Source organism: Tupaia chinensis, unplaced genomic scaffold (genome assembly GCF_000334495.1).
Source record: "Tupaia chinensis unplaced genomic scaffold, TupChi_1.0 Scaffold146140_1, whole genome shotgun sequence".
NCBI classification, from domain to species: domain Eukaryota; kingdom Metazoa; phylum Chordata; class Mammalia; order Scandentia; family Tupaiidae; genus Tupaia; species Tupaia belangeri.
This window is the reverse complement of record NW_006205995.1, coordinates 1,465,360-1,523,512: the sequence shown is the minus strand read 5'-3', so window position 1 is coordinate 1,523,512 and position 58,153 is coordinate 1,465,360. Positions and strand designations below refer to the sequence as shown.

The 58,153-nt window shown below is 43.4% G+C and overlaps 1 protein-coding gene across 1 annotated transcript; it reads left to right on the top strand.

The window, feature by feature from the left end:
- The first annotated feature begins 13,082 nt into the window (after positions 1 to 13,082).
- SCG3 (secretogranin III) lies at positions 13,083 to 54,767 on the top strand. The gene is made up of 12 exons (XM_006168750.3): positions 13,083 to 13,492; positions 14,169 to 14,221; positions 14,703 to 14,748; positions 14,842 to 15,057; positions 21,558 to 21,700; positions 23,217 to 23,366; positions 26,888 to 27,065; positions 30,161 to 30,277; positions 33,268 to 33,351; positions 36,146 to 36,283; positions 45,083 to 45,163; positions 54,413 to 54,767. Exons 1-12 carry the CDS (start codon positions 13,402 to 13,404, stop codon positions 54,529 to 54,531), a joined length of 1,416 nt encoding a protein of 471 aa, XP_006168812.1. The 5' UTR covers positions 13,083 to 13,401; the 3' UTR covers positions 54,532 to 54,767.
- The last annotated feature ends 3,386 nt before the right edge of the window (positions 54,768 to 58,153 follow it).

Sequence of the window (58,153 nt, the reverse complement as noted above, 5' to 3'; positions counted from 1 at the left end):
ATGTCGGTGTCCGCCCCAGGGCTTGGGTCTGGCTGAATCATGATCAGAGGGCTGCTGCTGAGGAAGAGAAAGAGGACGAGAAAGAGAAAGCCCTCCATCTTGCCAGGACCTGGGAACTGGAAAGAATGAGACAAAGGGGTAGAGTGGAAACGGACACAGGCAGCCTGAGCCTAGGTAGCCCAAGCAACTTGTGGCGCCCAGACAAACTGGACGTCTTTATTTATAGTACAAGAAGACATTACACATGTGTGTTTCATGATACTTCATGGATTGGTTGCTAGGTTACAGACAATAAGAAGCCATTAACAAATCTATAAGAGATTAGTCACACCCAAGGCAAGGTGTATCCCTTGGCGGTAATCCCATCTAGAGTAAATCTCATCTTCCTTTCTAATGCAGAGAACTAGCTGTTAGGTGTGGGGAAGGAGCTAAAGAACTTCTCCATAAGGAGTGAGCCACCACACCCAGAGTAGGCTAAAGAACCTTTCAGATGCAGAGCAGGGATTGGATTTTACTATTTGGGGTCAAGATGTTTCTTGAAGTCCATCAGATGTGTCTGTTGGAACGCCCCTAGTAATTTCCACCCTTGCTCTGTCTGCAGCCAAGGTCAGGGAAAGACAAGTTACAAGGTTCTGCCAAACCCCAAAAGAGCATGTGGTGTTTGCTCAGCACATGTCCCCACAATGTGGGATCCAGCTTTCTGTGCCTAGTGTTTAACCACTGTGCTGCAGAGCTAGTCTGAATGTTTTTGCTTCCTTTTTCTTTCTTCCTTTCTAGTGTATTTATGTCTTCCATGAGAGAGAGTGAGAGAAAGAGATAGAGACAGCCCCCACTAACAGGATCTTCACATCATAATCCACCCTCAGCCACAGCCCATCTAGATCATGGGCACATGCACTTGGCATAGCCAGGGAGACCTTGGGACACAAACTCTAGATGTTTCAGATAGGGTCAGTATCGCAGCACACTGTGACTACTATGGGCCTGCCAATGGAGGTGTAAAGACACTTTTTCCAGCTTGGTGGCACCCAGTAACATTTTGCTCAAGTAAAAGGGATGCATAAGGAACATTGCGGGTTTGGTTTTCCTGTCGGCCTTTACACGTTGGGTAAACTAGCCATCTGCTGTTCCCAGAAATACATTTTCTTAAAGATTTACTTCACTATGTCCCAGCTGCAGTAGCACACACTGGTTGAGGCTGGCACTCAGTAGGTTAAAGTCACATGGGAATCCCAGGCTCAATCTTCCAGCCCACTCTAAAAAAACCCAGTGTGGTGGCAAGTGTGTGAGGTCCCACCTGCCAGGGAGGCTGAGACAGGAGGATGTGGCATAGCAAGACTCCATCTTAATTTTTAAAATTTCTTTAAATTTTACAAAATTATGTGGCTATGCAACAATAGCTAGGGATTTTTGCCAGATCTTAGAAAGAATTTGTAGCTTAAAAAAAAAAAAAAGAAAGAAAGAATTTGTAGCTTGTAAATCCATCTTTGACTGTAGCTAGTAAGAGCTTGCCCAGAGCAGGGTAAGAGAGCCATTCAATTATGACTTGCTGCTGACCCTGCTGGGGAAACTGCCTGTGTGCTTCCCCTTCCCCAGATCGCCTGAATGATGAGAAATCCCACAAATGAGATAGTGATCTTTGAGCGTACAAGGCAAGTGAGATGATTGGATTTGGGACACCCTCTCTGCTGTGAACTAAAGTGTAAGTGGCCAAAGAAGTAGGGGCTGAGAGGAAGGGGAGAGAGGAATCAGGTTAGTTTATTTGCTTGACTCCCTCCCTGTTGAGCTAGCTCCCATTGGCTACATCCTCTGCAGGAGGATACAGGTTCTGCCAGCCCGCCCTTTGCTCAGCTCTCACAGCGGGCTCCAGCCTTGGGTGGCAATGGCCCCTAGCTGTGACCAGCCACAAGGGCTGTACCTTCCCCTAATGCCCTGCCTAAACTCCACCCTTACCTTTGATCAGACATATATATATATATATATTTTTTTTTTTGAGAGGTTTTTGCTATAGGGTTTGTGCGCTCACCAGAAAGACAGAGAGACAGAAAACGAGAAATCACCCCCTGGGGGGGATGGCCATGCCGCAATCCCTTCTCTTCCATTCTCCTCTCGAGATCTTGGGCACACATGTACACGCGCCCGGCGTGAGTTTAAGCCACTGGGTCCGGGACTAGAACTATGGTCGACTACGTGGGAGTCCAGCGACATAGCCATTATGCCAATTGCTGGTCCCCAGACGTATATATTTTTAAAATCACTCTAGTGGCTTTAATGTATGAGCTGGGGAGATAGACATATAGGGAAGAGGTTGGGAAGCAGAGAGAGACTGACAGTAACATAGTTAAGACCAGGATTAACTTGAAAAACTCAACTATAATGACACTGAGAAATAGGGGACTCTGAGCTACATTCATTCATTCAATTTTTCCAATAACTATTTACATGCCAGGAACTATTATAGGCACTCAAAGTAGATTAATACACTACATATAATATGTTTAAAAGAGACAAGTGGCAGTGATTAAGGCGACTGGCTCCCACATGGCCAACTGAGTTGTTCAAGTCCTGGACCCGGAGGCTTGGAAAACACCCTAGAGGAGTATGTGCATGCATGCCAAAATCTCAAGAGGAGAATGGAGGAGAAGGGATTGCAGAATGGCCACCACCACCACCACCCCCCGTGGGGGGTGTGTGTGATTTCTCTCTCTCTAGTGAATCCACACACTCTACAGCAAAATTTAAAATAAAATAAGATAAAAGAGACAAGTCACAAAGAATAATGAAAAAGTGGAGCAGGGCTAGCAGGTGGTGTGGGCTAAAGCACTGGACTCCCAAATAGCCAACTGAAGTTTGAGTCCCGTACCTGGTTACATGCTCCCTCCCACTCTCTCTGTCTCTCTCTAATGAGCGCATGTGCCCTGAAGCAAATTGAAGGATAATAGTGATGATAAATAAAATAAATATTTTCAGAGAGAGATTTTTGCTTGATTATAATGACACTGAGAAATAGGGGACTCTGAGCTCACTGGATACAGAGAGACAGAAAGTGAGAAATCACCCTCTGAATGGATGGCTATGACACAATCCCTTCTCCTCTAGTCTCCTCTCAGGATTTTGGGCATGCAGGAACACGTGTCTGGTGTGATTTTAAACCGTCAGGTCTGGGACTCAAACCGTGGTCGACTACATTAGAATCCAGTGACATAACCATTACACCATCTGTTGGTTCCCAAATAAATAATTCTAAACAAAAAAAGAAAGAAAGAAAGAAAAAGAGAGAGAGAGAGAGAGAGAGAGAGAGAAAGAGAGAAAGAAAGAAAGAAAGAAAGAAAGAAAGAAAGAAAGAAAGAAAGAAAGAGAAAGAAAGAAAGGGAGGAAGGAAGGAAGGAAGGAAGAAAGGAAGGAAGGAAGGAAGGAAGGAAGGAAGGAAGGAAGGAAGAAAGGAAGGAAAAAAAGAGCAAAGTCATAGGGTTGGGAGTGCAGGGGTGGAAGAAGACGGTGCAATTTTAAATAACCCTCCCTGAGGAGGTAACGATTAGCGATTAGCGTGGAGGAGATGAGCAAAGGAGCCATGTGGACACTATTACAGGCAGAGAGGAGGCCCCTGATGAGGTTACAACGTGAGAATGTGACTGGCCGTGTCAGGACCAGGAGAGGTCGGCATGGCTGAAGCTCAGGGCTAGAAGGGTGGAAGGGAGGGGCCACAGAAGCAGCAGAGGAAAAAGAACCACTGGTTTCTCCTCCCACTCCCCTACTCCAGCCCTCATGCCCCCATTAATCAGCCCTCCACTTCATGTAGATTCCTCCTAACTACTGTCCCATGCCTTATGGGAGGGGAGAGCAGTAATCACTCTTGGTTTCTCAGAATACATTAGTTCTATCTAGTTATACCTATGCAGTGTCTGGCCAGAAATGCTGGTCTAAGTGCCCAGTGCTTATAAACTGCACACGGTCTTGCATAGGAGGAGAAAAGGAAGTCACCTTGGGTCGCCATGGCAGCAGCATGCCCGTGGGAATGGCTGGAGGATGGGCCTTGGAGCAGCCGAGCAAAGTTATCGATTTTCTGTTCTACTGAGGAAGATGTTTAATTGTATTTTCAGAATACCTTTGGGAGAAAGAACAGGAAAGAAAAATAGTGTCTCTTACTACTCTCTTCGCTGGTGAGCAGTAATGTTAAAATAAACCCTTCTTTAAAAGGTTTTCATTATGAAAAGTTTCAAACATATATAAAACCAGGGAGGACAGCATATTGAACCCTAGTGTATGCATTATCCAAATATGATTATCAACTATGGCCAATCTTATTTTTTTTCTATATTTCTATTTATTTAGCTATGCAGATGGTCTCCAGCCTACGATACTTATGGTTTTCCAACTTCATGATGGTATGAAACTGTCACAATTTCAATATGTTTCAAATTTTGACTTTTGATCTTTTCTCAAGCTAGTGATATGATACACGAGATATTTAACATTTTACTATAAAATAGGCTTTGTGCTAGATGATTTTGCACAACTGTAGGCTAATATGAGTGTTCTGAAAAAGCAGGCTAGGCTATGCTATGATGTTTAGTAGGTGTGTTAAATATTACATTATTTATTTTATTTTTTTGTTTACATTTTTAAATTTCTTTTTTTTATACATTCAATCACATTATTTAGCTTACAAAGTGAATATTTCAATATGTGAACATTTCTCCCTAGTGCAGTTGATAAAACTATAAAATATCTTCAAGGGATAATACTTACTTTTTATATATTAACTATACAGGTATTTCCGGTGCTCATCATTTTTAGTTGGGAAAGACTTAGGAAGCCCTGTCTGCCCTGGGCAACCTAACAAGAGCTAAGGTAAGGAGTAAGAACTGACTGTTACAGTCCTTGGAGACTGCCTGCATCCAGATGGAGTCGCCCTACTCTCCCAGTGTAGTTCATAGTCAACAAGGAGCTGCTAAAACAGGCAGAAGTTGCTATAGGGCACGTGTGCTCACTGGAGAGAGAGAGAGAGAGACAGAAAGTGAGAAATCACCCTCCAGAGTGGATGGCCATGCTGCAATTCTTTCTCCTTCATTCCCTAGGGATTTGGAGCATACATGCACACACACCCAGCATGAGTTTCAAGCCACTGGGTCCAGGACTTGAACCTTGGTCGACTATGTGGGAATCCAACACCTCAACCACTATGCCAACTGTTGGCACCAGAAGCTGCTTTTGACTGGTTGGGCTGACCTCTACGGAGATCATCACTTGAAGTCTTCATATCCAGGCCACAGATAGTGTCCTATAGTGTACACGCCTTCCTGGAACCTGAAATGTAGAAACATAAACCCTCTTAGAATTCACAGATGAGAACGTACAGTGGGAACTGAGCTGTCCTGTGGAAACCTCTTACCTTGTTCACAAGGAAGAGGAGTAGAGAAGTAAGGTTGACCATGAGCTTCGCATTCACTTAGACCAGTGCCTATTACCGCATACTCCTGGGTGGCCCGTTCAGTTTTGTTTCGTTTTGTTTTTTTAAAATAATTATTTATTTTTTTAAATTTTCTATAGGACATGTGCACTCACCAGAGAGAGATAGAGAGAAAGAGAGGGAGAAAGCAAGCCACCAGGTCTGGGACTCAAACCACCATTGGCCATGTGGGTGTTCAGCACCTTAACCATCACACCACCTGCTGGACCCTCAGTTTCTTTTTTATTGACCTGGAACAACCAGGTAAACCAGAAAAAGAACCGCATCAAATGCTACTATGGGTGCCTACACACCACATCAGAAATTCCTTTAGACTGGTCTCCTTCCTAGTCCTCTGGTTCATTATTTCTCTGAGTTTCCCTGACCCGGAGCTCTGAGTTCTGGTTCTTGATTTTGGACTCCTTGGCTGGGTGACTCAGTTTGCCCTACTTATCACAATTCCAGTCCTGCCCTTCTTTAGGATGCGGTTTTTGGTCCTTGCATATACCTCCACTCAAGGTAACTGGGTCACAAACAACTCACACTCCAAGCCCACCACATGTAGTCAGAGAGAGAGCCCAATTCCTGTCACAAAGGAACCGATCTGGAATTCAGCTCACTCAGGGCCTGACTGACCTCACTCTAGTGGAGAAGGCAAGAAGTTCCTTGACTCTGTGCATATTGAACACACTCAGCATAGCTAGGACGCTGTGAAGACCTACAAGGGAGCGCATCCCCTCCGTGTTTTAGCAGAGCCTCCAAACACTGACCCTACAGACAGGAACCCCAGTTGGCACCTTTGATCTTCTGCCATTACGCCAACAGCTGGTCCCCCATTTCATTTGTTATTGTTTTTTAATTTGGGTAGAGAGAGAGAAAGGGAAAGGGAGTAAGCAAGCCTCCAGGTCTGGAACTCAAACTGCAGTTGGCCATGTGGGAGTCCAGTGCCCTTAACCACCAACGCCACCTGCCAGCCCCAGAATTAATGCAGTTTGACCACTTGCAGTCCAGTTGTGGGTGAGAAAATAAAGGGACTGTCATGTCTTATGTGAGAGCAACACTGAGTAGAATCACAAGGTGATACCGTTTCAGTAAACAAACATTTTTTGATCTCTTTAGTGTATGTGAGATACTAAGATAAATAGATAAGTTATGACCAGCCCTTCCCCTCAAGAAGGTTATAATAAAAAGGGGCATAGAAGTAATGTCAAGACACCGAAAAATGGCTTAAAACACCATTCAAGCAGTAGCCGAGGGTCGGAGGAGATAAAAACCCTCCCGCTAGATTCTAATTTCCCTTCCACTGACCTTATCACAATGTAGCCTCACGTCCCAGAGAACGTTGTTTATGACAATTGTCTGAAACATCATGAAATATGAAGCATGGTGGCATGGTGGCATACCGAAGTATTCACACAGACTCTATGGCTGTCGTGTCTTTCTCTGCTTATAAAGCCAGTGCAAACTCGTGTTGAGATTCAGCTGCTTAATGAACAAAGGGAAACCAGGCAGTCACTCTAAACATGATGAGAAATAGGCTTTCAGGCAAAGTCCTGTATATGAGTGTGTGCAGACATGCACACTCGCACAAGCACACACTTTTAATAACAGGACTCACGCTGCTGATAGGCAACTTGGTATTTTCACTCCATAATGCTTCATTCCTTTTAAGTAGTGTATTCTGTCTGTGATAGAGTGAAGCATCTGTTGTTTTTGTCTTACACCTCCACGGTGACTCCCTCTGAGAAACCACTCTACCCTGGGGGTCTGAAGGGAACCCTCAATCACAGTGTCTCACATCTTCCTCCCACAGCCCCGGGGCCGTTTGGGACAGTCGTGGTCAGTGAACACGGAAGGTCTGCCGTCCAGCTACCGTCTCATCTTGCCCACTCTCCAATTCAGTGCTGGCACTTTCTTCTCCGTAGGTGGCCCATTGCCTCTCATCGTTTGGGCCCATTTTCTTTATTCCTATATCATTTCTTCCCATTTCATGCCTTCACATTTCTTGATGTCTTGCTATTTGATCATGTCCTTTTCCTTGGCCGGTGAATCCCCAGCCTCCACAGTCACTGCTGTGAGCTGTGTCAGCAGCCATCGCTACCTGTCATCCCGCGTCAGTCTCTTCCACCACAACAGATCCATTCCTATTACTCTGAAGACCTGAGCGCCTTTTTCCAGCTCGAGCTCTCTATTCGTAGGCCTTTCACGAGACATCGCCTCTGTAAGACTACACTTTTATAAAGAAAGTGGTGAGTGGGGAATCACAGTGTCCTGATTCCCCACGGTGGGATAACCGTCACAGTCTCAGTATTTGGAGATCAAAGGTAAACAGGCAGCCCTCCACCACTCTTGCCGTGGATGGCCAGATACTGCGAGAAGGCTGCAAAATTAAAGCTGAGCAACTCAAGCTCCCTCCTTTCCCTTCTGAAGTTTACAGGTTAGTGGGAATAGACAGATGAGTAAGCATAGAATGACAGCGAGAGAGACAGCTTTATAAATGTGTGTATAAAATATTGTCTTGGGGAAAAAATGCACCAAAGGACGTATACCAAATATTAGCATTGGCTATTGTTGTCAGATGATCGTTTTTCCCTTTTCACTTATTTGCGTTTCCAGAATTTTCCCCTCAATATATATTGATTATTGTTAAAATGAGGAAGATCGAAGCATCTACAAAAAGCAGCACAATGGGAAACGTACTGCATTGGAAGGGTGTGCAGTATTCTCGGTCATCTCATCTGGACAAGTCAAAGAAAACCTTGGAACCTGCCTTTCCAGTTTTATTGTTTGTTTTCTTAAGAGGTTTTGCCATAGAGCGAGTGTGCTCGCTTGAGACAGAAAGAGACAGAGGCAGGGAGAGCAAAGTGAGAAATCACCCCCCAAGGGGAATGGCCACACCACAATCCCTTCTCCATTTTTCTCCTGGGATCTTGGGCACTCACGCACACGTGCCTGGCTTAAGTTTCAAGCCCCGGGATCTGAGACTCAAACCCTGGTTGGCCATGTGTGAGTCCAACAATGTAGCCACCATGCCGTCTGCTGGCCAGACCTTCCTTTCCAGTCTTACATTCTTGTGTCTCTCACATAACAACCAGATGGAATGGATGGCTTTGTTGCATCCAAGCAAACCAACTGCATAACTATTTATAAGGCAAGTGGGGACATTTGGACTATGGATATTTATTGACACCAAGGTAGTATTATCATGAGATATGTTAAAGGTATTACAGTAATACTGGGAAAAAGTAATTCTTATCTTTTGGATATACCCACATACTTAGGGATGAAATAGCATGAATCTGGAGTTTGTATGGGTAAATCATTTATTGGGTGTGAAGTGGTTGTGGATATAAAATAAAAAGGACGGTCATGAGTTAATGATTATTGAAGTTGGATAATGGATTCATGAGTGCTCATTGTAATATTTGTGTTTGAAATTTCCTCTGATAAAAAAGGGAACAATAATTAAAATATTATTTTTTAAATAATTATTTTCTTTAACTTTATTTATTTATTATTTATTTTAACTTGACCAGAGAGGGACAGAGTGAGATAGAGAGGGAATGTGAAAAAGCAAGCCGCCAGGTCTGAGACTGGAATCGCAGTTGGCCATGTGGGAGTACAACACCTTTAACCACCATGCCACTTGCCTGCCCCATAATTAAAATATTGTTTTTCTATAATAAATGAAAATAACATTCAAATGTCTCTATCTTCAAGTCTCAGCCCAAAAAGCATCTGCTCCATGTGAGAACTGACCTATGCACATGTTCACAGACACATAAGCAGTGATGACAAACTCACCAGATATTGTACCTTGTCTGTTTCATGATTATTTGATTGGTCTCGATGCAGCTTGGTGTGTAATTTCAACACATACTTTTATATTATTCAATGTATATAATGTGATTAACATAAGAACAAAATATTTTAATATTTTTTGTTAATCAAAGGATCATTTTCCTTTGAAACCTTTTTTTTTTTTTAATTTGAGAGATTTTTGCTCTAGGGCATGTGCATTCGCCAGAGATACACAGAGAGACTGAGAGACAAAAAGTGAGAAATTAACCCACAAGGGGGATGGCCATGTGGCAATCACTTCTCCAGTCTCTTCTCGGGACTTTGGGCATGCATGCATGCACACCTGGTATGACTTTAAGCCACCAGGTCCAGGACTCAAACCACAGTCGACTGTGGGAGTCCAGCGATGTAATCATTACTCCATCTGCTGGCCCCATCTTTGAAAACTTTTCTGACCATTTATTCCATTATTTAGACTCCACCTAAACTTTGGCCTTAAATAGGGATTCATAACACACTCTTATGCTTATTTGTTCACTTACATTTAAATAATAACTGTGTTGCACTTGAAACCTACATTGTTTTCTAATTTTTATTTTTATAATTTTTAAAAGAATTATTTTATTTAACTTTCTTTCTTTCTTTCTTTCTTTCTTTCTTTTAATTTGACCAAAGAGGGACAGAGTGAGAGAGAGAGATGGAAAGTGGGAAAGCAAGCTACCAGGTCTGAGACTGGAATCGCAAGAGTCCAACGCCCTTAACCACCACGCCACCTGCCAACCCCCTAAATTGTTGCCTTTAGTGTTATCTTTGTTATTATAATCACAGCCCTTTCTGTTAGGCTGTAAGACCAGCTCTGGCCACAGTCTTAGTTGCTTTTAAATACCCAGAAATTATCTCAATACCTAGTACATTACAAGTGCTCAATACGTTTTTGATGAATGAAGGAATAAATAAATGTAATTTAAGATTACTGCATTCACAGATTAATACTAAGTGGGATCATCCAGAAGATTGAAGAATGTGGGACCAGCAGTTGGCATAATGGCTATGTCACTGGACTCCCATGTAGTCGACCGCGGTTCGAGTCCTGGACCTGGTGGCTTAAACTCACGCCAGGTGCGTGTGCATGTGCGCGTGTGCCCAAGATCCCGAGAGGAGAATGGATAAGAAGGGATTGCGGAATGGCCATCCCCCCTGGGGGGGGATTTCTTGCTTTCTGTCTCTCTGTCTCTGTTTGTCTTTGTGGGGAGCGCATGCGCTCTATAGCAAAAACCTCTCCCAAAACAAAATGAAAAAAAGATTGAAGAATGTAAACTAATTTATATTTACAGTTGTTATAAGAAAAATAAACCAGCCAATTTAACAGAGTAGAGTTTTAACTGAGCAAATAGTAATATGATTTAAATCTGGCAGTTGTCCTCAGATTTCCAGACAACTCCCGCTAGCCTCAAGGTATTTAAGTTTCAGAAAAGGAAAAATTACTTACAAAAATGAACATGAAGGAAGGAGGTAGAGAAACAGTTGGATTGGTTAGGGCTGGAGGGTAGGCTGCACAAACAACCCCAAAGGTGGGCTTTCTGTGATTGAAGTGTGGCTGGTGTGATTGCCTCTAACTTAGCAACCAGCTCAGGAAAATAGCCTGGCATGTACTTTTATGCCAAGCATGGGAGGACAGTGGCCATTTTAGGCCAAAATAGTTTAGCACATTTAACTTGGTGCTCCACAGCTCATTTGATCAGATATATAACATGTTCCTAAATTTAGTGTCTGTTTAACATAATCCCTTTGAATCCGAATGTCAGAGGGGTAAAATGACCCATCTCGGAGAAGGGGCAAGCAAGGCAAGGAACTCAGTAGCCACCCGGCAATAGTCATTCCATCCAGGGTCTCTCCCATCTCAAACCTGTACAGAGGGGCTGGGGGAAGGCCAAGAATGGAGAAAAGGAGGAAATGAGGCTGGAAGATTAGTTCAGTGACAAAGTGAATCTCAGGATCAATGAATAGCTATTTCTCAATACTGGGTAATGTTTCTTTTCTTTTTTTGAGATTTTTGCTAAAGGATGCGTGCACTCGCCAGAAAGACAGAGAGAGACAGAGAGATAGAAAGTGAGAAATCACCCCCCAGGCAGATGGCCATACTGCAATCCCTTCTTCATTCTTCTCTTGGGATCTTGGGCACACACGCACAAGCGCCTGGCGTGAGTTTAAGCAACCAGGTCCAGGACTGGAATAGCAGTTGACTACGTGGGAGTCCAGCAACATAGCCATTACGCTAACTGCTGGTCCCAATACTGGGTAATGTTTTTTAAAAGCTGAAAACATCTTGTGACTCATTTTTTTAGGTCATATCAGAATATTCTGGGTTTCAAAATGACTTGTTCAAAGCAGGTACTCGTTTGACCTCCACAGTAACAGAGTGAGGGAAATAGAACCTGCCGATTCTGTTTTAAGAGGAAACTAATGAAATTTGCCCCTCGCACCATTGGGATTTCTCAGTGTGATTTAATTTTTTCAAACACAGTATACTGGGATAATAATGCTATGTTATCACTGCTAAGAGAGCTATTTTTTGAAGTAGCTGTTAGATTTAGAAGTACTCTTTAGATTCTGAAAGGAATTATTTGGGTGACTTCCAAACTCAGAAACCTCCAGAATGAAGGAGATTTGTATGTCAGCTTAGTTGTTTGTTTGTTTTTTGGTACTTGAATAACCAACTTGCTCCTTGAAAGGAGCGTTGCGGAAATCAAAGGCCTGATTGTGCTGAATTCTTCTCTTTGGTTATTATTCAGAGTGGTTCCCAGCATGCTGCAGTCCCAAGGAAAGGGTCCAAGTTCTGTTTAAAAATCAGAGCTTACTCAGCACCCTGCTCACATTAGTATTGCTTGTCTTCATCATTTAAGAATCTTTTAATAGCTCCTGTGTGCAAGAAACTTGTACTTCCGGAATATCCTCAGAATATAGGAAACACCTCCTTGACTTAGGTATGATGAAACATGCTTTTCATGACTATCTTATTTCTTGAAAGACGCTTGGAACAACCAAGTCCTAATTGAAAGGCATAATTGAAACTGGAAAAGAATTTTACAGAAATGCAGCCCTTTCTTCTTTCTTTCTCTTTCTTCCTGCCTTTGTGTGTGTGTGTGTGTGTGTGTGTGTGTGTGTGTGTGTGTGGTGTGAAAGGGGAGTTCTCCACTCGCTGAAGAAAGGAGGGTGTTAAAATGCAGGTGATCATTGTGGCTCATCTGCCCAGGACAGATGAGGACTCATTCTTAGGGGACTGGCAATGCTTTTGTTTTGGTGTCAGCATCTGGGATGGTGGCAGTATGTTGCAGCAATCTATTTAGAAGAGTGTTCCTTGAACCTCCAGATTTAAAAGACTCGGTGGAGCAGAAACACGAGAGCACCAAGGGTCGTTTGTATGTCAACACAAATCCCAAACGACAGGGCTTTTTAAAGAATAGTAGGATTATATCTACCTTTTGGGTACATTAGGTAGAGTGGAAAGAAGGGATTCTGGAGTATATATTCCCAGAAAAAGAATCCCAAGACAGACGTCTTTGCACAAGGTTATCTAACTCTCCTTGACAAGTGCACGGGCAGAGGTGGCATTTGGTCCTTGAGGTCACGTTTACTGGGAGGTTACGACGATGATGTCCAGTTGACAGCAATCCAGCTGACCCTGAGCGCAGGAGCGCCCCTAGGACTGCGGCACAGAAAATACGCTAGGGTCTGTCGCCCCTCCTCCGTCCTGTTCCCGGGGGATTGGAGTAGCTTTGGAGCCGCTGACGCCATCCCTTCCCGCCTCCGGCTGCCATGGAGCATGCGCTTCCCTCCTCACTTCCTCTCCGGGAGGGAGAGATTGTAAAGCTACGCCCTAATCGACCCGCGGCCGGTCCGCGTCACAGGAACTTCAGCACCCACGGGGCGGACAGCGCTCTCCTCCACCTGGAGACCCGACTCCGGAGCGCGGAGCCCTTCCGATCCTCAACTCCGGAGCGGCGCAGTGCCCCTCGCCGGCCCCCGCCGCTCTCCCTCCCCGCACCCCCAGTCCGGGCTCTTCCTGTTTTTACTCCTTCTTTTCATTCATAACAAAAGCTGCAGCTCCGGGAGCCCGGCGCCAGGCTGTTTCTGAAGCCGAGCGTGGAAGAATGGGGTTCCTTTGGACCGGCACTTGGATCCTGGTGTTGGTGCTCCACGGCAGCCCTCTCCAAGCTTTCCCCAAACCCGGAGGCAGCCAAGGTAAGTGGACGCTTTTCTTCTCACCTCCCTTTTATTTCGCCACGAAAAGGTAAAGCTTGGCGTAATCCGTGAGCTCATCCGTAATCACCCTGCCTCATTTTCTGATCAAATCATATCCGAGCGTATTGACAGAGAAATCGGTCGAATTTAGAGGCCCAAGAGAGATTTTCCCCCCTCACTTTTTAACTGATAGATCGTTTAACTGATGGATCGTTTCCAAAGATGTTACTTTGTAAAAGGGAGAGAATCTTTTCCACCTAAAGTGGTTTGGTTTTTTCTTTTTTGTTTTTCCTAATTACTTTACAACCTTTCTCAGATACTCTATTCTTAACACGTGCAATATATGAGTTTTTAATGTGCTAATAATACCAATCTCAATTATACTCTTGTTGGCTGAGGATAACTAGTAAGCCAAGTGTTAAAACTATGTGTTAGATTTCTGTTCAGAGAATAAATATGGCTCTTATTAATTCACTAAACACACCAAGATAATGAGCAAAGCAACACTGATAATCATTGTTATCGTGGATCTTGATAACCTTTGTTCATATATGTTTTGTTTTGGAATCAGCCAAAACTATTGCTTGTAATATCATTTTTTATATTTATTTAACAAGAGACATATTTTGTCTTCCTAATGCACGATTAAATTTGTATTTGTGTGTGTTTATTCTAGACAAGTCTCTACATAATAGAGAATTAAGTGCGGAAAGACCTCTGAATGAACAGGTAGGTAAAAGTAAAATTACAAGTGCTATTTTATTTTGCTTTAATTATTATTATTTGATGTAATTATGCTGCAATCTTTTTGAATTTACAAACTTCAGGAGCTTAATGGAAAGGTGACAGAGAATAGAAGGGGAAGTCCAGTTTCAGTAATATCTATGCCCTAACAGAGATGCACATCTAACTGTGAAATACATAGAGCTACTGCATAAGCCAGAAACCTCCACATCACATCCATTCTGCTGTAAGACTGCTTAATTACCACAGATTTATCTTTTACCGGTATTATAGAAGGAAGCAATGAATATTTATAGAGCATCTGCACTTTTATCTCATTTAATCCTTGTAACAATGCTTTGAGAGAGGCATTTTTATCTACTTTTACAAAAGAGAAAATAAATCCCATAGAGATTAAATCATTCGGCTCTCATACTTGTTAAACAGGGAAGCAATGATTTACAAGGTCTACTTCTTTGTTCCACAGATTGCTGAAGCAGAGGCAGACAAAATTAAAAAAACATACCCTCCAGGTAAAGAGAAATCTTATCAATGTTCATTTAAATAATGTGGGTTATGAGAATCTTAACTAAAATGGATATGTTGGCTTGGGGCTTTTCTTTCAGAAAGCAAACCAGGTGAAAGCAATGATTCTTTTGTTGATAACTTGAACCTGCTAAAGGCAATAACAGAAAAGGAAAAGAATGAGAAGGAAAAACAGTCCATAAGAAGCTCCCCATTTGATAATAAATTGAATGTGGAAGATGTTGATTCAACCAAGAATCGAAGACTGGTTGATGATTATGATTCAACTAAGAGTGGATTGGATCATAAATTTCAAGGTAAATGACCACAAAAGGATTTTTTGTGACTCATTTTTTTCTAATTTGAAGTTTTTTATTGTGCATGAAGAGGTCTTATGTTTGAAAAAATTGCTCTTGTGCATTCCTAATCTTTTATTAATCAAGTCCAAAATTGAGACTAAGCCCAAACTTACCAATAATGTACAAAATACCAACTCTACAGAGACCCAGATTTATTTTTTATTTAAGGTCCTTTTATGGTGCTTTGGAAAATTTCTAAATTTTCTATCTATCTGTTATGTTATTGAATTCATTTTAACATTGTAATTTAGTTAGCAATTAGTACAAACGAAATATCATGATTTCCAAGTATTTAGATCAGTAAAACACTCCCCAAAGGTCAAATAGCCACCATTTCTTCTCAGTATTCTCCTCCTAGCCACAATCTCTGTCATCCTAACCATTCTGTGGCTTCAATTATGTCTATATCCTAATATCCCAAAGCACTAGCCCAGACCTCTCTGAGCTATAGACCTATTTATTTATCTACCTACTTACCCCTTCCCATGATTGTATAAGAAACACCTCAGGGAGCCAGCAGGTGGCATGGTGGTTAAGGAGCTGGAATCCCTGAAGGCTGACCACAGTTCAAGTCCTGGACTTGGCAGCTTGCTTTCCCACTTTCCCTCTCTCTCTGGTGAGTGCACATGCCCTATGGAAAATTAACAATGAATTTAATGAATTCTTTTTTAAAAAGTAATTATTTAATGTTATCCAATATTATTGTTTTAATTTGGTAAGAGAGAGACACAGAGAGAGAGAGAGAGAAAGTGGGAAAGCAAGCTGCTGGGTCCAGGACTCAAACCACAGTCAGCCATGTGGAAGTTCAGTGCCTCAACCACCCCACCAGCCGCTGGCCCCAAAATTAAATTAAATAATTCTTTAAGAAAAAAAAAAAGGGTGGGGGAACAGGCAGATGGCATGGTGGTTAAAGGCACTGGACTCCCACATAGCTGACTGCAATTTGAGTCCGGACCTGGTTGCTTGCTTTCTCATTTTCTCTCTCTTTCTCTCTCTCTCACTCTGTTCCTGTCTGGTCAAATTTAAATAAATAAATAAATAAATAAATAAAATTTTAAAAAGTTACATATAAAATTCTTTAAGAGAGAGAGAGGCACCTCAGATTTACCACATCCAAGATTAAATTTATGACCTCTCTTCACCTCATACCCTAACCTCTCAGTGTTCTTCCTTTAGGAAAGATATTACTGTCCATCTGATTTTTCTTCCTTCCTTCCTTCCTTTCTTTCTTTCTTTCTTTCTTTCTTTCTTTCTTTCTTTCTTTCTTTCTAAAGAGATTTTTACAGTAGGGCACATGCGCTTGCCAGCAAGAGGCAGATAGAAAGTGAGAGATTACCCTCCCACCCCAGGGGAAGGCCCCGCTGCAATCCCTTCTCCTCCATTTTCCCCTCGGGATTTTGGGCAGGCACACACACATGCCTGGCATGAGTTTGAAGCCACCAGGTGCAGGGCTTGCACCTCAGTTGGCCATGTGGGAGTCCAGCAACACAACCATTACATCATCTGCTAGTCCCACCATCTGATACCTTTGGGACCAAAGTCTAAGATCAATTTCTTTTTCTTTTCCCTCAACTCCCAAATTTTAATTTACCCAAAGTTATTTACTTTTCGGTCTCTCAGTCTCTCCATTTCTTCTCTATCCCTAACCATCACCATTCTTGTCTAATCACTATCTCACTTGAACTGTAGCAAAATCTACAATTTTCACACTTACCACCACGACTATCTCTAACTCCTTCCTCTTGTGGCAGCCAAACTGGTCTTTTCAACACACAAATACTAGCATGCCACTCTTTTTCATAAAACCCTTTAGTAGAATAAAACCCTTTTCTTAGAATTGAAACCAGATCTTTAACATGACTTCCATAATCCTACATGGATTGGTTCCTGTCTATAGCTCTAGGTTCATACAGCACACAGGATCTGATAGAAACTGTCTTCTTCCTTCACGGCACAAAACTGCAGTTCGTAATTTTACATAAACAAGTGTGACTACCTCTGATTAATGTCTTTCTCCAGAACTAAACTGAAAATTTCACAAGCACAGAGACATTGTAGCCACAGTACATGATAGTCATGAATTCACTGAATGAACGAATGGTCAACTGAAAGACCATGTGAGGGAATAAAAGGACGGCAATACGCAGGCACTGAAGGTGTGCTTTCTTATCTGAGGAGTAGTTTTTAGGAGGGAGTTCAGGCTTTCTTCTGTGTCCTTATTGTGTTCCACGGAAACTAGAAAGTCAGGTTGATTATCTCTGCTGGAAAACAACTGACAAGGGCTTTCATAGGACATCATGGCCTGAGGAGAACTCTGAAACGTGTTGTGCATCTCTGGGGTGGGGTGGGGTGGGGGCCGTGGTTTATTTTTCAACACATAATCGTATTTCATGACAGGGAAATTTCTTTTTTAAATCTTGAATGCTACTTTTTAACCTAAGGTGTTTGAATTAGAAATAAATAGATGCTGACTATGACACCATACATTTAATTTAATAAAATAAAAATATAGTCTAATGTTTGTTTGACTGGACCGGTCCAGCTGATGGTACTCGAAGGCAGAGACACAGACTTCTCTGTGAACTGACCACTGGCTGGAGCAACACATTTTTAAATTATTCAACATTTTATCACCCTCCCAAGTGGCTGTGATACTTCGGAGTGCTAATCCTGATGGCTTTAGGTTTACTCAAGGAGTCTCTTTAATGCCTCTGAAGAGTACAGAAAAATTGAGCCAAAGTTGAGCTTCTGGTGTCCAAGGCTTTAGAACCCACCAGGTTGTACAGAACATCAGAGATGTGGAGACTTCATCATGGAGAGAAGAACAAGGAAGACTTAGACTTAACCAGACCTTTAGGATACCTCCAAATAGTCTCATGCTGTAGGGCCTATCAGTTCTCCTTTTCGGTGTTTTCTCTTTTTTTAAAGATAAATTTTTGCTATAGGGCATGTGCACTAGTGGAGAGGCAAAGAGAGACAGACAGAAAGTGAGAAATCACTCCCTGGGTGTGTGTGTGTGTGTGTGGGGGGGTGACCACGCTGCAATCCTTTCTCCTCCATTTTCCTCTCAGGATTTTGGGCATGCATGCTGGTGTGCCCATTGTGAGTTTTAAGCCACCGGGTCCAGGACTTGAACCACTGTCAATTCTATGTCAGTCCAGCATTGTAACCATTATAACATCTGATGGTCCCCCTTTTTGGTGTTTTCTATAGTATGTATTACTTAGGTTGTTCTTTGTTTTTTTGTTTGTTTGTTTGTTTGTTTTCCAAGTTTCTTTTATTAAGTAGTGCTTTGGGGCAAATACTTACTGAGTACTGACCATGTATTTGAGTATGAACTAGACAAAGAGCCGTGTACAGTCAGGGACGATTCCTAACCTGTTCGTCACTATTTCCAGTCTCTGGCACATAGTAAGACTTCAATAAAAATGTATTCAACAGGGGCCAGCAAGGGGCACAGTGGTTAAGGTGCCAGACTCCCACATGGCTGATGTTGGTTCGAGTCCCAAACCTGGAGGCTTGCTTTCTTACTTTCCCTCTTTCTCTAGTCAAATTAAATAATAATAATGAATATAATTTTAAAAAATGTTTTGACCAAATGAATGCACAGTGCCATGTTAGAGCTGGAGAGATATCTTGGGACACAGCCTTTTGAAATTCACTCAGAATATTGTGGCTCTTCAACAGAAGTTATAAATGTGGAAAGTACCTTTGGCTTCGGTTCATACAGACAGGGTGGAAGACCCCCTTCATGAACAGTAGGGAAGTCAGAGAAAAGAGGCTCTCTCTCCTGCAGGTTACTAACATTCTCCCGTTGTGAGGTAAATGAGCTGAAAAACAGTCCACTCAGTTATTTTCCAGCACTAGCAGGCAACCAATACTCTTCCTTTTTCAGATCCTGAGGGATGAGAAGGGAAATAAATTCTTCCACCTCTGCATAGACCAGGGTAGTTTCTTCTCTGCATACTCCCAAGAGCCTGTCTTGCAACCCACAAATGGAAAAATCAAACCTAGATGATAGCGAGTCTCTGCTCCTGGAAAATAGATGATGAGCCCAGTATTCAGCCAGCTGGGGGCTGGGGGCTGATTTTGTGAGGAGTTTTCCTTAGGTATTTTTCTGACTTTAGTCTCTGGTACTCAGAGCTAAAGGGGCTCACAGCTCATGGGTTGGCCAACAGCTCAGCAATTATGCATTGACAGAGAATTTCCGTTCTCTTTGTATAATCACCCCACTCATTTTCCCAAGCTTCTTTCCAAACAAGAAGACATTCTAATGGCAAATGCATGCATCTCCCTCTGCAGAATCTGGGGGAAAGGCCAGAGTAGAAACCCCTTATCTGAATCCTCAAAAACCAAGGAAGAAAAGGGCAGAATCAGCATAGACATATTTGGGTTTTCTCTTGCTTATTTGTTTGTTTTGTTTTGCTTTGTTTTAAGAGACAATGATGAGCATGATTTGAGCAGAATCTGGCCAGGCATTCAATTTCCATTTTCTCTAGAAAATAATTGCAGTTCCTTTTTTTTTCCCCCAAAATATGAACAAATCCACTGTATATAATAACATTAGTATATTAGCTTTCCTAAAGTACTTTACCATTAAAAGGTTTTGCCTCTTATTTCATCTGATCCTCATAACAATCCTATGAAATAGATACCCTTATTATCTTTAAAACAGGGAGTTAAGTGCCTGTACACTTGAACCGTTCAGTGTGGCTAGATTGGGGAAGGCTGATTGATTCCTGGAGGTTCTCAGTAGATTGGTGCAGTGCTTCCTTGTCACTAACTTTTTCCCTCAGGACGGGTTCTTGCTTCAGTCTGAAGTAACGTTGCCAGATATATTCCCAGGGAAGCCAAGAATACACATTTGCATGCCTCTCCGCAATGATTTACATATTTCTTCGTGCAGACCTGCTTCTACATTTTAAAAATGTGAATTCCTGGCATATAAATAAAACAAGTTCCCTATTCTATGAAGAATAGAGCTTGTCACATTACATTGCCTTACATAAAGATACTCTGACACATTCAGTTACAAGTAAATATTTATTCCAGGTAACTCATAACATCTTCAGTACACTCTCTCCTGAATTCTAGGTGTGAGGCAAGTTCTCCCACTCCTAACCCAGGAGTTTGACTGTGACGAGGGTATATGGGAGGATGTTACCAATCTACTCCCTATGTGAAAATGGAATATAAAATTATATATTAAATCATCAGGAAAGTCATGGCACATTTTTCTTTTTAAGAGAGATTTTTGTACAGGGCATGTGCACTCACCAAAGAGACAGAAAGACAGAAAGTGAGAGATCACCCCCTAGGAGGGATGACTACACCACAATCCTTTTTTCTCTATTCTCTTCTTGAGATTTTGGGCATACATGCACACGTGCCTGGCGTGAGTTTTAAGCAGCTGGATCCAGGACTCGAACCATGGTCAGCTATGTGGGAGTCCAGCAATGTAACCATTATACCATCTGCTGGTCACCATGATGCATTTTTTTGCATAGAAAAATGAAAAATATGCATGACTTTCCTGATAACCTAATACAAGAGTGCTTTGAATAATATGCCATGCTATATAAATATAGTACATTATTCAAAGAAATAGTATAATATTGTTTGTAGTATTTGTGATGATAATAACTAGCAAAGTCTTTTGTAGTGTCTTTAGCTCTTTCTCTGAAAGTCACTAAAATACTTTCAGAATTTCCATTATCATCCTAGGTTTTTTTTTTGTTGTTGTTGTTTGTTTGTTTGTTTGTTTTGCCATAAGGCACATGTGCTCACTGTAAAGAGACAGAGAGAGGCAAAATGAGCACTCACCCCCAGGGGAATGGCCATGCCACAATTTCTTCCCTCCCCTCCATTCTCTTGATATTTTGGACACCGTGTACATGTGCCCAGTGTGATTTTCAAGGTGCTGGGTACAAGACTTGAACTGCTGTTTGCCATGTGGGAGTCCAATGCCTTAACCACAATGCCACGTGCTGGCCCTGATCATCCAAGGTTCTTTTTTTTCTTTTTTTTCTTTTTTTGGAGAGGTTTTTGCTACAGGGCATGTGCTCTCATCAGAAAGACAGAGAGAGACAGAGAGACAAAAAGCGAAAAATCACCCCCCAGGGGGGGATGGCCATGCCGCAATCCCTTCTCCTCCATTCTCCTCTCAGGATCTTGGGCATGAATGCATATGCGCCTGGCATGAGTTTAAGCTGCTGGGTCCGGGACTTGAACCGTGGTCGACTACATGGGAGTCCAGTGACATAGTCATTACGCTAACTGTTGGTCCCTGATCATCCTAGGTTCTTAATTTGAAGTCTAGTTTTATCTCAAACCAAAAGTCTATCATGAATATATCCCAAACATCTGAATGTATCTATGCAAAGTAGAGATTGTCAGTACTGTATGATTATGAATAGGTCTGTGATCACCATGATGTGAAATTGTGGTTGCTCTGTTAGATGACCCAGATGGCCTGCATCAACTCGATGGGACACCTTTAACTGCTGAAGACATTGTCCATAAAATCGCCACCAGGATTTATGAGGAAAATGACAGAGGAGTGTTCGACAAGATTGTTTCTAAACTGCTGAATCTTGGTCTCGTAAGTCACATGCATGAGAGTAAGCTGACTTCTCAGTATAGCTTGGAGCATGTCCAAGAAGCTATGCCACTCGATTCAAGCAGCCAGGGTTTATTTTTATTAATTTTTTAAGCGATTTTAACTATAAGGCACATGCTCTTGCCAGAGAGACAGAAAGTGAAAAGTCACCCGCAAGGGGAATGGCCACACCACAATTTCTTCTCCTCCGTTCTCTTCTTGGGGTTTTGGGCATACATGCAAACGCACCTGGCATGAGTTACAAGCCACCAGGTCCAGGTCTCGAACCTCAGTAAACCACATGGGAGTCCAGCATCTTAACCACCATGCCACCTGCTTGCTGGCCCTACCAAGGGTTTATAATACAGGAACCACAGGGGGGTTTTTTTGGCAAAGAATTCTTTTATATATTTATTTTTAAAATTTGACCAGAGAGGGACAGAGCAAAAGTGAGGTTAAGTGAATAAACAAGCTGTCAGGTCTGGGACTCAAACTGCAGTTAGCCACGTGGGAGTCCAGCGCCCTTAACCACCACACCACCTGCCAGCCCCATATACCTTACATTTTGAGAGCAAGTAAAGCACCGTTCTTTCCCATTAGGAGTTTATAGTCTATCAGAAGAACTGGACAAGTACATACATATCTGAAATGAGAGGTACTTAAGAACTGTAACAGCAGTTCAGCATGCCAGAGAATGGCTATGTCTATCCGCAGTAAGAAAAGCCTTCAGAGGAAGAAGTGTTTGAAGGATGGGTAGGATAGAATCAGCAGATATGAAAGACGTGTGTGGCAAAAGGGAAATGTAATACATTCCACAAAAGTGTATGATGTGTGTTTGAGAAACTGCAACTCCAAGCAATCCAATCTGAGCCCTCCTCAGCTTGGCTCCTCAGCCCTCATGTAGCCCCGGCCGGCTTTAGGAAGAGGCCTAGGTGGCAGGACCTCCAAGGTAACCTGAAGATAACCTGAAGCTGTGATGCAGCAATGCTTAGGGTGTTTCTCAAAGTCAGTGTTCAGCAGACAGGACTGACAGCTTGCTGGGTGGGCTCAGGACACTCCTCCCAGGACTGCCGGGCGTCGCTGTAACAGTGGCATGTGGTAGAGCACAGCAAGGGAGTCTTGAAAGGGTTCAGAAGTTTCCTCTTCAAAAAACGGGTGCTCTGTAGAGCCAACAGGTGGTGTGGAAGTTAAGGCGGCTGAATCTCACATGGCTGATGGCAATTGCAGCCCCAGACCCAGTAGTTTGAAAATCACACTGGCACGTGTACATGTGTGCCCTAAATCCTGAGAGGAGAATGGAGAAGGGCATAGCCATTGCGGCATAGCCATCCCCTCTGGGGGTTTATTTCTCAGTTCCCTCTCACTGTTTCTCTCTCTCTTTTTTTGTCTCTACTGAGAGCACACCCCTTATAGCAAACAAAAAACGGTGCTCAACTACAACTACAGCATTTAATCTAGACTTCCTTGTAAATCACAAGAAAGGGAATTGTAGTTCTATATGTTTGCCTCTCTATAACAGATCACAGAAAGCCAGGCACACACCCTGGAAGATGAAGTAGCAGAGGTTTTACAAAAATTAATCTCAAAGGAAGCCAACAATTATGAGGAGGAGCCCAATAAACCCACAAGCAAGTCTGAGAATCAGGCTGGAAAAATATCAGAGAAAGTGGTATGTATGTTACATATATGTCTATGCATGTACATGGAGGAATGCGTATGTGTGTGTGTGCACTTCTATCAATATATAATTAGTTAATGAGAATAAGACAGTGTGGAAAGGGGGAAGTGAAAAGAAGAGGATAGAGAAAGATAGCAAGTGAACAATAGAGAGGCAGGACGTTAGTGAGAAACAGATATGGCTTATTAACTGTTGATGATGACATGTAGAGTATTCTCAACTGGAGTGGTCTGAGGAGTATTTTATGATGGGCAAAGTATTTTTACAAGCAAAATGAGAAATACTGTTTTAAAAAGTAATTAGAATAATAATAACAATGATTGGGGAAAACATAGAAAAGATATTGAATGTTGAAGCAGGGAGATTAATGTCTCTGTACTGACTGACATGCATGGCATTCCCTTTTGAAAAAGCAATGTAATACACTGTAAAGTTATATGTAATCCAATGTAATATAAAGAAGATTATGATGATAATAAAAAATAAAAAAATACAAAATAAATAAATGGGAAAATAAATAAATAAATAAAATAAAAAGCTATACTTAAAGAAAAATATATATATATAATTAGTATCTTATTTAGTTTCATAGATAATTTGAGGAATGTGATATTTTTAGCCCACTAAAATGCATATTTATAAAATACCAACTAGTTAAAAGGTATAAATGAATTTAACTTTGAAAATAATTTAAACATTACATATTATAGTCAGCTAAATAGTAAGTGTTATATTATACCACACAGTAAAATAACACGTCATATTAGGTTAGCATTACCACATAATAACTATTTGTATTGTCCTAGTACTAGAGCCAAATACCTCACAGCTCTTTTGATAGTCAATTTCTTTTGTTCTAATCATTTTTTATGTTAACCACTAAGCCACCTGCTGGCCCCCTTGATAGCCAATTTCTGTCCACAGTGGATGTCGTCATCTGCTCTCAATACCATACAAAAGCAGCAATTGGTTTCGTCCTCTGCCACACCAGCTTTCGTGTTCCCCAGAAGTGGTTGCCTGATGCTGCCTCTTTCTTGGCTATCTGTATCCACCTGTTTCTTCCTCTTTGCAATGGCTCGGAAACCTACCTGTCATCCTTTACCCAAACCCAGCCGTTCACCCTTCCTTCCCCTCATTGCACTCCTTGCCCCTCCATGTTTTCCTTGGTATCCACCGAGCTACTTTAAAACTTAAGCGAGAGGGCACCGGCAGATGGCATGGTGGTTAAGAGCACTGGACTCCCACATGACCAACCATGGTTCGAGTCCTGGATCTGGTGGCTTGCTTTCTCATTTTCCCTCTCTCGCTCTATCCCTCTCTGGTCAAATTTAAATAAATAAATAAATAAATAAATAAAGTTAAATTTAAAAAATAATAGTTCTTAAAAAAAAAATCCTTAAATGAGGGATCAGCAGGTGTCACGGTGGTTAGGGTGCTAGACTCCCACATGGGAGTGACCACATGTGCCCAGTAGCATTATTGTATTAAAAATAACAATAATGATGATAAATAAAAATAAATAATTGTTTAAATTTTATTTATTTATTTATTTAAATTTGCCCAGAGAGGGACAGAGTCTGTGAGAGAGGGAGAGAGAGAAAGAAAGTGGGAAAGCAAGCTGCCAGGTCTGGGACTCGAACCACGGTCAGCCATGTGGGAGTCCAGCACCCTTAACCACCATGCCACTTGCTGTCCTCTAAATAAATGATTTTTAAAACCTTAAATGAAACTGACCCTAAGAGAATATTAAACTCCTCGCCTCTCCTTTGATTTTCTTCACCACAGTACTCAGAACCATGGCTTCTCATCTTTTCCGACATCCTATTCTAAATACCAAAAAAAAGAAAAAAGTTTATGAGCTTATGCTTCTATTTTCGAGAAGTCAGAAAAATAAAAATAGGGTCTGGAATTTTTTATTAGCCCCAAAACTCTTCTTTTCTTTCTCTCTCTCATGGCTTCCAATCCCTGCTGGCTTCAATCTCTTTTTCAACAGCTTTTGAAGATCTACCCACTCTGGGGGGTGTGGAGGGGGAAGCTTTCTCGATTTATCCAAGAACTCACGACTTTCACTCTAGCTTACTAGTCTGAACCAAAACTGACGTAGTTATTTTCATCATCTTTCACTCTCATCCTAGTCTTTATTTACCCATCTCCACCACGTCCATATGCTTGACCTATTTACTCATATTATCTGAATGCATCCATGCAAATGAAATAGTCTTTCAATAAATATTTATTGAGTAAAGCTGCTCACCCAGCACTGGGAATACCATGCTTGCTTAAAAAGATGTGATCTCTGCTTCCATGAAGCTTAAGGTCTAGTGGAAGAGGTAGACAGTGTTCAGAGAGTCACGTATTTTAATTAAAACCGCATTAAGCGGTCTGAGAAAAGGAACATAGTTCTAGGAGACCACACCCAAAAGAGAGCCTGTTCCCAGTGTAGGTTCAGGAGGAGCTTCCTGAGGAAGAGAACTGACGGTCAAATAGGAGTGAACATGTGAACACGAGAGGCTGCATTTAGAACAGGAAGTGTGGGGGCATCGAAGTGACTGCCACAAGGATGGTGTGGCTGGCACAGAAAGGAGCCCCAGAGAGATGAGACTGGGGGAGTGGACCCGGGCCAGACCATGCAGAGCCTCGAGAGCCATAAATGGATGCCGATCTTTATGTAAGAGCCACGGGAAAGCATGAAGGGTTTTAAGCGAAGGACTTAGGCAATCAGATTGTTAAAGATAAGTCTGGCTGCAATGTGGAAAAGGCAAAGGGAAGAACTCGGAGGTGGGTGGTGCCAGCAAGTGAGAGGTGAAGCCTTCTTGGGCTAGAGTGGGAGGGGGGAGAGAGAGAGATGTACATATTTGACATAAAATGGGAAAGAAGGGCCAGCAAGGCTGCCGTGGAGTGGCTGGGAGGAGAGGAAGACGAGGTGAGAAAGGCCCTTAGGTTCTGTCTAGGTCACTGAATGGAGAACGGACCCGTCACTAAGATGGACCCCAGAACAAACATGAGGTCTGGAGGAAAGAATCCTGTGCACCCATCCAGACAGCCCTTAAAATGTCACCCACACATGCCCAAGTGTGACAGCTGTGCTTCTGTCAGACATTCTGACACGCTTTCCTATATCCTCACACCACCGTCTGTGGTAGTCTACGAACTCCAAGCTCCCCTCCTCAGTGAAAGGCAGTTTTGGGAGAAGGAACTCATGAAAACTCATGGAAGGGAAGTTGGCCAGAGCAGGAATCTGGAAATTCCCTGTCTGTTCTTCCCAGAACAGGAGCCAGGGTCTTCAGGGGGTCCCCCTTGAGGAAGAGCTTCTCTAAGTTCTGATGATCTTTCCCTGTGATTAGATGTGCATGTTCCTAGATAGGGGTTTGAACCTTCTGGGGCTTGTGAAGGAGGACGAATTGTTGTATTCCACGTTCAAGGGCACCACAGAGGGAAGACTTGAGCTGGAATTCCACTAGTTCTGGCAAAACACTTATTTTTCACTGATTCGTTTTTTCCCCCCTCTGGAGACCCCAATGACAGCAATTCAAGACGGTTTTACTAATGGGGACAAAGATGAAACTGTGTCTAACACCTTAACCTTGACGAATGGCTTGGAAAGAAGAACTAAAACCTACAGCGAAGACGACTTTGAGGAACTCCAATACTTCCCAAACTTCTACGCGCTACTGAAGAGTATTGACTCAGGTAATCCCTCTGTTTTTCTGACCATGTGGAACAGAAATCAGAATTTGAGGAAATGTGTGGGTAGGTTTTTTTTTTTTTTTTCCTGTTTTCAGTTTCCAAATGTAATCCTCAATGACCTACGCCTAGGTGTGGGGAAAACAGTTCACACCAATGTTTATCTTTTTCTGAAATAGTCGTGGAAATATTGAGGAAAGGGTAATCCGGAAAGGTGACAGTACTGGATAATTGAATCTTACCATTAACAAAGGGTTCGTGTATTTGTTTAACAAACAGTCATTGAACATGTGCTATGTACAAAGCTGGGAGGGACCTTGTGCAAATATGATGGAAATGAGTCAGACAGTATCCCTGCACTGGCACGGCTCTAGTTCAGATGCAGTTCTTTTTTTAATTTTTTTAAATTTTCTAGAGGGCATGTGTACTTACTACAGAGACACAGAGAGAAGGAAAGCAAGAAGCAGCCCCACCAGGGGGTTGGCCACGCTGCGATCCCTTTTCCTCCATTCTCCTCTCGGGATTTTGTGCACACACACACATGCACCCAGCATGTTCCTTAAGCCCCTGGGTCTGAGACTCAAACCCGTGTAGTCAGCTTTGTGGTATTCAGATGCCCTAACCACCACGCCACTGTCTGGGTTCAGACTCAACTCTCATTGCAGTTCTTTTTTTTTTTTTTTTCCTCCTCAGTTTTATTGAGATATAATTGACCAAAATAATGTATACATTTAAGGTTTACAACTTGATATTTTAAATATATATATACAATTGTGAAACGATCCCTACAATCAAGCAAAGTAATAAATCCTTCACCTCACACGGGGACCATTCCTTTTTCTTCTTTTCTTTGGTGTGCATATGCATGTGGATGTGTGCATGCTTGTGTGTTAAGAACACTTAAGACTAGGACGAGCTGATGGTGTAGTGGTTATGTGGCTGGACTCCCACATGGTCGACTGTGGTTCACGTCCTGGACCCGGTGGCTTGAGATTCACATTGGGCGTGTGTTCACATGTGTCCAAAATCCTGAGAGGAGAATGGAGGAGAAGGAAGTGTGCTGTGGCCATCACCCCTGGGGTGATCTTTCACTTTCTGTCTCTCTGGTTGTCTGTATCTCTCCAGTGGATGCATGTGCCCTATAGTAAAAATCTCTCTAAAAAAGAAAAAGAAAGAAAGAGAGAGAGAGAGAGGGAAATAAAGAAAGAGGGAGGGAGGGAGGGAGGGAGGGAGGAACAGAACACTGAAGACCTACCCTTTCAGTAAATTTTAAATATCCAGTATGATATTGCTAACTATAGGCATCGTGCTGTGCATTTTCCTGAATTTACTCACCTCGTGTCACTGACGTTTTCTGTCCTTTGAACAGTATCTCCCCACCTCATCGTCCCCCCAGCCTTGGCCACCTCTATGCTACTCTCTACTTCCATGATGTGACTATTTAAATTCCACACGTAGATGAGGTCATATGGTGTTTGTCTTTCTGTGCCGGATTATTTCATTTAGTGTGTTGTCTAGTTTCTTTGACATTATTACAAAAAAAAAAAAAAAAGCAAAGGAAAGGAAAGTAAAACAAAACGAAAAACCAGGAAAGACATCCTATCAGTTGAGGTAAATCTTTACTTAAGAGGTTCTTCCATTTTCTGTCTCAGTGGGAACAACACGTGGAACCTAATTTTTCTGATTTTACGTTATTTGAGACATTGCTTCATCAGTATTTTTGGCTTTAACCTTCAAATTAGATAAAATGAAGAGCGTTGGAACTAAAGGAAGCCAGGTGTCCAAAACACACTTGGGAAATGATTTGATGTCTTGAAAGCAAAGTCCTTACTGTATCCTGGTCTTTTCTCTCACATGTGCACTGAGTTGACTGAGGATTGCAGTTGGTGTTTATTTGGGGTCCATCTGCAAGGAAGATAATTGCGGGCACCAGTCTTGTTATTGTTACTGCCCTAATGTCTTTTCCTCTCCTTGTGTAAAGATTCAGACTCAGATTGAACGTCTGTTATAAAGATCTCTGTCATTGTAACTATTTCCAGAAGAAATGACCTTAGAGTAATCTTTCATTTCTGGAGAACATCGTTGGTCCTTAAATTCCAGATACTGGCCAGATGGCACCAGCCCCTTAGGCTTGGATGTCTTGAAGGTCCATTCTGAGCCATCCTGCCCCATGGTTGGCAGATGCCCAGTTCAGAACCTGTGTCATCCTGGTGAGTCACTTCTCATCAGTAAAGAGCATCAGCGGGATATCAAATATTTATACAATGTGACCTTGAGCAAATAATGTGAAGGCTGAAGTTACTGTTTACCAGGTCTTTTTCCACCTTTCATCCTCCCCAACCTTGTGACTTATGCGGTATTTTTTTTTAGAATTATTTATTTATTATCATCATTTTTCAGTTTTTTTGACCAATGAGAGAGAGAGGGAGAGCAAGCGAGCAAACTACCAGGTTCAAGACTTGAATCCCAGTTGGCCATGTGGGAGTCTAGTCTCTTTAACCATCACACCACCTGCTAAATCCCTTATGGGGTATTTTAACGATGCCACTGTAGGGGCTGGTAGGTAGCATGGTGATTAAGATGCTGGACTCCCACCTGCTAGCCCTGGTTTGAGTCTCAGATCTGGTGGCTTACTCTTTCTCAACCTCCCTCTTTCTCTCTTTCTGTCTCTCTCTACTGAGTGCACATGCCCTATATAATTTTTTTTTAAAGTAAGAATAATAAATAAATAATTTTTTAAAAAAGTGATATTATACTTTATAAATTAACATTGATGGGACCAGCAGTTAGCATAATGGGTATGTCGCTGGACTCCCATGTAGTCAACCGTGGTTCGAGTCCCAGACCCAGTGGCTTAAACTCACATCAGGTGTATGTGCGTGCATGCCCAAGAGGAGAATAAAGGAGAGAGGATTGCAACATGGCCATCTCCCCCGGGAAGTGATTTCTCGCCTTCTGTCTCTCTGTCTCTGTCTTTCTGGTGAGCGCACACATCCTAGAGCAAAACACTCACAAAAAAAATGTAAAAAAAAAAATTAACATTGAAAGGTGAAGCTGCACTCTGCTATTTTTCTTTAAATCATGTTGTCTTTTTTATGTAGAAAAAGAGGCAAAAGAGAAAGAAACACTGATTACCATCATGAAAACGCTGATTGACTTTGTGAAGATGATGGTGAAGTACGGTACGATAACTCCGGAGGAAGGTGTCTCCTACCTTGGTGAGAGGCCTATTTCGTTTGTACTGTGGTGGGTCACTATTAAAAGTAAATTGGAGGGCCAGCAGGTGTCACAGTGGTTAAGGCCCTGGGTCCCACGTGGCCAACAGAGTGGTTTGAGTCCTATCCTGGTGGCCTGAAAATTACGCCATATGTGCACACATGCATACCCAAATTCCAGAGAGGAAAATGAAAGAGAAGGGATTCCAGTGTGGCCATACCCCCCTGAGAGAAGGGGAGTGGATTTCTCACTTTCTCTCTCTCTCTCTCTTTCTGGTGAGCACAGGTACCCTATAGCAAAACTTAGAAAAAAAAAAAGTAAACTAAAGATTTGGTAACAATTACTTCACGGATTTGATCATGTATGCCAATACAGCTCAAATCATCTGGGTGTCCAGAATTGCTCCATTTGATGCATAATTCATACGAATAAAATTAACTAGAACTTTTTCAGCCCCTTATAGATCCAATTTGAGTATAAAGATTTCACATTTATTATAATTAATTAGAATTTTCTGGGGCCAGCAGGTGATCAAGACGCTAGACTCTCACAGGGCCGACTGCAGTTCAAGTCCCAAACCTGGCAACTTCCTTTCTCTCTCTCTCTCCCTCTGTCTCTTTCTGGTCAAATTGATTAAGAACAATAAAAACATTAAATAAATACTTATTTTTTAAAAATAATTTTCTAATAATCTCCATGGAGATTTTACTAAAATTTGACTCAGAGATATTTTCGATTGTCTTTAGAAGGGTGGGTCTGAGTCTAGATTTTCCACTCTGAGGTTTGTGTGTGGCTTTTGATGGACTGGCCTGGGCATCAAAAGCCCAGGCTCCTGGTCCCAGCCCTGGCACACACCAGCCTGCCACGCTGGGGAAGGCATTGCACTTTCTGGCCCTCGACTTCTGCAAATATAAAGTGAAGGACTCTGCTCTCTATAATAAAAGCTGCCCAAGAACCAAATCTAGCCCATCACTATTTTTAGATAGTACACAAGCTTAGAATGGCTTTTACATTTTAAATGATTAAAAAGAAAATCAAAAGAATAGGATTTTGGGACACATGAAAACTATGTAAAATTCATACTTCAGCATTCATAAATAAAGTTTTTTGGCTTTTTTTTTGGAGAGGTTTTTGCTATAGGGCATGTGCGCTCGCCAGAAAGACAGAGACAGAGAGACGGAAAGTGAGAAATCACCCCCAGGGGGGATGGACACACCATAGCCCTTCTCCTCCATTCTCTTCTTGGGATCTTGGGCATGCACGCATAAATAAAGTTTTATTGGGACATGGCCATGCTCGTTTGTTTTAACATTGTCTATTGCTGTCTCGTGCTATGACAGCGGAGTTCAGTTGCAACAGAGACTATGTATGTCTTGCAAAACCAGACGTATTTACTATTGGCCCTTTACAAAAAGTTTGTCAACCTCTGATTCACTGAACTTTATAGATAAACTTGGACATTCTTTACTTATTTTTTTTTTTTTTTGCTGTTCATTGCATTTTTTAATTAAATTCCTTGAGATTATACATCTCACAAAATTTTATAAACATGGATAGAGACCTGCTAGACTTTTGACTTACTGCTGAGTTACACAAATGATCCATTATAAAGGAAAAATCCTCTTTTTCCAGAGGATAGTAATACTTGTTTCATTACATTTGTGAAACAGTTATTTGCGAATAAGGAGACTTAAAATGCTAAATAATTACTTCAACTATAAACATGATTTAAAGGACATAGTATTTTAACCAATAAGCTTTTCTAGGACACATTCTTTACTTTTACATGTAGGATTGCATTGTTTTTTATTTAAATTAAATCAAACAAAATGTAGTTTCTCGATTGCAATAGGCACATTGCAAGGGCTCATGTCTTTGTTTTAAAAAAATTTTGTTTTCCTGATTAATTTAGATAATCAACAAATAGCATTCATTCCTCATATAATTTGGGTAAGATGGCTTTGGCCTCCTACTCTGCTAGGGAAGAAAGAATTAAACAGAAGAGGAAATCTCATAGGCTAGTGTAATCCAGAATTATCCTATTTTTAAAAAATCCAAAATATATTCAAAAGGAAGTGAAAATTGCTCACAATAGCAACATCCTGGTTACATTTTGGCTTATATACTTTTTTTTGAGAGATTTTTGCTATAGGGCATGTGCCCTCGCTGGTGAAACAAAGAGAGCGACAGAACGCGAGAAATTAGCCCCTGGAGGAGATGGCCACACCACAATCCCGTCTCTATTCTCTCAGGATCTTGAGCACACATGCACATGTGCCTGGTGTGAGTTTTAAGCCACCAGGTCCAAGACTTGAACTGCAGTAGACTACGTGGGAGTCCAGCGACGTAACAATTATGCTCTCTGCTGGTCCCCCCCCACACACACACCCCACTTTTTTTTTAGTTGCTATAGAGTACATGCACTTTCTAAAGAGAGACAGAGTGATGGGATCAGGGGGAACAGCTTCCAATGGGGAATGGTCACACTGCAATCTCTTTTCCTCTCTTTCTCCATCCTGTCAGATTTGGGGTGCATACTCATACATGCCCAGTATGTTTTTCGAACCACTGGAGCCAGGATTTGAACTGTGGTTAGCCACTTGGGATCTGGCTTCCTTAAGCACTAAGCCATGGGCCAGACCTTGGCTTATCTCCTTCCAAATGTTTTTCTCTGTATGGTGTGCATGTACATATCTATGTCGTTCCTTTCTTTCATCTAATTTAACAAAAGTGGGCTCAAATTGCACACAGTGCTTTATGGCGCATGTATATATATGCATTTAGGATCGAACCTGGGCCTCCCGTGTGCCCGGAGCCTACAGAACAGTGTCTTAGCAGCATACCACTGCCGTTAGGCAAAAGTCAAGCCAAAGCATGTTCCTAATACGGCTATTATTTTGGAATTGTTATCATGATATTTACAAACCTTTAGTAGAAGTTGGATATCATCTGTGAGGAAATACAATGATGTTTCTTCTCTTCCTTCTTCCAGAAAACTTGGATGAAATGATTGCTCTTCAGACCAAGAACAAGCTAGAAAAAAATGCTACTGACAATAAAAGCAAACTTTCCCCAGGTATGTTCTAGTTAACGATTTTTTCGAGCTTTTCAGAGTAACTTGTTCTTGAGTGGTTACTGAAGAACTTCCAAATTGTTATCATGATATTTACAAACCTTTAGTAGAAGTTGGATATCATCTGTGAGGAAATACAATGATGTTTCTTCTCTTCCTTCTTCCAGAAAACTTGGATGAAATGATTGCTCTTCAGACCAAGAACAAGCTAGAAAAAAATGCTACTGACAATAAAAGCAAACTTTCCCCAGGTATGTTCTAGTTAACGATTTTTTCAAGCTTTTCAAAGAGTAACTTGTTCTTGAGTGGTTACTGAAGAACTTCCAAAAAACATTAATAAAGAATTACAGATTACAAAAAGTTTTAAAACCTGAAACTGAATCATAGGGTTAAGTAGATGAACCCTTAGCTATTTGGTGCCTAATCGCCACACAGAAAGCGGGCCCTGAAAAGAATAACGGAGCAATGTCACTCTTTACTGAAGGGTCATAGCAACTTACTGGTGAGAAAGAAAGCGGCTACATCACAAGCCAGCGATCCTTCCTTAAAATCTCCTCTAGGTATTGTTTTTCCCTCCCCTGATCACCACCTCTCCAGACTACTTTCCCTGGTCATCTGTCTACTTCCTGCTGTGCCCCACCAAGGTCATCACCTGCTCTGAGAGGTTCTGTGCCCCAAAGTCGTATGACACCCCCCCCTTGGTTTCTGCAGTTCTGCATCTCCATGCATCACCCTGATCAGTACAGCAGACAGCACGGAGCTGAGCTGTGCAACGGTCTCCTTACAGTGGGGAGGGTGAGACCAAGAGAAGACTGCAGATTTTAGCTCTTTAATTGTTCAGCTTATTGCAGAAATTATGGACATGTTCTTCAAGGTGTAATGGATAGCTGTTTTTTTTGAGAGAGAATTATTTATTTAATTTTATTTATTATTATTAATTATAATTTGCTATAGGGCACATGCACTCACCAGAGAGAGAGAGAGAGAAAGAGAAGGAAATTGAGAAAGTAATAAGCCATCAGGTCTGAGACTCGAACTACGGTCGGCCATGTGGGAGTCCAGTGCCTTACCCACCACACCATCTGCTGGCCCATGGATAGCCATTTAAAAAGATATTTTCAAGCCATTTTTAATAAACTGAAAACATTTTTCCATGATGATGTTAATGATAAAAGCAAAGAATAAAATCATACCACGACCATGAGAAAAAAAAGCATGCATCAAGATCTATACCACAGTGGGTGTTTTACATGAAACAATAATTGGTTTCTTTCTTCTTTCTTATTTATTTATTATTTTTTTTGCTATAAGGGTGCGTGTACTCGCCAGACAGACAGAGAGACAGAGAGACAGAAAATCAAAAAATAACCCCCAGGAGGGAATGGCCACACCGCAATCCCTTCTCCTCCATTCTCCTCTCGGGATCTTGGGCACGCACGCACACCCGCCCGGTGTGAGTTTTATGCCACCGGATCTGGGACGTGAACTGCAGTCGACTACATGGGAGTCCAGGGACATAGCCATTACGCTAACTGCTGGTCCCTCCTATTTGTTTTATAAGATTTTTTTTTTTTTTTTGGTAGGTTTTTGCCATAGGGCACTTGTGCTCACTAGAAAGAGATAAAGAGAGGAAAATCACCCTCTACAGGGGATGGCCCCCTCACAATCCCTTCTCCTCCAGTCTCTTTTTTTTAAGAGAGATATTTTTGCTATAGGGTGTGTGCACTTTCAGAGAAGAGAAACAGAAAGCAAGGATTTTGGGCATGCATGTACATTTGCCCAATGTGATTTTCAAGCTGCTGGGTCTGGGGCTCCAACGGTGGCTGGCCGTGTGGGAGTCCAGCTCATTAACCACCATGCCACCTCCTAGCCTCACAGAACATTTTATTTAAAAAATTTGTTTTTGTTATGAAACTCTTTGAGATTCCTATTTCATTGATCATTGTTTTCAAGTGGTTACCAACTTTCAGGTTTATAATTTTTAGTTCAACATAGAATTGCTTGTTATTTTTAAGTAAGAAGTTGACAAGAGTTAGCCCTTTTAACAAGAGTTCAAGTCTGTTCTTCATAGTAGGATGACCAGGGCAAGGAACTGTACAAAGAACAGAAGGGAGCCAGCAGATGGCGTGGTGGTTAGGCCAACCGCCCTTCGAGTCCTGGACCTGATGGCAGCTTGCTTTCTCACTCCTCCCACCTCCATCTTTCTTTGGTGACCATATGTGCCCTATAGCAAATTAAAATAGTAATAATAATAATAAATAAAGTTAAATAAATAAATATTTTCTTAAAAAAGAAGGGCAGAGGGAGAGAAGTCTGGTATAGCCGCAAATTGTCCGGTGTTACTCTGAGTGATAGACCATTCTTCACAAACACAACATCAAGGAGAGATTGGACAGCATAGAGTTATTTTTGTTGGAAATCAAGACCCACCGAGTTTACTTTCCGACCTGTCATACCCACTTGGTTTCCTACACTGACTAAAGTAAAATGAATAATCTACCTAATGACCCCGTGTGGCTGAAAGAAAGCTAAGCTAAATCCAGACACCAGGGTTGGCCCACCTCAGCTCTTCCATTACCTTAGCAGGTAATCTTAGGCATATCTCTTCCTTCCCTGGGCCTCAGTTTCTTCTTCTGTAAAGTAAGGATAAAGAGACAAGATAATCACCAAATTTCCTTTTGGGCCAAAAAATGATCTGACTTCAAACTGTACCTTGTCAATAAATTCATTTCTCCATTCGGAGTGAATTAATAGATGGGAAATGGGGTTCTAACCACAGTGTACAATCTGATTACAGTGCCATTAGAGAAGAGTCACGAAGAAACAGACAGTACCAAGGAGGAAGCTGCTAAGATGGAGAAGGAATATGGAATCTTGAAGGATTCCACGAAAGATGATAACTCCAACCCAGGAGGAAAGACAGAGGAACACCCAGGTATAGCATTGGGAACTCCAGGTTGGAATGAAACTGGGGCAGTTTCACAAGGTAGGAGATCCAAAACAGCCCTTCCACACCTGAGAAATAAGCAGGATCTGGATGGAAAAGATTTGGCGTGTGCGCTCTTCACTTGAACAACCTTTTTTTTTTTTTCCTTAGAGGGTTTTGCTATAGGGCACACGTGCTTGCTGGAGAGACAAAGTGAGAAGTCATCTCCCAGAGGGGATGGCCTTGCCACTCAGGATTTTGAACATGCATGCACATATGCCAATGCGTGAGCTTTAAGCTGCTGAGTCTGGAACTTGAACAGCTGTCAGTTGCATGGGAGTCCAGTACCTTTGACCACTATGCCACCCACTGGCCCTGAATAACAACCTTTTTTAATGATCTTGAGCCTCCTGGAATGGTGAATTGGTTTCATCCTTTGATGCTCTTTAGTGTCCATAGACTTTTGTGCTTGAGGAGGGATATTCAGGACCATTCATACATTGTTTATATCCAATGTATAATCTTGTAAATCTGTTGAGCAGTATTTCTTTGCACTTACTTAATAGTCCTCTAAATAGTCACATTCTACTTATTCACAAGGTCATGAAAATGTGTATGTTTAACAAAGGGAATTTTCTTAAGGTTTTGATAAAAGTCACAAAACCAATATATCACATTTCCTTACATAGTGCAAAAACATCTGTACACTATAACATTTACATCATCCTAGGATTTCAGAAGGTTTAGCAGACCCTAAAGAGAAAAAGGCTCAATGAGGTTTGTAAGTTCTATGTTGTTCTACAAAGTTGTGCTAGTTATAGTATGGAAAACTTACACCCTGTGTCTCAGGTAGGTAGATATTCTTTTTCTGAAACTCAGTGTCTTCAGGAGAAGCTTTGAACAGATGACCTGAACCTATCTTACTTTTTTGTCATTAAGATAAATGATATAATTGGAATTCTACTTATGTTTTATCATTGACTTATTAGTAGGTTCATATGGAACTTTTATTCCCTGGGAGCTGAGGAAATAGTTAAATACCTTTTTCTTTTTTTGGAGAGGTTTTTTGCTGTAGGGCGTGTGCGCTCGCCAGACAGAGAGAAACAGAGAGACAGAAAGCAAGAAATCACCCCCCAGGGGGGATGGCCACCTGCAGTCCCTTCTCCTCCATTCTCCTCTCGGGATCTTGGGGACGCACGCACACGCGCCTGGTGTGAGTTTTTTCTTTTTCTTTTTTGGAGAGGTTTTCGCTATAGGGCGCGTGCACTCGCCAGACAGACAGACAGAGACATAGAGACAGAAAGCGAGAAATCACCCCCCAGGGGGGATGGTCACACCGCAATCCTTTCTCCTCCATTCTCCTCTCAGGATCTTGGGCACGCACACACACGCACCCGGCGTGAGTTTTAAGCCACCGGGTCCGGGACTCGAACTGCAGTTTACTATGTGGGAGTCCAGCCATTACGCTAACTGCTGGTCCCCTTTAAATACCTTTTTTTGAGGAAAAGTGGGGACACCCAGCTAATTTATCATTTGCAAATGCATTATTGAATTTTCTCTCTCTCTCTTTTTTTTTTAGAGAGAGATTTTTGCTATAGGGTGTGTGTGCTTTCAGAAAGAGAAACAGAAAGCAAGATATCACCCCCAGGGGGTATGGCTACACTGTAACCCCTTCTCCTCCATTCTCCTCTCGGGATTTTGGGCACACACACACACACACGTGCGCCAGCATGAGTTTTAAGCCGCTGGGCCCAGGACTGGAACTGTGGTTGACTATGTGGGAGTCCAGCAACGTGATCATTATACCATCTGCTGGTCCCGAGCTCTTTTCTTTAGTTATTATGGACTGGGTCATCAGAAAAGTCATGACATATTTCTTTTCTTTTTCAAGAATTATTTTATTGAACTTTATTTTATGTATGTATATATTTATTTTAGTTTAACCAGAGAGGAACAGAGTGAGGGAGTGAGAGAGAGAGAAAGAGAGGGAAAGTGAGAAAGCAAGCTGCCAGGTTTGGGATTCAAACTGTGGTTGGCCATGTGGGAGTCCAGTGCCCCCAACCATCACGCCACCTGCCAGCCCCCATGATGTATTTCTCTATGCAAAATTGCATCATGGCTTTTCCGACAACCTAATAAAACCACTAGTGGCCATAAATAGTTGGACTCTGCTTGTTCCTTACTATAATATCACAAGAGACCACAGGGGCTGACCACGTTCATGGTACGGCTCTTAATTTAGAAAGGACTGCTAAGCCCACTTACAGGTTGTGAGGACTCGAGCAAGCTCTGAAGTGACCTGAGAGCAGTGTCTGTCCTACGTGAGGGCAAGAACAGCACGCACGCCCATCCCACGTACTGATAAGCAGGCTCCTCAGAACAGGCCCCCTCCGGGAGAGAATGCTGGAGGGCATTACAGAGCAGAAGAAAAGATGAGATAATGGCCTAGCTAAAACCACTCAAGGAAACAATTCTAAGCAGGGCACACTGGCAGGAGTATCTGTAGAGAGTGTTCTGGACTTGCAACGTGAGGCCTTGCAACGCATGTAACCACAGCAAATGTTTCTGTCTTTTCTTTCTCTTTCTGACTTCCTTATTTTATTTGGAGAGGTTTTTGCTATAGGGCATGTGCACTCACCAGGAAGACAGAGAGAGAGAGGGAGACAGAAAGCGAGAAATCACCCCCCAGGGGGGATGGCCATGCCACAATCCTTTCTTCTCCATTCTCCTCTCGGGATCTTGGGCACACACACACACGCGCCTGGCATGAGTTGAAGCCACCAGGTCTGGGACTCGAACCACGGTTGAGTACATGGGAGTCCAACAATATAGCCATTCTCCAACTGCTGATCCCAACTTCCTTCTTTCTTTTTCTTTTTCTCTTATTAGACAGGATCTTGCTCTTTTGCAATCTTCCTGCCTCAGTCTCCCGAGTAGCTGGGGTTACAGGTGTGCACCACGGCACCTGGCTTTTAGGGCAAGCTGGACATCAGACCCAGGCCTCCCATGTGGCCTCAGCCTGTGGAGTAGCAGCATCAGTCAGCATGTGAAACCTACCACAGCTGGTCCACACGGCAGACCTTTATCCACCATGCCAAACAGGTGCTGGGCCTGAAAGGAATAGGAATAGGAATAATAATAGCCATAATAAGTCATCATACGCTGACATCACTCTTCAGTTATCAAAGCATGTCTGCGTGCTTCTCATTTCAGGCTTAATGTAAAAAGAAAATCCAAATTAATTACCAAAGATGGAAAATGACCTTTGAATGTATTGGATGGAAGGGAAAGTCATGATGTATTTTTTCTATGCAAAAATGTGTCATGACTTTTCTGACAACCCAATAGTTGACTTAGAGCATTTAATAAACTTTTATTTTCTGAAGGATTCACATTAGAAATATTTTTTGAGTTTTTGATATAGGACACGTGTGCTCGCCAGAAAGACAGAGAGAGACGGAGAGATAGAAAGTGAGAAATCACCCCCCCAGGGGGGATGGCCACACTGCAATCCCTTCGCCTCCATTCTCCTCTCGGGATCTTGGGCATGTACACACATGTGCCCAGCGTGAGTTCAAGCCACCGGGTCCGGGACTTGAACCGTGGTTGGCCACATGGGAGTTCAACGGCATAGCCTGGGACTTGAACCGTGGTTAGCCACATGGGAGTTCAACGGCATAGCCATTGCGCTAACTGCTGGTCCCAGAAATATTTTTAAATGTTGGTTTCTAATTAGTAAGTTATTAACTGAATGATTCAAAAAGTAGCCCCAAATTTAGGGAAATGCCAATGAAATATAATTTATTCTAATCCCAACCATATCTTTTTTTGATATTGATACATTCTTTTTAAAATTTTTATTTCTTTTTATTTGTATTTCTTTTATACATTCAGTCATGATACTTAGCTTACAAAGTGACTATTCCAACATGTGTACATTTCTCCCCAGTCCAGTTCACCATACTAGAAAGTTATCTTCAATAGATGATAATCCACTTCTCCATCCCATGAATGCCTTGCCACTCTATTTTTCTCCTTAATGTCCTTCCTCAGACTCTACCCCCTCACCCGCCCTCCTCCCACACTGCATCCGGTATTCACAACCATTTACTTAGCTCCTATAACCCTTAAACATTCTGTTTCGGCCAAAGAGTACAGTCACTTGTCATACATCAAGTGGAGACATGGAAAAAGGTATTCCATGCAAATAGGAACGACAACAACAAAAAGCTGGAGTAGTGATACTAACCTCTGACAAGATAGGCTTTAAAACAAACACTGCTGGAAGAGACAGAGAAGGGCACTATATTGTAGTAAAAGGGCTGATCCATCAAGAGGCTATAACGCTAATAAATATCTATGCCCCTAACACAGGAGCACCCAAATATGTGAAGGAAAGACTGTTAGATCTAAAAGGAGAGAGAGACCTCAACACCCCACTATCCCCACCGGACAGATCATCTAGACAAAACATAAGTAAAGAGGTAAAGGATCTAAATGCTACCATAAATCAAATGGACTTAACAGACGTCGATAGAACGTTCCACCTGAAAACCACGAGAGAGATTTCTTTCTCGCACCGTGGAGCCTTTCCAAACAAATCCCAACCGTATCTTGAGAACTGCTTCATAGTTCAAGTACATTCTTCCCTGGAGAACACAGAAAAGTACTTTTAGACTCATCCCATGATCTAACTTTGGCTTTATGTGCCATTGGATGTTTACTCCCTCGCTCCTGGTCTGTGAGTCATTGGAAATCTTTTTAAAATCATCCAGAAGATGAATAAGCACTGTGACACCCAAACCCATTCCAGTGCTATCCTGTGTCAAGTGTATGGGATGCAGGTTTAAAAAGGTGTCTCTGTGATAATTTTTACCTTAAATATCCTATCAGTCCCATGTCTTTTTTCCCCCAGAAGACAGAAAAGTTAGTCTATTTATTTATCTAATAAATCCATACATAACTCCTACAGATGCTCTTACTTTTTAAGCAACACGAGAGATGAAAATGTATGCCTCCAATAAGTCTCAGGCATTTTGGGGACCAGCAGTTAGTGTAATGGCTATGTTGCTGGACTCCCACGTAGTCGACCGCGGTTCACGTCCCGGACCCGGTGGCTTAAAACTCACGCCGGGCGCGTGTGCGTGCGTGCCCAAGATCCTGAGAGGAGAATGGAGGAGAAGGGATTGCGGCATGACCATCCCCCCTGGGGGGTGATTTCTCTCTTTCTGTCTCTCTGTCTCTCTCTCTCTGTCTGGCGAGCGCACGCGCCCTATAGCAAAAACCTCTCCAAAAAGAAAAGGAAAAAAAAAGTCTCAGGCATTTTGCTAGAAATAACCTTAAATAGTGCAACCAGTCTTCTCCCCATGAGTCAGCAAGTGGGTCAGGAGCTAAGCGCAGGCGCGGGAACCTACGTCTTAATACGTGCCTTTCAAGGACAGCAGAGGAGAATTTCTTCCCATGTGTAGAAACCATGGATCATTCCCCTCCCCTTTTTTTCTTTACATTTATTTATCTTTATCGTTATTCTTCAGTTTGCTACAGGGCACGTCCACTCACTAGAGAGAGACAGAGAAACAGACAGACAGAAGGCGAGAAAGCCAGCCTCCAGGTCCAGGACTCGAGCTGCAGTCCCCCATGTGGGAGCCCAGCACCTTAACCACCACACCACCTGCTGGCCCCCATGGATCTCCTTTTTAGAGTTCATGCTTAGTTTGCAAATCAGTAAAGCAAGGCCCAGAAGATGAGTGAGTCACTCAGGACCTCAGAGCTCAGGAGTGGGGGAGCTGGGCTATGAGCCCACCTCCCATGACTCCTAGTACAGGGCCTTTCCAGGATTCCATGCTGCTCCTGGTGCGCTTGTAAAATGGTACTGTCATGCAGGAAGTCTCAAGTCGGTTGGGGCTGCAGCCCATGTGGGCACCCTTGACATCAGCATCACTCTTTGCCTTACGCAGTTCAGAAGTGTCAACGTCATCTTGACATAATTCTAAGCATTATATTAAACTTAATGTTTATAAACATTCTTCTAAAAGATGCAATAACTTTATAGACTGGCCCTGTAGTGCACTGGTTAGGTGTTGCACAGAGAAAGCCAAATCTCACGGACCAGGCTGAATAGGGTTCGAGTCCCAGTCCAGTTGGTTTGAAAGCACATTGCACATGAGTGCAGGTGCCCAGGCTCCTGGCAGGATGGAGAACTGAGGAAAAAGGACTGTGGCATGAGCAGGCCCCACTGGGCAATGTTCTCTCTCAGGCGTGCCCTCTGTCATAATTTTTTTTTTTTTGAGAGAGAGACTTTTGCTATAGGGCATTTGTGCTCACCAGAGAAACAGAGAGACAGAAAGTGAGAAATCACCCCCCACTCCCCAGGAGGGGCTGGCCACGCCGCAATCCCTTCTCCTCCATTCTTCTCTCAGGATCTTGGGCACGCACGCACACGCGCCCGGTGTGAGTTTTCAGCTGCCGGGTCAGGGACTCAAACCATGGTCGACTACGTGGAAGCCCAACGTCCATTACACCATCTACTGATCCTCTATTCTTTTTTAATTAAAAAAAAAAAATTCATCTTAAGTATATCCAGTAATCCCAGGTTAATACAATTGATTTCTTCACCTTTGGTGGAGAGAGGGACAGGAGAGCATAGCACAGTCAGGACAAACTCATGCATAAAAAATATTCTTCTCGCAGTGTTAAAAGCAGAACAGCCGGGGAGCAGGGCTGCTCCTGACTCTGGCCCTCTGCCCATCTGCTTCGGCATATGTTTCCAGGCTTGTGCCGTATTACCTCAGCCATGAGCTATTTTTTTCCAAGGAAGCTGAAACAAATTGGAAAGGAAAAGAGTCCAGCTGTCCAAAGCGGACTCTCACAGGCATTCAGTGCGTGCTGTGCACATGAGAGGTTGGCCTTTCAGCTCCGGAAGAGAGGCGTCAATAGGCGCCAGCTGTGTGTCTCCAGCGCAGCGGCTCCCTGCCGTCGTCCCGTGGTTACCAGCACTGCAGTGAATGTGCGGGTCTCAACACGGCAGTGCTTCCCCACCTTCACTGCCCATAGCCGTCACCTCGGGAGCGTTACAAAATACATGTTATAAATATTTGGTCAATGCCCCATGTATTCTGGCTTTATTGGTTTGAGGAATGAGCAGAACATTATGTTTAAAAACTCTGCTAAGTGGAGGCCAGCAGATGGTGTAGCAGTTATGTCACTGGATTCCCACATGGCTGACCTGGACCTGGTGGCTTGAAAAGCATGCTGGGTGCATGTGCATGTATGCCAAAGGAGAAGGGACTGGGGTGTGGCCAGCCCCCGCCCCCCAGGGGGTGCGATTTCTCACTTTGCTTCTCTCTGTCTCCAGCGAGGGTATGTACTCTTATGACCAAAAAACTAAAACAAAATCACTTAGAGATGCAGAGGTTTTTTTCTTTTCCTTCTTCTTCTTTTTTTTTTTTTTAAGAGGTTTTGCCTTAGGGCATGTGCACTCACCAGAGAGACACAGGAAGTGAGAAATCACCCTCCAGGTGGATGTCCACACCCAGTTCCTTCTCTATTCTCCTCTTGGAATTTTGGGCATGCATACACACGTGCCTGGCATGATTTCAAGCCACTGGGTCTGGGACTTGAACTGTGGTCAGCCATGTGGGAGTCCAGCACCTTAACCACCACACCACCTATTGGTCTCACTGCTAAGTTATTTTAATGTGCAAAAAAGTTTGAAAACCACTGCTTTGTTAGTAACTATAACAACAGTAACTAAATCCCGGTAATCTAAAAGTGAATCTGATCCAACTCCATTCATTAGAGACTCAAGATTTATTCTGGTTCAAAACCAGGCTTTGGGCCAGCCCTGCAGTGCAGCAGTTCAGCACTGCACAGAAGCCAGGGCCCACATGAACGACTGTGACTCGAACTCCAGCTCTGGATGGCGGTCACATGCAGGGCCAGTGCACAGATCCTGAGGATCCTGACGGGGTGGAGAATTGGAGGAAAAAGGACCATGACGTGATCAGGCCCCACTGCTGAAGATCTCTCTCTCTCTCTCTCCCCCTCCCTTCCTCTTCCCTCTCATGTACAAACACATGACCTCTGGGATTATGTTCTCCTTTCCGGATCTTGAGCACGCACACACACACTCCCGGCCTGAATTTCAAGCCACCGTGTCTGGGACTCAAACTGCAGTTGACTACATGGCAGTCCAGTGACATAACCATTATGCCATCTGCTGGTCGCCCCAAATTTAGACTTTTAACTGAAGTGGTGGAGTCTTTGAGGATCTGCCACTCTGATTTGGTCCTTGACCTGGTAGTACTCCTTAGTTTGGAAGAACCATCCTTAGCAGAAAAGACCCCATTTAAGACCTGAAGGGACCCACCTATCCTGTACACTCAATCAGAACTCTTCTCTGTTGATATGAACTTGTGTGGGAGGGTAATGCCCCTTGACATTTGCCAGCTTGGTTCTGTTACCTGGAATCTTACCCCTACCTGTTCTCCTTTACAACTGCCCCCCCCACACACACACACAAACACACATACAAGAGATTTCAAAAAGTTTGTGGGAAAAATAGAATTTAAATAGAAATTTATTTTGGTGCAAAAACGTTGAAATCCATGTGTATAGGTTTTTTTTTTTTAGTAATTTGCATTTCCATGAACTTCCTCTTCCCCCATATATACATGCACGAATACACACATTACTTTGCAAATGCCCTGTAAGTCCCTCTTTTATGGTTGTGAACATAAGTGTGGTCTTTCAAAAGAGATAGAGTGATATTTTATGAGTTTTTTGATAGGATGCTCTTATCTTTTCCAGGAAAAACAGAAGCCTATTTGGAAGCCATCAGAAAAAATATTGAATGGTTGAAGAAACATGACAAAAAAGGAAATAAAGAAGGTAGGGGTTTGGTGGGGTTATGCAATGCAACCTTCACTCACTTGTCAGAATCTCTCTCCATACAAAGATCCCCATAATCAGGCTGACTGAGCTGAAATTGCTCTTCAGAGCCCAAAAGCCTCCAGTCACCTCTCAGCTGCAGAGGGAACTTTCCATTTCTTTCTATTATCCAAGTCAGCCTTTCAAGCAAAGCATTCTTTTATATTTTATTAAAATTGTCAAGCAAAAATAGCGTATAGAATGAATCTCTGCGTGTCCACTCATCTTCAGTAATTATCAGTTATTTGCCAATCTTATTTTACATATTTATCTCCCCTTTCTTGGAGTGTTTCGTTTTCTTTCTCTTTCCCCTTAGTTTTGCCATAGAGTGCATGTACTCATTAGAGAGGCCACCGCCCTCCCTCCTCAGACCCCACGTCTTAATCCTTCTTCCTCCATTTGTTCTCCTCTTGGGATCCCGTGCACACACGCCCAGGTGCATGGCGTGATCTCCAAAGCCTCCAGCTCTGGGACTCAAATTGCACAATCAGTCATAATGGGATCTAGGGCCACCTCCACGCCACCTGCTGGCTCACTTGGAGGTTTTCTGGTTTTTTGTTTTTGAGAGGTTTTTTGCTATAGGGTGCTTACGCTCACCAGAAAGACAGAGAGACAGAAAGCGAGAAATCACGCCCCGGGGGGATGGCCATGCCGTGATCCCTTCTCCTCCATTCTTTCGGGGTCTTGGCTGCACACACACATGTGCCCAGCATGAGTTTAAGCCACAGGATCTGGAACTTGAACCGCAGTTGACTACATGGGAATCCAGCGACATAGTCGTTATGCCAACTGCTGGTCCCCCACTTGGAGTATTTTAATTGAGGCATTTTCTGAGCACTTACTAGGTACACCCTGCAGTCATAAAAGCAGTCACTGACTTACATAAATAAAACACAGAACCAGGCTCTTTCTGTGCCCAAGATGGGAAGGACGATGTGAGGCAGCCTCCCCAAGGAGCTCACCGTAGTGATGTGGTCAGGCCTGCTCAGGACTGCCATAGACCAGCGTGGAAGCGCCAAGGATGCAAGAGGAGGGGCGGATCCTCTTACCAGGATGAGCCAGTGGGAGAAAGGGCCTCAGGAAAGCTATTGCTGGGAAGGTAAGGGAGGACCTGCGCAGTGAAGAGAGGTGGAGGCAGAGGGAAACCACGAGCCAGGTCATACAGGGACAAACGAGAGGCGTGCGTTCTGGGAACTGGAGCGTTCACGTCCCTGGGAACACTAGGCCTCTGCGGGAGGAGCACAGCCAGGGCAGGGAAGTGGGCAGCAGCCAGGCCAGGAAGACACTCATGGGCCCTGCAAAAAAACGTTGGTTTTGGCCAGAGGGGCCCTACATTGAGACCTAATTAGGTCACAAACTGAGAAATCCATCTGGAGCAGCATGGTTACACATTAAAGAAAAATAAGACCCTGGAAGGCAGGCGAGGGGTAAGAAAGCAAGATCTGGAGCAGAAATAATGGGGCTTAAACCAAGGCTAGGCAGAGGAAAGAGGGAGGAGCTCAAGAGGGACATGGAGAGGGAAGATTCCAGAATGCTGCCCAGTGTCTGCCCAAGGCGGTTGCAAAGTGACACTTTAAGTGAGATGAGTAATGTCTCTTGAACTTTTTTTTTTTAAGGGATCAGGTGATCTTGACTTCTCTGATGTAGGCAGCCCTGATCCCAAGCCGTTTTCAGGGTTATTCTTTTTTTCTTTTTCTTTTTTTTTGAGAGTTTTTTTCATGCTATAGGACACGTGTACTCTCCAGAAAGACAGAGAGATACAGAGAGACAGAAAGTGAGAAATCATCCCCCGGGGGGGGATGGCCACATCACAATCCCTTCTCCTTCATTCTCCTCTCGGGATCTTGGGCACGCACGCACATGCACCTGGTGTGAGTTTAAGCCACCGGGTCCGGGACTCGAACCGCGGTTGACTACATGGGAGTCCAGCGACATAGCCATTACACTAACTGCTGGTCCCTCGAGCTTACTTTTTTTTTTAAGAATTATTTTATATTAACTGTATTTTAGGTTGACCAGAGAGGGACAGAGCAAGAGAGAAAGAGAAAAAAGTAAGAAAGCAAGCTGCCCGGTCTGGAACTTGAACTGCAGTCAGCCATGTGGGAGTCCAGCATCCTTAACTACCACGCCACCTGCCGGTCCCTATTTATTTCTTTTCATGAGAGAGAAGGGTAGGTGAAGAGCCCCGACAGGGTCCCGCCATGCCACATCCTCCCCCGGCCCTCCAGCCAGCCAGTATCACAGACGCAGCGGGTATGTCAGGTCCACCCAGGAGCTGAACCCCAGGCTTCCCTAAGCAGCTGCAATATGACACGGCAGTGCCCTAGCACCTCATCACCATGGCTGTACCATCTCCCAAACGTAGAAGTGCATTCAAATCACCTGGGGAAGCTTCTCAAGGTCCCAAGGCCCACGGCCACTATAGCACCACTAAATTGGAAACTCTGGGTGCCCCGGCCCAAGGCAAAGAGATAAGGTACCCTGGGGAGAAGGGCTGTGGATTGAAAAAGGACAGATCAGACAAAGGTGGGGGTCAGGCAGACCCGGTGTCTGCTGAAGAAGGCTGTGGGCCGAAGCCGTTCTGTGATCATTCGTTTTTTAGGGGAGGCAGAGCCCGGAGCTTCAGCTGTGGAGCACCTCATGGTTCTAAACAAGCCTCTCCTGGCCTTTTCTGGCTGCCACTCAGGTTACTGCTAGTTTCTGTCGGGCCCAGTCAGACAACTGGATCCAATCCCATTCATATCGAGCAGTAGAGGATGCCTTTATTTAGAGCTTTTGCATGCTCAGCGTAAGCACGGAGGCTGTATCCCTCGAAGACGCTCCCTGCACCTGGGGACAGGACCTTGATGGCTGCACCATGCAGTCAAGTCTGCAAAGTGCTGGGAGGCGCAGGGGGAGGAGGAGGGACTGTCAGCACCCTTAGCCTGTGATCAGAGTTGAGTGTCGACAGGTATTCATATGTATGTACTCTTAGGTTCCAACTGAATTCTCAGGCTATCAGTTACGTGAACATTCACGTAAATCATAGTCCATCAAATCTGTCATGGATTGAAGGTTTGCCATTATTTTAATACAACTAAGGGGGTAAAAGTGTAGCCAACTAAATTACAGCAGGCCATCAGCTACTGCAAAGACTTAAAAAAATGTTTATTAGAAAATCAATGTGATAATGGGTGCCAGGATGCATTCTAAAACCAATGGCAGTTATACGGTGCATCAGTTGTGAGTGTTTATGTTATTGCTTTCACTGAGTAGTACATGAATCAGACCCTGGTCATAACCGGCCACATCCTGCAATTCCGTCTTGCTATTCCAGAAATGACCATCGCAATAAAACGCAGAACTCTGGGGCTTCCGTATGGAAGGCTCATTTAGCAAAATTTCAGCATCATAATGCTTAGGTGGGGGCTCCCTTTTGTCTCCAGGAGGTGAAGACAATATTGAATATATTCTTTTTTTTTAATTAAAAAAATTTTTAGAGATTTTTGCCTTAGGGCACGTGTGCTCACCATTTAGAGAGAGAGAGACAGAGGCAATGAGAGAGAAAGTGAGAAGTCACTCTGCAGGTGGAATGGCCACGCCACAATCCCTTCTCCATTCTCCTTCCAGGATTTTGGGTGCATGTGTGCGTGCGTGCACACACACACACACACACACACACACACACACACAGCTTGGGTTTTGAGCCATTGGGTCTGGGACTCAAACCATGGTCAGCTATATGAGAGTCCAGTGACATAACCGCTATGCAATTTAGTCTTTGTTTTGAGAGGTTTTTACTATAGGGCACGTTCGCTGGTCAGAAAGACAGAGACAGACAGAGAGAGAGAAAGCGAGAAATCACCCCCCAGGGGGGATGGCCACACCACAATCCCTTCTCCTCTATTCTCCTCTCGGGATTTTGGGCACGCACGCACACACACCCAGCGTGAGTTTAAGCCACCAGGTCTGGGACTCATGGGAGTCGCGGTCGACTACATGGTAGTCCAACGTCATAACCATTCACCAACTGCTGGTCCCATACACCATGTGGTCTTTTAAAGAGAGAAGATCTGGATCTGAGTGCCTGCAGCAGCTGCAGTAGTGAGAGCAGGAAGATTTACTATTAAATCTTTTTCTTTCTTTCTAATTTTGCCAGAGGGCACCTGTGCTAGCCAGAGAGCTGGAGGGGGAAAGGGGAAGAAAGCACTCTCCATGGAGAGCAGTCACGCTGCAATCCCTTCTCCAGTTCTCCATCCAGCTGGGATTTGGGGCATGCATGCCATTGGGTCTGGGGCTTTAACCGTGAGGTCAGCCAAAGGAGATCCAACTGCCTTAACCCCTACACCACAGACCTAGCCCGATCTGAACTTTTTAAAAGAGATTTTTCTATAGGGTATGAGCACTTGCCAGAGACACAGAGAGAGATAGAAAGAGAGAGAGAAATCACCCCCCTTCCTCAGGGGATGGCTACACCACAATCTCTTTTCTACTCTTCTCCAGGGAATTGGGGTAAACATGTACACACGCCCTGCATGAGTTTCAAGCTGCCAGGTCCAGGCCTCGAACTATAGCTAGCCGGCCCTTTAACCAATACACCACCTGCTGGTCCCTGCCAATTTGACCTTTCCTAACCTCTACCAATGCCCTTTGTTTGGTAGGGGCCTTGGTGACCTGAATTGACTCCGCAGACCCAGAAATGGGAGGGCACATGAAGTGATAGTGAGAATGAGGATAACAATCTTTTTTATTTTTATTTTTTGGAGAGATTTGTGCTATAGGGCACGTGCACTCGCCAGAGAGACAGAGAGACAGAAAGACAGAAAGCAAGATATCACCCCCCCAGGGGGGATGGCCACACCGCAATCCCTTCTCCTCCATTCTCCTCTCGGGATCTTGGGCACACATGCACATGTGCCCGGCGTGAGTTTAAGCCACCAGGTCCAGGATGCGAACCGTGGTCGACTACATGGGAGTCCAGCGACATAACCATTACATTAACTGCTGGTCCCATGATGATAACAATCTTATGCAATCCTTTTTTAAAATATGCTTAGGGGACCAGTAGGTGGCATGGTGATCAAGGTGCTGGACATTCTCACATGGCCAACCATGGTTCAAGTCCCAGACCTGGTGGCTTGCTTTCTCACTTCCCCACTCTCTCTGTGTGTCTGTCTCTCTAGTCAAATTAAAATAAATGAATGAATAAATAAAGCTAAATAAATTTTTAAAAATGTGCTTATAGGGGCCAGCAGATGGTGTGGTGGTTAAAGGCCTTGGACTCCCAGGGAGGGCTGGCAGGTGGCAGGGTGGTTAAGGGCGTTGGACTCCCACGTGGCCTACCACAGTTCAAGTCCCGGACCTGGCAGCTTGCTTTCTTTCTCCTCCTCTCCCCTTCTACCCCTCACACTTTGTCTCTCTCTGGTCAAACTGAAATAAATAAATTTAAATATAATAATTATAAAAAATAATAATAATAAAGGTCTTGGGCTCCCACATGACCGACTACATTTCGAGTCCTGGACCCGGCAGCTTGCTTTCTCACTTTCTCTCTCTCTCTCTGTCCCTTCCTAGTCAAATTAAAATAAATTAATGAATACAGTTGAATAAAATAATTCTTTTTAAAAATGTGCTTATAAAAAAGTGAATCACAGCCCTATCTCTCTTGAGCCTTACAAACTTAAAAATCTCTTTTAAAGTGAACTAGAGAACCAGCAGGTGGCATGGTGGTTGGGATACTGGACTCCCTTATGGCTGATCCCAGTTCGAGTTCCAGACCTGGCAGCTTGCTTTCTCAATTTCCTTCTCTCTCCGTTTCTGGTGAATTAAAATAACGATGATACTAAATAAAAGTATATAAATAATTATTTAAGAGACCAGCAGATGGCATAATGGCTATGTCGCTGAACTCCCATGTAGTTGACAGCGATTTGAGTCCTAGACCCGGTGGCTTAAACTCATACTGGGCACATGTGCATGCGTGTCCAAGATCCCAAGAGGAGAATGGAGGAGAAGGAATTATGGCATGGCCATCCCCTCCCCCGGGGGGTGATTTCTTGCTTTTTACCTCTCTGTCTCTCTCTGCCTTTCTGGTGAGCGCACATGCCCTATAGCAAAAACCTCTCCAAAAAAAAAGATTATTCTTTTTAAAAACTAAGAAAATGGGGAACCAGCAGTTAGAGCAATGGCTATGTCACTGGACTCCCATGTAGTCGACCGCGGTTCACGTCCCGGACCTGGTGGCTTAAAACTCACGCCGGGTGCTTGCGCATGCGTGCCCAAGATCCCAAGAGGAGACAGGATTGCGGCGTGACCATCCCCCGGGGGGGGGGTGATTGCTCGCTTTCTGTCTCTATGTCTCTCTCTGTCTGTCTGGTGAGCACACGCACCCTATAGCGAAAACCTCTCCAATAAATAAATAAGAAAATGAGCTAGATAGCTTGCTGCTTGTCTACTCCCTCTGGCAGCTAGGGCAGGGCTGGGGTTAGCCTCTGAGACCTGCCCTCTGCACGGGGCTGGTTTTCCCACTATGCACAGTGACAACCACATCACAAAAATGCAATTCTTCTCTTTAAAAAGAAGGCAAAATATTCCCCTGTTTATCTCTTCAAATCACCCAGGCCCCTTGCCATCTGCCTTTGGGAATCTGCCTGGTAGTCCGTTAAAGATGTTGACCCTGCAGACAAGCCCAGAGCCCGTAGTAGTGAGCTGGCCGTGAGCAGCAGGCGCCTCTTCATGCCTTCCGAGACAGGAATCAAACAGGAGACATCAAACATAGCAAAAACGAGCCTGCGTGGCACACGGGTTTGTGCCTGTGAGATGCTTATGTTCAGTACTTGAAGGCAATGGAGTGATCAAAGCTGTGACCACAGGCGGAGCTGGGTTCAGAACCTGACTCCAGCACCACCTGGGCAAGCAACTTAACCCCTGTCCTGTTGCTTCCTCTCTGAAACAGGAATATGCGGGCTTACCTCATAGGGCTTGTGAAGGGCAATTACAGCGACGGTTGTGGAGTGCTCAGGGCTGGGAATCCTCTCTTTAAACCCTCATGGTCAGTTCCTAGCTGGAGGCCAGTGCCTTGCTGGCTGGAGAAGAAATAAGCTGAGCCTCAGCCCACCTGATAGAGTAAACAGGTGGGGCTTGTAGAGAGGTCCTCAGGCTTCCTTTCCTTTCACCCAGGGGCTTAAAGATACACTGAGTACAGCAGGTGGTATGGTGGTTAGGGTGCTAGACTGTCATGCAGCCTATGGTTCCAGTGCCAGACCCAGCAACTTGAAAATCATACCAGGTGCATGTGCATGTGTGCTCAAAACCTCCAGAGGAGACTGGGGAAGAGGTTGCAGTGCGGCTATCCCCCTGGGGGGTGATTTCTCACGATCCTTCTCTCTGTTTCTCTCCAGTGAGCACACATGCCCTATGGCCAAGAAAAAAAATGGCGCGACCTGGATTCAGATTACACTGAGGCTCAATGAGGGTGGACGTGGATGGGTCTTTTACAGGCCTACTCCGCTCTCCCCTTTTACAAACTGAAACAAGGCAGAATTCTTGCCTTTTAAGAATTATTTATTTTATTTACATATTTTTGCAATTTGCTGTACAGCACATGCACTCACCAGAGAGAGACAGAAAGAGAGAAGTGAGAAAGTAAGCTACCAGGTTTGAGACTCAAACTGTGCTAGGCCATGTGGGAGTCTAGTACCTTAATTACCATGCCACCAGCTGGCCCTTTTATTGGGGGGGGGGGATAGGGTGTGTGCACTCGCTGGAGAGAGACAGAGAGAGGGAAAGTAAGAGATCACCCCCGCAGAAGGGAGGGCCACAGTGCAGTCCCTTCTCCATTCTCCTCAGGATTTGGGGCATGCATGCACGGTGTGATTTGAGCTTCCAGGTCCCAGAATTGAACTGCAATCAACCATGTGGGAGTTCAGTACATTAACGACCATGACACCAGCTGGCCTCCAGAGATTTTTTTTTTTCTTTTCCCCTAACTGAAGAATAAAGAAAGAAAGAAAGAAAGAAAGAAAGAAAGAAAGAAAGAAAGAAAGAAAGAAAGAAAATTTGCCTTTTTTAAGCCTTCAGAAAAATTCCATATGTGGTCTCATTACGTTGAAATCTATTTTTGGTGGATGGTTTGATGATTTATATAGGTTTTGTTAAGACAATAATGATAAAGAGGTTATAGTTTGGTTTTTGCTCTATGTATACAATTCAGACAGCATGAAACAATCCAGATTTTTTTTTTTTTTTTTTAGAGAGAGATTTTTGCTATAGGGCGTGTGTGCTTGCCGGAGAGACAGAAAGCGAGAAATCCCCCAGGGGGATGGCCATGCCTCAACCCCTTCTCCTCCATTCTCCTCTCGGGATCGTAGGCACGCATACACGCACCCGGTGTGAGGTTTTTAAGTCACCAGGTCTGAGACTCAAACCGTGATTGACCACATGGGAGTCCAGCAACATAACCATTAAGCCATTATTAAGATAATTCTTAATTCGAAGGGAAAAACAGTGAGTTGCCCTATCAAATAGGGACTTCACCTGGCATAAGCAATTCAGAGTCAGAACACCTGGTTCTGGTCCTAACTTTTCCTACCTGGGTGACCTTGAGTAAGGCACTTCAGGATCTTGTTACCCCAAATGTAGTCTGTGGAGCAATAGCATTGCCATCTCCTCAGAGCTTGTATAAAATGTAAAACTGAGCGGCAGGTGTATGGTAGTTAATGTGCTGGACTCCCCTGTGGTCGACCAGAGTTCGAGTCCCCAGACCTGGTGCTTGCTTTCTCACTTTCTCTCTCTCTGTCTCTCTCTGGTGAATTACAAACATAATAATTGATAAATAATTCTTTTAAGAAAAAAACAAAAACGTAAAACCAGGGTGCCCACCCCAGGTCACTGAGTAGGTTGCACCTGAAGCTTCCCAAGAGCCCCAGGTGATTGGTGTAAACATTAAAGTTTGCAAAGCCCTGGCTCCTGAGGCTGTTCTTGCTTTGGTCCTCTCCACCCGACCACCTCCCTGGTTGGGATGAGGAGCACACTGGATACGTAAGACATGTAAATATCATTTCGAACTGCGAAGTCCTGCACGAACACCAGGAATTAAAATAATGTCCAGTGTGGAAGGCGGGAATGGCAATGGGGTTATGATACAAAACGCTCCCCGGTTAATGGTGATCACTGTAATGAGACTGGCCTTTGCTCATCGTGGCTCATGATAACGCTGATCATATTTTCCAGAGTATGACCTTTCAAAGATGAGGGACTTCATCAACCAGCAAGCTGATGCCTACGTGGAGAAAGGCATCCTGGATGAAGAGGAAGCCAGAGCCATCAAGCGCATCTACAGCAGCCTGTGAACCTGGCCACCAACTGGGACTCTTACGAGGGTTTCTGAGAACGTAATACAGCTTAAAACACTTCCGTCCTGTGATTAAAGTTTTTTGACCCACGGATCATTAGAACGTGCTGAATTTACAATAGTTAACCCTTTAGAAGTGGTTAAAACATAGCTTCCTTGCCATAAAACTATCTGAAAAGTAAAGTTACATGTAAGCTAAGATCATGTATGTAGAATCGTTATTTCCTTATAGACTTACTTTTTAAAAACAGAATTATTTCATTCTATTTGTTATTATTATTTTTTAATTTGATCAGAGAGAGACAGAGTGAGAGAGAGAAAGGGGAAGAGAGAAGGCAAGCCTCTAGGTCCGGGACTTGAACTGCGGTCACCAATATGGGAATCCAGCACCCTTAACTACCATACCACCTGTCGGCCCCTAGACTTACATTCTATAACCAAAGATATGTTGCTTTGGAAAAGCCTCTAATAGAAAGAACTTGAAACTAGACATTCTTCCCATGGTCTCTTGCACACACTCCCTGAAGAATTAAGGGGGTTCTGTGTTCCGGGCATGCTGGGTATGAAAGCACCTTATAGAATAAGTCTGTTACCTTTCCGGTAGCCCTTCTCTTTGAGGAGCTGAATAAATTCACGTTTCCTTGAGGCCTCGCTAGCTTGAGGTATCTGTAGCTGTTCTGGCTGTTCATTTTAGCTGGCTCTTTGTTAGGCCCAATGGCACAAAAAGGAACCTAAGAAATGGACATAGAATTTGCTGGATGTATTGGCAATTTCCTGGGCCAGCAGGTGGTGCAGAGGTTAAGGCAGACGGATCTCACATGGCTGACTTTGCAGTTTAAGTCCCAGACCCGGTGGCTTGAAAATCACGCTGGGCACATGTCTGTGTGTGCCCCAAATCTAGAGAATAAAATGGAGGAGAAAGGATTATGGCATGGCCATTCTCCCGGTAGGTGATTTCTCACTCCCTCCCCGTCATCTCTGTCTCTGTCTCTCTGGCAACTGCAAGCACCCTACAGCAAAAACTTAAAAAAAAAAAAATCACCCCCCCACTCTTAGCATTTCCTGGTAATGAGTTTTACAAGGAATTTTTATGCACTCTCCAAGAAGACAAACAAGGTCATAAACATGGTATAAAGCAAGATAAAAATCGAAGCCAAATCTCAGTTATCTAAACTGGGTTTGATCCATGCCGAGGCTGCTCAACAGAGGGCAAAGGGTAAGTGAGGGAAATAGAAGCAGAGATAACAACCCTCCCTCCCCTGGGAAACAAAGCTGGCAGAGGAGCTTCCTGGGAAGAAAAGTTAATAACTTCAGGTTCCTGGATTCCTCCCCCTTCTCAGCTACCACCACAATAGCTGCGAGTTCACTTGCAATGCTAACGGTCAACGATCCTGAAGAATGCCTTCAAAATGTATTCTTCAGTGTTATATGAACATTTTTTTCTCTATACTTACTTACTCATAATGCTTTGTGTATTATCTATCAATACTCCAAATGACCTTTTTATAAAAAAATTACTACAGGGAACCTGTACTCACCAGAGAGAGACAGAGAGAGAGAGCACCCCCACACACACCCCGAGGGAGGATGGCTACACCGCTATCCCATCTCTTCTATTTTCATGGGATTTTAGGCACATATGTGCCCGGTGTATTTCTCCAGCCACTGGGTCTGGCACTCAAACCATTCAGTTGGCCCTCTGGGATCCTGCTGCCTTAACCACCATGCTACCCACTGGCCCTCAACTGGCCTTTTAATTATTTTATTTTTTTAAAGAATTATTTTTATTTAACTTTATTTACTTATAATTTGACCAGAGATGTACAGAGTGAAAGAGTGGGGTTGGGGGGAGGGAGTGAAAAAGCAAATTGCCAAGTCTGGGATTCAAACCATGGTCAGCCTTGTCGAAGTCTAGTGTCCTTAACCACCATGCCACCTGCCAGCCCCAGCCTTTTGGTTCTTACATTGCTGTCTTGAATGCCTCTGCCTTTGGCGAGGCCTGAGACACTTACTAGGAAGTGGCAAGATGCTGTTTTTCATAGGTAAGATACCGTTGCTGTTCCTTCCAGTTTTCAGGGAGTTAGAAAGATGAAGGAAGGCCACACACACGCTATGTTCTACAGAAGCCAGTACCACAGGTGAGTGGGGATAAGGGACTTAAAATGCCTTTGCCCTAACAACCCTTAACCACCATCAGTAAGTCACTGTTGTGGGTGTGTGTGTGTGTGTGTGTATGTGTGTGTATGTGTTTTGAAAGATTTTTGCTACAGGACGTGTGTGCTCTCCAGAGAGACAGATCACACCCCAGGAGGGATGACCATGTCGAAATCCCTACTCCTCCATTCTCCTCTCGAGATCTTGGGCACACATGCACAGGCACCCAGCATGAGGTCTAAGCCACTGGGTCCAGGACCTGAACCATGGTTCACTACGTGAGAGTCCAGTGATATAACCATTATGCCACCATTATGCCATTTACTGGTCCCAAGTTACTTTTTTAAAAAGAATTATTTATCTCATTTTAACACTTATTTTTCTTCATTTGCTGTAGGGCATGCATGTTCACCAGAGAGAGAGACAGAGTGAGAAAGCAAGCCACCAGGTCTAGGACTTCAACTGTAGTTGGCCACGTGGGAGTCCAGCACCTTAGCCACTATGCCACCTGCTGGTCCTGTAGTGAGTCACTTTTGCTAACATGACCTACTCTACTGCAGTCTCATCCAGACTTCTACATCTGAAAATGAACTAGCCATGATGAAAGCATCTTATCCATTCACTTTTCTATAATATATCTATTTATGCAGTATGTTTAAAAATATGAAGTTTATTTAGGGGGTTTATTGTTTTCAAAGCACACTGACATTCATTGGCTCTTGCATTAACCAGTGAGGAAACGGTCAAAGAACAAGCCACAGGATATGGTCAAGCTTATGTGGCCAAGAAATGGCAGAGTTGGGTCTACAACCCAGGTACCTTGTCCCTCCATCCACTCCTCACCAACTGTATGCCAGGTAGGGACCAAAGGACTTGGGCCCAGTACAGTTCAAGTTGCTATGCAGAACTCGGAACTTCAGTAACTTAAAGATATGGGGCCAGCAGGTGGCATGGTGATTAAGGTGCTGGGCTCCCACCTGGTTGACCGTGGTTCGATTCCCAAACCTGGAGGCTTACTTTCACACTTTCCCTTTCTCTGTCTCTCTCTGGTCAAGTTACTCAAATAATAAAGACACTTTTTTTTTTTTTTATTATCATCATAATCTTCTTTCTGTTACACTAGATTACATATAACTTTACATTGACTTCCATTGCTTTTTCAAAAGGGAATGCCATGCATGTCAGTCAATACAGAGATATCAATCTCCCTGCTTTATCATTCAATATCTTTTCCATGCTTTTCCCAATAATTATTATTATAATTTTTTTAAACAGTCAATCACTATTTCTCATTTTGCTTATTAAAAAGACTTCACCCATCATGAAATACTTTCCAGACCAGTTCAGTTGAGAATACTATACATGTCATCATCAACAGGTAATAAACCATATCTATTTCTCATTAACATCCTGCCTCTCGATTGTTCACTGCTGTCTTTATCCTCTTCTCTCTCCTTTTTTTTTTT

Coding starts and splice junctions, on each gene's coding strand:
- SCG3 (XM_006168750.3), top strand. CDS start 13,402: ATGGGGTTCCTTTGGACCGGCACTTGGATCCTGGTGTTGGTGCTCCAC. Junction 14,749..14,841: donor TAAAAAAACATACCCTCCAG/GTAAAGAGAAAT, acceptor CTTTTCTTTCAG/AAAGCAAACCAGGTGAAAGC. Junction 27,066..30,160: donor ACTGAAGAGTATTGACTCAG/GTAATCCCTCTG, acceptor TTTTTTATGTAG/AAAAAGAGGCAAAAGAGAAA.